The sequence below is a fragment of the Semicossyphus pulcher genome, unplaced genomic scaffold (genome assembly GCF_022749685.1).
Source record: "Semicossyphus pulcher isolate SPU_LCO1_2020_fin unplaced genomic scaffold, fSemPul1.0.p SCAF_14, whole genome shotgun sequence".
Classification (NCBI taxonomy): domain Eukaryota; kingdom Metazoa; phylum Chordata; class Actinopteri; order Labriformes; family Labridae; genus Semicossyphus; species Semicossyphus pulcher.
The window spans coordinates 24,909,043-24,967,811 of NW_027211648.1; the positions used below are offsets into that span (position 1 = coordinate 24,909,043).

General features: G+C 39.8%; 3 protein-coding genes across 4 annotated transcripts; 1 reads left to right on the plus strand and 2 right to left on the minus strand.

Moving 5' to 3' along the window:
* Nucleotides 1-15,297: 15,297 nt before the first annotated feature.
* wdr43 (WD repeat domain 43) lies at nucleotides 15,298-36,773 on the minus strand. Its single transcript, XM_069661575.1, has 18 exons — nucleotides 36,567-36,773; nucleotides 35,585-35,719; nucleotides 35,180-35,301; nucleotides 31,624-31,744; nucleotides 30,720-30,838; nucleotides 30,477-30,579; nucleotides 30,175-30,239; nucleotides 29,714-29,873; nucleotides 28,440-28,526; nucleotides 28,163-28,288; nucleotides 26,948-27,097; nucleotides 26,634-26,720; nucleotides 26,396-26,427; nucleotides 26,172-26,235; nucleotides 24,623-24,736; nucleotides 20,410-20,479; nucleotides 16,481-16,542; nucleotides 15,298-16,349 (listed from the first exon to the last, which is right to left on the minus strand). Exons 1-18 carry the CDS (start codon nucleotides 36,771-36,773, stop codon nucleotides 16,200-16,202), a joined length of 1,974 nt encoding a protein of 657 aa, XP_069517676.1. The 3' UTR covers nucleotides 15,298-16,199.
* A 1,881-nt stretch (nucleotides 36,774-38,654) lies between these two features.
* On the plus strand, nucleotides 38,655-42,621 carry trmt61b (tRNA methyltransferase 61B). Of its 2 annotated transcripts, none has more exons than XM_069662353.1 (7): nucleotides 38,655-39,548; nucleotides 39,658-39,760; nucleotides 40,748-40,938; nucleotides 41,067-41,158; nucleotides 42,064-42,266; nucleotides 42,365-42,433; nucleotides 42,527-42,621. In XM_069662353.1, exons 1-7 carry the CDS (start codon nucleotides 38,769-38,771, stop codon nucleotides 42,559-42,561), a joined length of 1,473 nt encoding a protein of 490 aa, XP_069518454.1. In that variant the 5' UTR covers nucleotides 38,655-38,768; the 3' UTR covers nucleotides 42,562-42,621. The 2 variants fall into 2 exon arrangements, with proteins under 2 accessions (XP_069518454.1, XP_069518455.1); XM_069662354.1 differs by having other exon boundaries at nucleotides 42,368-42,433.
* Nucleotides 42,622-44,255: 1,634 nt separating this feature from the next.
* Nucleotides 44,256-46,494, minus strand: spdya (speedy/RINGO cell cycle regulator family member A). The gene is made up of 6 exons (XM_069662463.1): nucleotides 46,242-46,494; nucleotides 46,059-46,117; nucleotides 45,872-45,957; nucleotides 45,602-45,773; nucleotides 45,020-45,377; nucleotides 44,256-44,317 (listed from the first exon to the last, which is right to left on the minus strand). Exons 1-6 carry the CDS (start codon nucleotides 46,492-46,494, stop codon nucleotides 44,256-44,258), a joined length of 990 nt encoding a protein of 329 aa, XP_069518564.1.
* Nucleotides 46,495-58,769: the final 12,275 nt, after the last annotated feature.

Consider the following 58,769-nt stretch of genomic DNA (forward strand, 5'->3'; position numbering starts at 1 on the left):
CCCCACAACACACACACACGCTCTTCAAAAGAGCGACATGTTGCTGGGCCGTCTTCAGGCAGCTCGAGGAGAGAATCTTTTCATTCTGGTCACTGTGTAACTTGACCTTCTCCACAGCGGCAGCTGGTCTTTTTCAGAGGAAATGGCCTTGGGTATTGTGGTGTGACTGTCACATGATGTCACACACAACCCAGATTAATAGTAAAATATAATTTATTTTATTTATTTAAACTGCCAGGTTCCAATCCCAGGGAATTTTTGCACATTTAAAACCTGAACAATATTGACATCTAGTGGTTTAACATTTGTTTATACTGTTGAATACAATGTAGAGATGCAACTTTGATTACTCCTCAGTCCAATGATAACATATTGCAAGTTTGTCTGTATGTAATTGCAGAAAAAATAAGCAAAAATGAAACATTTAGGAAAAAATTATCAATGCAATTGATTCCAACTGCACAACACAGTAGAAAACAATACAATTCAGTGTTAAAACATGAAAGCTTTTCTGCAGAAGCGCAGAAGTATTGGACTATACAACACAAGTTCAATACTTAAAATTTTGTTATCCTGTCACAGTCATCTCATCTAATGACAACTGCTCAAATTTCTGCATGTAAAATAAATCTGGGAGGTGTATTTCAAACTATTACAAATGTGAGTTGTCTGAATTGTTATAACATATATCTTTAACTATTAACAGGACTATAGCCATGCTATGTGCTCTGAGAGGCTGCATGACACCAAATGGGTGTTGGACCTGCTAATTGGATCTGCATGCTAACATAGTCACAATTAATATGCTAATATTGTTTTTGTTTTGCTTTTCACTCTTAAATAGTGCAACACATTCTTCAAATTCTTAGTTTCGCATGTTATCACGCTACCATTTGCTTAGCAGGAACCTCTTGGCTGTAAAATTAAGCCAAAGCTTATGCTTCAAAAACTGCAGTTCCTCAATTGGCCACTAGAGGTTGGCTCCATAAAGCAATTTCATCCCCATAGACCCCTATTTTAAGTCTTTTAGTCTCCATAGCTCATTTTAATATTCTTGGCAAGTGTACAGCAGGTGAGTTTTTATCAAACTCAATTGTTAAATTATATTAAGGCTTAAAGATATGCATTATTAAAGGTGTGGCCATTGTGAGTGACAGGTGGGTCCCACTTGCTGTGTGTCAAACTGTGTTTGTGGTTTTGGTGCCTTTTGGAAAAATCTTCATACAAAAAAAGACAGCCTGTTGAGCTGTTAATTGCACTTACAGCTGGAACTCAGTGCTCCAGTTTTTTGGTGAGTGAAATTCTCGTATTTTTTTATTCTGATTTGAGCACTTAGGAGATATCTGTCTGTGCTCACAACACTTGATTTTTTTTCTAAAACTCAACACTTAGCTAATAAATTAGCCATATATATGTAGTTTAAAGGTATAATTATGCATGCTAGCGCAAAGCTAACAGTCGGTTAGCATGTTAGCGCTACAGTAACCGGCGGTTAGCATGCTCGCGCAAAGGTAACCATGACGCTGTCGGTGTTAGCTCGGCGGGGTGGGCGTGTTCTCGCACGAGAGAGTGACAGTGAGCTTCTGGTGACTAAGAGCCCAGGAGGAGGGGCCCAGTCTGAATGTGTTGTTGACAAAATGCAAGCAAAAATCCTACTTCTTACACCTTTAACTTCATAACTTAGCATTTGGACTTAGCATAGTCCAAATATGGTCACTTCTGGCTCCCAAAAATCTAAGATGGAGACATCCAGCTCCAAAATTATAGGCTTCCAAATCACCTTCATCAAACCACTGGGTGCCCCTACTGTGGCTTTGTCAACTCTGCTTACTTTGAGTAAGCTATGAGTACTAGACAAATTGGATTATAGTACTGATTAACCATCATTACCATTCCTGTCACACTGCAATGGCTGAAATAATATAACATTTTCCTTCCTGCCAAGTTGATTACAGCAATATAATTATTGCAGTATCATCTTTGAAGATACAGGACGTAGCTCAAGTTACAGTGTAATAAAGTTTTTATGGGATAAGTCACTTTATAAATTAAGCCATCGCTTATCAATTGTATTTGTGTCACAGTTTGACCACCCCATCTAATAAGCAGCCAGACCTGCTGTTTGCAGTCTGACATTAAGCTCAATCTTTGAATGAAATTAATGATCCATCAGAGCTCAGGACGCAGTGTGAGAGAGGATTTATATTGTGTTTAAATAAGTATAAGTTTCATTCCAAAATGAGATATCAGCACTTTAGTCCAACACTTAACAGACGGTGATTAATAGTACTACAGGTAGTGATAACATTTCAGATTCCAGTACAAGTTTAATAGAACAGTATTGAGTTATGGATGTCAGCTAACGTTTATTTTTCTGTGTTTAAATGAAACTTTTTCCATCTTTTCAGGCAGACAAAAGGTGGTGACAAACAGGGAAAAGGAAAGAGTGGTCACAGAGTGGGTTGGAGTGCAAAATCTGTGTTATTTCCGTGTCACCAAGATAGTACAACTTAAAATGTCAAGGTTAACATCGACAAACCTGTGTGTGTGTGCGTGTGTGTGTGTGTGTGTGTGTGTGTAAGTGTGTCTGTGGGTGGTGCCCAAAAGCTCTTTTGAGAGCTTCTTGAAGTTCTTGAAATTGCAGGAAATGGCTTATAGCAAAATTTTAAGCTTTAAAAAAAAGGAAATAAATTGGGGATGGTTTTGTACACTGAAACTGTGAAAGTATATATGCTGAGATCAGAGGTGGGAGGTAACATACATATACTTTGTTATACTTAAGCTGTACTTTACTTTTAATACTCTACATTTAGACACAAGTATCAATGCTTTATACTCCTTACTAGGGAGTTAATTTTGTGTCTTTATTATGCAATCTGGTATAGGTTTGAAAGCAAAAGTTTAGGAGTAAATCTGGCACAGTCAGGGACACGTTACGAACACATGGAGAACAATAAAAGACAACTGAGGATATATTTTAGACTCACGGTTTAAACAGCGAGGAAAACAGCACTGCAGCATATTGTAAATATTGAGTATTGTAGTTATTTTATTTTATTGGGAATAAAAAAAAACATCCAGATCGAATTCCTTGGCGTATCCATCAGTGCATGTCACACATGACAAATGTTACACGACATAAACGACGTAAAAGACACATCAAGACAGTCTTGTGAATGTTAAGTCTGTGAGCATGGCAGATAACTTCAGAGCAAACATTAGGTCATCATGGGATGGTCATTATATTATTACTTTATTTTATTTAATTTGAAGTTTGAATGATAAATGTTTTATAATAACCCACAAATATGACACATCATTCAGGTAGTTTTGTACAGAAAAGGTGAAAGAAATGTCCTTCAGAGGGACATTTTTTATACTGTGAGTACATTCAAGATCAATTCAATAAAGAAGTTAAATCTGTACCTCTGCTTTCACTACAGTCTATTTTTACTATGTTTGTCACCAGTGGTTGGGATTTCAAACTAAATTGTAAATTGCTGAATTCATTCAGAAAAATGTATCTGCTGATGTACTATGCCGTAAATAATCAGCCGATGTTCAGCACTCAGGGTGAGAGCAAATAATGTCGAAGCGTTCCTATTTATGACTCTGGATGTCGGTGCTGCCTGCATTACCTGAGAAATGTGATGAAAAATGTAAGATACTCTTGTCAAAGTGTCTTCAAGCGCCAGATGAGATAAATATCCCAGGTAGCAGGGGGCTGCTCTTTCTCATGTCATGCATAATTCTCTGTGGACAGGGGGCTGAAGTAAGTTTGCCGCAGCCACCATCGCTTGTCAAGACCCTCAAGAGGCTATTTGTTATTCTGCGTCTGTGAGAGCGGCTGACATTTTCCATTGGCAGTTGAAGCACATCTAGCGGTGCCCTCTGCCCCCTTCATCTCCTGTGGTTTGCTCAGCTGAAATGGGACAAAGCTTGCGGGCCTTATAGAAATTCACGGGGGAGTTCCAGCGGAGGCCCATCCAGGGGTTTTTCTGACAGATGCGCCATGGTACTGTGGGATCTGCAATCGCCTCCGGAGACTGCTGTATCACCTTGTTACATACATTTACACAGAAAATGGAAGCATGAACATAATACCTGAAGCCAGCAGGCAAGTTGAAACTTTTCCAAACTTCCTTTCCACGAAGAGAAGCTGCAGAAACAAATATTACAGCCGGCATGGCTCAGAGACGAAAGAAGCCTCTGGATTTATTCTCCTAAGCCTTAATATTGAATAGGATGAATGTTTTCCTATAACATGATGTCGTTCCTTTTATTACGGCTTTTGTTGTGTTTTTGAACAACAGTCGTTGTCAAATTCATCCTGCTCAGCTGCTCACCGGGTCAGTGGTGGAGGACCTTTAATAACACTGTTGATGTTCTATATTAGAAGAGAAAGTAAGTCCTGTATTGAAAAAGTTACTTTGGCCTCTATATGTAAGTATGATAAGGAAAAGTCAACTCTATCTATAATACAGAAAAATGTCCCCCTTGAATGTGGAACTATTATATCATTACCTTATTGCTGATGCACCAAAGTCTACGCATGCAGCATTTCCGTACTGCACTTGGTTGAGGTGATTAAATAATCACCTGAATAATATCTCAAGCAACCAAACAAATCAAAATGTTTCCTTTGCAGAATAGATCTAATGTTTCTTTAATAGACTACGACAGTGAAGAACAGTCCACTGGGTCAAGAGTAGAACTGAAGAAAGACAGAAGGACCAAATGACCTGAAAAACAGACTCACAGTACCACTCTTTGCACAGAGGAGGTGACAGACGGGTTACACAACGAGCCCAGCAGCCTATTTAAGCCTCAGGGCAACCCCAGCAGAAAAGTCTGTCAACAGAAGGCCTGGGCGATATGAGAAAACTAAAGTGCAATTAATAAACAAAAATAAAAGAGTGCATATTAGCTCTAACAGTTTGTGTGTCGATCTGCTGATCTGATGGCATGGATGGATGTTGGAAAAAATGACATTGCGATAATTTTTTGTTCTGCGATATTTATTGCAATATAAAAAAAACAGGAAGCTACCAGATAAATGCAGTGTGTTTTCATGTCCATATAATTAACGATCAAACATTTTTATTATTTGGGACTTTTAACTTTATTTCCCTTTAACAAAACAGCCCCCCCCTACTTTTAGCACATTTGGTTCAGAAACTCTGACACCCCCATGAAAAAGTTTCTTTATAAAATAAATACAAACAGATTTGTGAGCTGCAGTTGTGCTACGTATACGTTATGTTGTCTAGCATTTCTAATGGTGTTCAAACGTATGTTAAATCAGCGTGATCAGCCCCGTAATGCAACTTTTGGAAATGAAATCTCGCTGTATCCCACTTCCTGTCAGCACAAACAACCTCACACTGTGTGTGCGCTGTGAGTTAGCTAAAGAAAACACTCTGCGGGCCATCCGTTGCGTTACCAGCCCGAACCTTTAGCCACAGCGTTAATGAGCATGGGAACGAGGTTTCGCTGTTAACAGCACGCACTCCAAAGCCGCCACGCATAACTAAAAACCTGCCTCAAAAGCAAGCCTGATCATCTTGGGACGACAGCAGTGTCGCATCCTTGTTTACAGTTTGCAAGCAGGTGACACACTCTGCAGATCAGCATCAGGTCACTCTGTGCTCTCATCAAGGTCTGCACTAATGTGATATCAGTCTTTTCCTGTAGATTAGTGATGGAAAACGAGACAATGGCGATTACTCCTTTTGCACCAAGCAACTATAAAGTAGCAGCCATACTTGTTTCAGTTAATTTGCCTTACAATCCCACGTCCTGCGATGTGACTATTTCACATGCGCACATCACAACTGCGATTGTTAAACGGTTTATCTTGCAGCCCTAGAATAAATGGTGTCCAACATCAGACCCACAAAATTCAAAGAAAAAAGTTTTTAAAGGATCTACTTTATGTAACAGGAATGTGAAAGATACAGAGTACTCGTCATCTCAACAAAACAAAAAACTTCTCCTTGAATAAACGAGTCTCTAAAAGATCTGTGGGCAACAATATAATGATGCAATCATTTCATTGTCCAGGACATGTTCAAAGTAATAAAGTTGGAATCTTTTGGCAAGTTTTGCATCAGCTAATAAAATGCAGTCATAACTCTTTTCAACTTGGACAACAGTGTCGCCATTATAAGTCAGGAAAAGCTCATTCAAGGACACAAAAGCTTTGTCTATTTAAGTTCAGTTTGCTTTGAACTGATTGTTCACCACTTTTATGTGGATGCCCAATCATTGTTTATATAGCAATTTATTCCTAACTGGTAGCTAGAATGACAATGAAAGAGATACTTAAATACTTATGGGCGACACAAATCAATCATTTTTTTTATTATATAATGCTAAAGTCATAAAAGTTGTATCTTAAAACTTTAAATAAGGAGCAGCTCCTGACAGTACTCGTTGGATATTCTTTACAGAGACCCAACACTAATCCACCAATGATCAAACAGTTGGCAACAGCGGAAATACAAGATGTCTTTTTACCGGGAAGAAACCTCGAGCAGGCATCTGCCACCGCCGGATAGGCCGAGAAAGTGGGCTAGAGGGAGAGAAAGACAGAGAGAAATAAGTACAGCTAAATATTCAGTCACACAAAACACTGTAAAATGTGTCCTCGTTTTTAACATCCTCTGAACTGACACTTTGGGACCCCATGTTTGATGTTCATAGCTAGTTTGCAATACAAGCAAGGCAGATACTTAACTTCTAAGCTAAAATGGCTTGTGCTTTTTCCGAGCTAACAACGTCAAATGAGGGCGATGGTAGCAGAAGTTCATCACACCAAATACCTCACTCAGACAGATAAAGATTAGGTTGAAAATTGGATTAATGCCCTTTAAGTTATGTTGAGTTCATAGGTTTAGGAATCAGCAACCATTCCTTAATACTAGCAAAGGCAGGGAAGACAGCTGTGTCCCAATTCAGGGGCTGCAATCTTCGATGGACGTACTTGAAGGCTAATTGTTCACAGTGTCCCATTTCGAAGGCTCTTTCAGATGCGGCCGACAAATGTGTCCTCCTTTTCCCGGGCCATTACGGATCCATCAGGTGCATCCTTCGCGGCCCAACATGTCCCGAGATTCATTGTGTGCCAATTCACACAGATGGCAGACTCTTACATGGTCAAGGAATACACTTTAAAATGTTTTTGGTTTCAACTTATTCAAATAGCTAGCAAAATAAATAACGAAAGGGGCCTTGAAACAAATTATCTTCAAAACAATAGGTTAAGTTAGTTATGGCTAGCTGCCTGTTGCTAGGCGAGCTGCATTTGTTAGCGCGAGGGTAAGGGCGGGAACAGCTGGTGACGCAAACAGGAAATCCACCATGGACCAGACCGTCTCATTTCAGTTCAGCGTTCGCGGTCCAGACAGGCTACGGGGACTCATCCTCCGTAGGCCGCGTCCTTCGAAAGATGCAGCCGCCAAATTAAGACACAGTTTACAAATGACAACTGAAGTAGCCTGTAGTAGCCTTCTTCCGTACCTTTAGCTTTATAATATGATGGTACTGCCGACTGAAAGAACAACAGATTTTGAAGCTGAACCTCAGAAACACTTATATATACTCAGATAAATATAAAGTTAAAACATGGCAGAAGTTTACCTTTAATGTGTCCAATGCATCCTTACTCAGAGTTGTTCAATATAATATAGTTTCTCTCTGTCTTGTCAAACTCTCCCTCTGTATCTGCATGCAGTGTGTCGGTTTGAGTGTTTGACTAACCTCTCTGCTGTTTCCTTGTTGAAACGTTGGTGGATGGAAATGATCCAGGTGCTCCGCAGTAGGTGGATTGGGATGATTACATTGACTTTCTGCATAAAATTAGCATCATGTCAAGAGCCCTGACTCCAGGTCAGCTCACACAGTGCTGCTAAAAGTTTCCAAAGCTGTTGTCACGGCGACTCCAACCTGCGACTGTGAGAGATGACAAAACACGATGTCCTGGAGTTTTTTCAGGCTGTAAAATGTTGTACTGTTAAAAAGTTTGAACCACTGTCGCTGTGCACTGAATTATGCATGCTCTTCATTATTCATGCATTATTTAGAGTGCAAAAGTCGTGTGTTGATTCACACAATTATAACTTTAGTGGAACATTGACTCTTTATATAACAGTTCATGAATGGTTAGCCACCAACAGTGTAGGCTCCAGGTAACCAGTCATCACCAATCATTTGGAAAGCGACATGGTTTTCTCTTCCCTCGGCTGAACTCGTCTAAACTCTGTTGAACCATGAGCTCCATTAATGAGCCAACATTTCCTCTCTCCATTATTTACAGTCTTACAGGCCAGGATGTGGTGACAGAGGCATGACAGGAGGACGCCTCCCATGGGGGCTTTAATCAATAGCTTTGACAGCTCTCCCTCATCTGAGACACCCTCAGGGCAGATCCAAGGTCAAACTGAATGTAGCTACTAGCCTGTAAATCTGACAACACATGTGTCCCCCGGGGATGTGCAGCAACATTTGACTTATTGTCATCTCATACAACACTGTGTCATCACAGGCAAAGTCATTCAGGGGTTTACAGAAAGACACAGGGGGGTCAGGCTGAAGCTGACCCGAGGGGTGTTCATAAAGGGGGCTGCAGTGTCTTTAAGGAGCCTAACAAACCGAACCAGGAATGAACTTCATCTTAAAGTCAGGCTTAATGTAAACAGATGACCTGAAGCCAATTAAAAAACGTCTTAATCATGCACAAATTACAAAGACTCAAAGTCACAAAAACTAACAAAGCTGCCTGTAGTACACACATTTTAGATGTTAAATTATAAAACAGAACTGCTGTAATTAACAGAGCAGAAGAGAGTTTTTGGCAGCTGGTCATCGACCAGAGCTGTGCTGCCACTGTTAGCTCAGTTTACTGCAATACTCTGCTTCTAATCAGGTCATTGTGGGTTCAAACCATAGACTGTATAAAAAGATGGACGACATGACAGCTTCCTAAAAGCGAAGCCAAAACATTTTGAGCGCCCCCCCAGCTGACTGGCTGCAGTGCATAAAGCCCGCCTCCTCCATGTTAACAGATGGGACATGAGTCAAACTATAAAATCAAAATACACGTCAAATAAATTTTTCTCAAAGCTGAAAGTCGCTGGCTTTTTGGTTCAGAACAGCTGATTTGAATTAGTTCAATCAGACCTGAGTAGGTTCAGCCTGAGCTAAGTGCACACACGCTAACTATAAAAAGCCAGCATTAATGGAGCCTCGATACCACAAATCACCATGGCAACGGTACACAGAAAGAGGTCCTCCTACCTCACACCAGTGGAGCTCGAAATCCTAATGCGGACGTTCAGCAAATACGAGCATGTTTATTGAAAAATAAAGTAACACAGCTGCAGGTGCAAAAAAGAGGGAAGAAGAAAGAAACTGCTGCTCGAGTGAGCGCGTACGTTTGAACTGGTCTATTTATTTAATATTTAATCACGATTGGAAGAGAAGCTAAAATTTATATTAATTTAGGAGCAATCCAGCGGGAGAAAAACAAACATGGAAGCATTTAAAAATAAAACACCAGAACCAGAGATCATTCAAAGGTACGGCTCAGGCAGAACAGGCTCATGGCTGAACCTCACTTCAATCATATTTTAAATATCATAAATGAAATATCATTCAGTGGCTGTTTTAATGTGCAGCAGCTTTATCCCTAACATAATGCTGATTTTACATACAGTATGTCCTCTCACCTAAATCCTGTTAAACTGAATTGTATTAGTATTTTTCTTATATATATATTTTTTATAGTTCCAATAATGAATGGCTGCTTTTGTATTTGTAGGAAATGAAGAGGACCAAATAAATGACTACAAATGATGACTTTGACATGGATTAGTCTTTTGATTATTTTATTATAATTATAAAAAACTTTTGCAAAGGGGTCAGAGCACCACAGAGACGCAACATTTTTTTAAAATTCGGTAACCGCTCAAACACGTGTGTGATACGAACTGAATGACTGAGGAAGTGAATGAGTATTTTATAGCCAAGAGGGAGGAGACAGAGCGAAACTCAGAGTTTCCAGAAGAAAACCTGTTCACAGCCAGGTTAGGTTCACAGACACAGTTATCATAGCTTTCTGAAACGAACCCCTATTCCGGATGTAAAGGAGGACCAGCGAGAGGAGGCGTAAAACTAAACAAAAACAAAAAAACTGAACTAAAACAATCACTACAGTCACTTATGTTCCCATATCTGTGAATGTTTGCTTCAAACCAACACAAAGAAGCTGTTCTGCTATTAAATACGCTGGCGTGCGGGATCCTTTCTGTTTTTATCTGTAATTTAAGTGCGTGTTTTGGTTAGTGGAAGTGGCTACGTTGGCTCCACCCGTCAATCTCGACTGCGCAACTCTGGCTCCAAATAACATCACCATCACAAGATGGCAGCGCCTGTCACAGGGGATATTTTGGCTTTAATTTCGTACGATGCATCTGCTCGATGGAGACGCGTTGTCCTTCTTTATATACAGTCCTTGGTTCCAAGCCTTTACATGAGTAATATGAAATATGAAATTGTAAGTAAGTAACTGTAAGTATGAAATATAAAAGATGCAACATGAAGAGCTAAGAGAAATAAACACAACTCCAGCCTGGTCATTAATTAGTTATTGCCTTCAGGAACACTAAAATCCTGCTGGTTTATTGGAGGATCCCAGCATGAGGCAAAAGAGAATCAAGGATTTAGCTATGGAACGCACTTCCTGTTGATATCAGGGAGGCCAGCCTGCTAAATATCAAAGGAAGCTCAAAACTTATCACTGAAGCCTCCAACAAATAAATCACTTTATTTGTTTTTACTTTGATTTGAAATTAAGTTCATGCTCCACCTCCTTTAAAATGTTTTTACTTGATTTTATAATTACTCTGATTTGGTACTTTTATTTATAGTATTTATATTTATTTATTATTATTCAAGAGGGTTTTGACTTTAAACTGATGTTAGCGATTCCATTTCAGACGTGTCATTATCATATCTTACTATCATTAGCATGTAATATCATTATTGTCAAACACTTTCTTGCATGGAAGGTGTTATACATATATAGTGAACAGAACAAATTGTGAATATTTTTGTCAGTACATGGATAAAGCCATGAGTCAAAATGGTTACAAGTATTAATATTGATCGAACTTAATTGAAATATTATCATTTTGCTGTGTAGATAACTTAGACTAGAGATTGAGCTCAGATTAAAAGCACACAGTTGTAAAAGTGCAGCCATCTGACTCCTGTTCACAGCTGAGCAGTGAAGATGAACTCTTACGGAAGAAGTTGGGAGAGAAACACTTTTAAGTCCATCCAACTGACATTAACGCTGACAGGATCAGGTCAGTCTGGAGGGATGCATTTCCATGGTAACTGGGGTCACACTAACTTCAACCTACTGTAAAGCCTCTGGAAATAGTAAAAATGCACATAAAATATGAAAGTGCAGAGTGTAATATGCACCCACCAAAATCTGAGTGAAAACCTGGTTAGAGCTCATTTTGCTGTTTAGACCTTCATTCAAAAGTGTGTGGACGTGACCAATCATACTTTGATTGACATCTGCCTGGCTCTGCAGTCAACAACAGCACATGTGACATTCAGCGTAATGCAGCCCTAAACAGTGTGTCAGAGTCTTCTGAGTGAGAATCGAAGCGGCCCCCGTCATCTGAAAATCCATCTATTCATTATCTTTTACAACTTTTCCTGTTCAGGGTCACGGGGGGAGGGGGGGACAGGTCGCCAGTCAATCACAGGGCAGACGCAGAGACACAAACAACCCTCACATTCACACCTACGGGCAGTTTGTTAATTAACCGAACAAGCATGTGTCTTTGGTCTTTGGACTGTGTGAGGAAGCTGGAGTACCCGCAGGGAACCAACGCATGCATGGAGAGAACATGCAAACTCCACACATAAAGGGTCTGAACCAGGCACCTTCTCGCTGTGAGCACCCACTGCCAAAAATTGAGCGGCCCACAATAAAGTCCTGCAGCAGAAAATAGACAACTGCAGACGTCACTCAGCACCTGCGACCATCAATACTCAGCCTGCAGAGAAGCTTACTATTACGTTCATAACTCCCAAAGGTAGGCTATTGTGGGTTTTCAGGGGCTTTGAAGAGTCTGGCTTGCAGATGTTAGCCTGGTTTAAATATCTTAAATGGTAATACTGCTTAATGAAAAACTCCTCTGGACTGGGCTAGACCAAAGGGAGTAGTTGTCATGCTTACTCTAGTACATAAAGCGCCTTTATGGCACAGAATTTGCTGAAAACAAGCCTGATGTACTGCAGTAACCCCGGCTTGACTGCTGATCTGGCTCTCTGCTCTGCGGTAGCTGATGCTGTTTGTCAGAAGTGAGGAGCTCATCATTAACTGGAAAAACTTCTTCATCTTCTCACAGCTGCTGAGCCCCACCAGGGAGCAAGAACTCATGCTCCATCAGCTCCATCATGGCCGACTCTCACTCAGCTGTTCCTGTGTGCACTGAGAGGGGAGCAGGCCTGGATGTGAGCTATGATGTAAAGTCTTTTGCTAACACTGAGATTTTAGTTTGAAAACAGAACTTTCTTTGGCTGTTCCAGGTGCACTGGTGACGTGGGACGGTTGGTATGCAGCCCAGGCTGCTTCAGAGACGAAAAAAGATCGCCAGGTGAATGCAAGATGGATAGTGGCCTTCAAAGTGTAAAATGACCAAGACAAGAGAGGCACTTTGCAGGACATTCGGAGCGGCCCACCTGTCCTGTCTACCTAAATCACAAAGTGGTGCTACAGCAGTGGAGAGCCTCCTCTTCCCCTCTGTCATAAATACACTCCACTTTCCAAATTAGATCCTGATATTTTATGTGATCGCTGTCAGGCAGGTACACTTACAGGAAATAATGAGGGAAAATTCAGGAGCAAACCTGCAAAAACAAAGGAAACAATAACAACTAAAATATCATCCCTGGGCGCATCCTTTGTTGTATTTCTCTGCCACTTGTCTTTAAAGTCACCTTCAAATGCTCGCACTTCACTATTGTGTTCATTTCATGTCATAATGTATAACAATAAATAACCTCAGTCAGTCAAGATCTTTTAAAAAGTGAATCATAATCACACACTTTGAATTCCTATAAAACCTCTGTATGTGACAGTTGATGTCACTGTGGACACCCCCACCAAAAATAGACTTTTCCCCCTTTGACTTGTAAAAGCACAGAAAGCACTGGTGGAGCTAATAACACTAATGATGGCTCCCACAGACTACAAAATACAGTTGAGTGCAGCAATTAGAGTTGTAAGCTCTTGCTTTAACATGTCAAAATGTGTCATGTGTAGAAAGTCTATCTGCAGTACATGTGAAATGAAACTGCCTTCCCTTCTTGGTGTCTTATAACCAGTATTTTGTTGCAGTGTTTTTCTTCTAACTGGATATATTATGTTATTGATACTCAAGTAATAAAAAGGCTTTACCTGATAACTTTTTGTGTCATCCATCCATCCATTTTTTACAACACTTATCCTGTTCAAGATCACAGTGGGGCAGGAGCCAATCCCAGCTGTCATTAGGCGGGAAGAGCGTACACCCTGGACTGATCGCCAGTCAATCACACAGCTGACACACAGAGACAGAAAACCTTTCAGACCTATGGGCGATTTTAGAGTCACCAATTATCCTGACAAGCATGTCTTTGGACTGTGGGAGGAAGCTGGAGTACCCGGAAGGCCCCCTACATCCTAACTGGGGTTCGATCTATGAACCTTCTAGCTGTGAGGTAACAGCGCTAACCACTGCACAACCCACTTTTTGTGTCAGTTCTAGCATAACATTACAAATTGATCACTTAGGAAAAAAAAATAAAAGTCAAACCACCCATTAGGCCTACAGCGCTATGTTGGACGACCTCATCCATTGCATGTTTAACAGTCCCAATAATTTACAAGAGAAAAGATTTTGGTCCTAAAAGATGCATGTCTTCTCTAGATGCTGTGTATAAAAAGACACCCTCTAAAAATACATTTTAGTCCCATACTACACAATTTAGCTAAATCTAGCAGAGTCAATATTTACAAGACTGCAACTATATGCACAACTGCCTTTGCGTGTGCGCATTATCTTCAGGGGTTAAAGCCTGTTAGGTTATATTGGCTTGTTTAGGATGCAGACCTGCATGCTGCTCACGAGGCAGTTTCGCCCTGCCACAAAGATTATCGTGTTCACCAGAGCTTAAAGCCACCATGTCAAACCCCCTGTGCTAATGAGCACCCAACTATTGTGTTGCATTCGGTGATGACACAGTGAAGGCATCCCTGGTGTGTGCAGTGGCTTGCGACCGCCTGGAGTCCCTTTCATGTTCACCATTTATCCAGTTTACTTCTTCCTGTTTGGAGCTGGAGTGGATGCAACTATTGGCTGTTGAATGATTTCAAATCTTTGAACTTCACTTTTTACATGCAACAAGACTAAAAGACTAAAGAAAATATTAAATCGGTTTGAATTTATCCAAAGGTCAAGATGAGAAAAAGATGGACCGAGTTTTATGACCCCCCTACATCAGATGATCGATAATATAACTCTGCGCACCCGCTCCAGCTAATTTTCATTACTTTATTCTGACATTGTAAAATTGTCTGCGACAGTGAAATTGCTTGAAAAGCTTTCCCTGTAAAACCAATCCCTGTAAGGATTAGTCTTCTGCGACTTTCTGATCTATGACGCATGCAAATTAAGCCTGAGCAAGCTCGGTCAATATGACTTCAGATACTGAGACAATATAAATTTATCACCCATTAAGTGATTTTGCTGTTAAGATTTTACTGTTATTTTGCTGGTGACGTTAGGCCATTGTGCACAGTGTTGCAAACCAACAGGCAGAACTGCTGTATGGCAATATATTTTATCAACGCAAACCTGCACTTTTTTATTTTACAAACTAATTATCCTAATTATTTCCTGGAAAAAAAAAAAGATTCTTCCATTAAGTTTCTTATGAGATTTTTTCAGAGAACCGATTGTATTACAATATATATATATAAATAAACATAAAATTAAAGCGCAAAAGCCTTGACTGATTTTTTGCCTACCTGCCTTGGAACACTGACAATCTGTGTATGACTCAACAAATTTTACTTTGGTTATTGCTGGGCCTCAATCAGGCTGATTAAAATGCAGCATCTGGTGTAGCTTCACTATATTGGCCCCTTAAAGAATCGTATTACTTCAGTAAGGACTTTAAATCCCCCACCAGACAGAATGCACCATTTTCAAAACCCATTTATTCACCTATTAGAGCAAAGTTCACATTTTCGTTTTCTTCGTCGCCCCGTGACTATGGGTTTCAGAGCAGTGGACATCAGAGCATGCCCAGACTAACAAACAGAAAGGATAGAGCTAAAACAAGAGGACTGCAACAAATCAGGAAACAATAAAAAAAACTGCATTCTGGAGACTTTACAGGAGTTCATTTAATCCCAAGGATTTCTGGGGGGAAGCTGTAGAGGGAAGAGCTCATACAAACACTTCACTGTACATAGAGATTTACATTGTGGGGACATGATGTAAAGTCTTGCCTGGCACACCCACCTCTGGTTAGCAGTATTCTATACAAAAAAACAGCTGGGGGGTGGGGGGCCTGAATCCCAGCTCCATACCTGCACTGTGTGTGCATCTGTGGGTTCCAGATGGCCTTCAGAGTTGGGTTAGAATAAATCAATCACAGACAGAGTGCTGTCTCATCTACTGTTAAGCTGGTCATACAATAAACTCAAAACTATTTTTATTATAACAATATAAAATTTTGGAATGCAGACTGCAGTGTAAGCAAACTGGAACCCCGCCAAATGACCTTTAATGTCATTTTCAATGCAAACTCGTCAGGCTACAGAGCTGGGATGCAGACGGAAGCTGCATCAATTTCATTTTGCAGAATGTTTTGCCCGACTCCCCGAAATGATTCTGTTCCTCAGACGGGGGAAAGACGGGGCATGACGTCACCGACCTTGTGGCTGAACTGTGTTGTGGCGAGGCAGAGGGGCCCAGCTGCACACGTTTCAGCATGTGTCCCTTGATTTTTTTGTAAAACCATACTTTGTTCTGGTAATAAAATCAAAAGCATGAAAATAAAATGAAAGTATATATAACTCTTTCAGGTCCATTTTATGTATGGTTGGAATTTCTCCTCGTTCGTTCTCATTCTTCTTCGCTCTCGTTTTCGTGATCCATGTCCTCCTCCCCGTTGGCTTTGGAATCTGTTCTGTCTGGATCCTCCTCGTCTTCGTCAGCTTGTTCCTCCTTGTCTTCCTCCATTGTCTCCTCAATCGCCTCCTCCTCTTCCCAGTTCTGAGAAGGACCAAAAAAGAAACTTCTTGTTGTGTCTGGTGCTTGGAAACATGCACAAACTGTAGTCTGGTCACTTGTTTTACTTCTTTAAACAGTTACTTGTAGGATCTGAGTGACTGTTCATTACTTACATCAGAGTCATCATCACTTGGAAGACCTTCGTCACCAGAGGCTTCATCTTCATCAGATGATTCTGCAAAGGGCATGCAAAGGAAAGAAAATCTGTCAGCTGACACTGCAAAGCGGTTTCCAATGTTTCGGCACACAAAGACACAAATATACCCCTTCCCCACCTAAATTTAGTGCGTTGACGCAGGTTTTTTAGACAAGGTAAAAGCAGCTTATACATGCCAATTGTCTCTGTTCCCATTACCAGTGGAGTATACTCCATTGGGTCTCTTTTCTGCTGTGTCACTGTCTGACGTCACAAATGTGTCAGAGACAGGGTTAGTAAACAGTGAAGATGTAACAGTTGTTAGGTCTTTATTGTCTCTATTACTCAATCAGTCTATCAAACTTGGCGGTGACAAATTTGCAACGATGTTTGAGCATCGCGCTGGAAAGGGGTGGAGATTAGCGTGTCGACACGGGTTTTGTGTTCCAACCAATGTCGCTCAGAACCGAGGCGAATTACATCATTTGACCCGTGTCTGAAAGCCGATTGCAACCTTTCCCGTTTAGCAAAAAATCCGGGTTTATTGACCAGTGGGAAAGCCGCTACAGTAAGTGGACCCATTTAATGAGACACACAGTAGCCTTTTGCATCTTAATACCAGAGCCCGGCAATTTGGTTCTGACAACAGCACTGACTGAGTGGTGCAGGAGGGAGCAGTGTCAACATGACATGCTGAGGCTATCTGCCCCATCGGGTCAAACCGGCAAAGTCTGCTGCAGACACATTTGCTGGTGGACTCTGTTACAGATATAACAGTTATTCTACTTTTGCATGTCCTGGTTGTAAACATGCCTGGTTGTAAAGAGGCAGGGTCATTATCAAAATAGAAAGACCTCAAGAATTACACTTTTAAAGCAGAACATGATGCAATGTTTTGGTAATCCAAACAGCCTCAGAAAAGTGGACATTGGTTCTAGTTCTGATGCCGGCTCATCGACATCAAAAGGCTATTTTGCAAGAATTACATGTTGGTTAACATGAAATGTTTGCACACTGAGAAATGCAATGAATACAAAGCAGAAGAAGAAACTATTTTCTTCAAGAGAATATTATATTATTGTAATATGCAGCCATCAGTTAAATAAGTGAGATCTTAAGGAGTCAGGGCTAAGAGTGATGCAGCATGGTGAAGAGCAGATTTTACATAACAGCATATAAACAATAGTATCCTATCTGGAGGCCGTTTTATCTGCATTAGGATCAGGGACACATTATGATGGTCTATTGTCTCTGGTGATTTACACAGAACATTGCAGGATTCACAGCATAACAGGCTGTAAACTTTACCAACCGAGTCTTAAAATGACCACAAACCACAAATCTAGCTGTGTTGGAAGCTGAGAAGGGTGACAGAAACGGAGGGCAGCACGAGGCAAGGCAGCAAAAGATATGGCAGTATTAATCAATTCTGTTGCCTGCTCTGCCGCTCTCTACTTTATTGATGACTTTCAGTGAAGTCGGCTTAACCATTTTTAAACTACACATTACATTAATGATCTGCTGCAGTCTGAGATGCCGCGGTGCGCTTGGATTTTATAACTGACTTTGAGCATGACGCGTGTTTACTTTCACTGAATGTTTGGAAATGTTACGTTTTCACATCACAGAGGACGAAGAAAGGCACAAACAAGAGTCACATGTAAAAAGGTAAGACTGATATGAGTGTGACACCGAACTGAATAAACAAGGAGAAATTGTTGAATGCTGACAGGGGTACGTGCAATGCCATTGATATGATGGTAGAGGGCAATGAACGATTTGCCTAACGCTAATGCCAAGTAGGTTTTCACACAGATTTTTCTTTTCTTGTGTGGCTCGTATAAACAGGACTAGGTTTAAACCTAGTCTGTGGCTGACCGCTTCAGGTCAATGTGCGCTTTTTTGGGCAACACTGGTAGCATGGTGTGTGCGTGACGGCTGCGGGACGTGTTCATTTTCATTTTAAATGCATGAAAACTGAGGAGTCTTGACACTACTGGCGTGAAATGCATGTCTCGCGCGTCTCAAGCATTGAAAATGTAGAGGATAAGAGGCTCGCCTATGCAGCTCTTGGCCAAAATACACGGTGTAAATGACTTGTGATGAGTCCTATTGATCTCGGACAGAAGCTGCTGTCAGCTGTTGTTATTTTTTTTAGTTTATTTGTAACTTTTCCAGGAAGTTATTTGATCGATAAACTCAGGCTCCTTATTGCGGTTCCTGCTTAATTTTCTTTGAAGTAAAAACTTATCGTCACAAGTCTCCCGCAGGCCATAAGTATATATGTTAGTAAAAATGAATAAATATCATGTTACAGACGTGCTATCTCTCCCTCTACCCCCAAAGCTCGCTCTCCGTCTCTTTGTCTCGGCTCATACAATTGTTTTCACTGTGTGTTAATTTATGTCCCGTTCCTAATGTAAATAAGATCGTTTTCTGTTAAGACCAACCCACAGAAACCTTTAAAACAAAGACCTGAAAGTATCCCTGGATATACGCGCTGGGGACGTAGGTGCTGATGAGCAGGGGAGGAGCAGTCCCGCCTACTCCATGTACAAAGTATCCAGAGCCATGGAGAAAGAGTCGCGTCAGTGGAGGTCCAATATGCTCCATGATCCGCCATTGCGATGTCGCAACTCTATGGCTCTGAAAGTACCGCCACTCACTCACTTACTCTAATCAGCGGTATACAGACCAATATGTAGGGCTGATCCCGGTGGTCAGCCAGAAATATTTAAATAGAATAGAAAGACAAAACCGAGTAAACGCAACTCCCACAAGAATATTATCGGTGTAATAAAAGTGCTTTGTTTGTGCAAGATATTCTCAGGTAGTGAGCAAAAGTTTACTGCATGAAATGCAGAGAGATAATAATCCAGCGTCTGATAATGTAACTCATGAAAGTCAGATGTAGAGGCTTAATGTTAATGCAACGTAAAGCGTGAACCCTGTTGGACTGCTTTACATATAAATAGGCCTAAATATAATTCTGCTTTTGACAGACATTTCAGCTACTCTGATTATACCGGCACATGGTACAGAATGTTTAATTAAAGTGGAATTAATGCTACTCATAAAGTTAGAGAGAACAACTAGAGATCAATAAATCACACCCTTCGCACAGAATGACCAAAGTATGACGCTCTAACAAGTGACAACTCTGACGCTTCCCGTCTCAGTCCCATGTTGGAGCCCAGCGTACAGCAGCAGCCACAGCGGACTGTAACAACCTCCTGTTCATCAGCTCCCTTTATGAACTTTTCTTTTAATGAACCTTCACATCCCGGTCCACTGACGGGTAGTGGAGCTCAAAGCGTGGCTTAATTATTTCATGAAAGCCAATTTTTTACATGGTTCAATAAAGCATTTTATACAGTAAGGTAATGAGAAATGAGAGTGAACAGAGCGGGGCCTTGTTGTTCCGCTCAAAAGGGAGGATCTGAACGCTGCTGGTCTGGTTGCCAGGCAACAGGAGTCATGTTTGCGTGCGGTGCATCGGCAAGAGTGGCTTCGTGATGGGCAACACTGCCTCCGTAAATCTTACACGTTCAGTGCACTCCGAGAAGAGCCGCTAATGACTTCAGGTGAATTGACAAGATAATAACTGTCAATCAAAATGATGAGAAAACCATAAGTCAGGTAGTCTCTGGTTTAAACAGAACACGAGTGTGACCCATTGCACTGCACCAGGTCCCTACTCAATAATAAATCAGATATTGAGAGACTAGAATAGGATCACCTTTTTTAGTTCTGTAAGCTATTGCTAGGACAAATGCTCTGACCAAGTGTCATTTCTTATCTGAGATGGGACTCCACCAGAGAGGAAACTTTTAAAGAACCAAACAGGTGGGAAACAGGATTTGTAAGATTGGAGATAAAGAGGGACATAACACAAGGAACACTTACCCTCCTCATACACCAGCTTAGCTGTGTGGTCAACATCTGTAACTGTGTTGCTGCCGTCACTTGTCGCCACCTAGTGGTAAAAGGAAAGAAGGGTATTAGACATGAAAAAGACTTGTGCAGACCATCATCCTGCGCTGTCTTCTCAGTTTCTACCCAAGTCACTTGTTAATATAAGGCATCTTGATGTAAAAAAAAGAAAAGGGCATTGACAAAATACAGAGCCATGATTGGTTAAAGAAACGCCAGGATAGAGACATGCTCCTTCTGTGTCGGGGCTGACCTCCTACAGACGCAAAGAAAAATCAGCCAACAGCAGAAAAGATGCCGTAGAGACTGAAGTGAACCAGGAGTAAAAAAGTGAATAATCATAGATGAGAAGAGATGATAACGACATCTCACGTGTAACCTTTCTGAACTTAAAAGCAATACTTTTTCAATAAACCTGTCTCATCCTCCGTAAAGTCTATCACAATGCTGGAAGCGCTAGCTTGGCTAATGGCGAAAACAAAGGCTTTGTGCAGAGTATAACTGTTTAGCTGAATTTGCTATTATCTATTTAGCAAATTATGCTAACTTATAAGCTAGCCGTTAGTGAATCAAATCAGCTGAGGGAGGACAGAGGAAGGTGAATGACTGATACTGGCTGATACGCGCGTCTTAGTATTCTGATGTAAGGAATTATTTGTTAACTGACTTGTGACTCCAGTGAGATATTAAGGTTGATTTAGTTACTTTGCTCTTGTAAACATCATTGTAACAGCTCCTTAAACATTATTAAGTTGCCTTTAAAATATAAACATTCCAATTCTGTACTGACTTAAAGCTTTTCTGTTATATTTTGTAACTCTGAAGAGGTTTCTCTTGGGGGAAGTAGGAGAAGATTGTATTCTTCAGATCTGTTTAAATTGTCAGAGGTTGAAAACATGCGGGCGGCCACGAAACTAACAGCAAGAGTGTTCATCTTTTTGAACAGAACTGTTTGCATAATTATTCTATGTTTGGTTTAATATATTAACCATAGCAGGTTGAGCATAACTTACAAACCTTACATATTTAATAGGTTGAGCACATTTCAGGGAGATTTGGCATTTTAAAAAACCATTTATATTGCAGAGATTAAAAAGCAAGCATGAAGTAATGAAAAAGAACTGATAAGAGTATATGTAGAGAACCACAACCTATAACAACATAAGCGCAGTGGAATGGATACAATTCTAACGATAGTTATTCCTACAGACGGTTCATCAGCCCACACAACCTCTTTAATCCTGTTGCTGCACACCTGATCCCGTTAGGCTCATGAAACCTTAAACGCATTGTGTTGCGAGAGCAGATGTGGAGAGAAAAACACGGATGTGCATTCTCCTACAAATGTCACAGGATCTTTAGTCATCGCTCTCTCAAAGATGCTTCCAACAATGACATTGTTATTGCAAAGAGTTCAGCTGTTTGCTGTGTGATGCATCACATTCAAGCCGCCCTGTAGTTGCATGCAGCATTTTCATTATTCTGAAATTGAGGTTGATGACGCTGCAATTAACATGAGACTGGGTCTGAATTTATCGACATATGATGTCTAGCACGCAGCTTATCTGTGTAATCTATTCAGATTGCCTGCTCAATACCTTTTACACCTGGAATTCGTAATCATGCTTATAAAATGTGCAGATGCATCTTTGTCTGAATGTATTGAGATGCTGATGTCAAGGACATAGCGAGAACATGCAGAACTTGTTCACTTTCACACACAGATCACCCCACCTAAGACAGTTTGCAAAGAGCTTTTCCACAAGGTCGCGGTATGAAATGCAGTGTAATCGTCCTTGTGGGACAGCTGTGCCTGAGGCTGGGTTGAAAAGAGAAGGCTAAACTCAAGGTGAGAAGAAGGAACAAACAGAAGACTGACAAATTTATTCAGTTGAATTGAAATAAACCTTGTGCGGTCTGTTTAAACTAACTGACGTGTGCTCGAGATATTGTAAGTTGTCGTATTTGTTTGTCAAACACACAGCACTGAATAAGCAGCCTGTTTATTTCACTCTGGAGCCAAGCAGTAGTATTTCTTGTTGGAACAAATGGACTTTTATGACTAGCCAACGATTTGAATGGTCAGTCAAAAGTCAATTCTCATTTTGTCAATACTGTGTTCTTTTTAGCTGCATCACTGTACACAGAGCAAAGCAGGGGGAACCACATGGCAGCTACAAAACCAGTCTCAAAATGACCCTTCAGTGGTTATACTTCCCAAGACTTTTAATGAGAGCCAAATTATCAACAGAGGTCTCCTTCTCTCCAAAACAAACTGACCTGGTAATTAAAACCAGTAAAAAAGCAGCTAGGGGGACTGCTAACCAAGCTGCAGCTAAACTAAGCTCAATAGTGTCCTAAAACCCTTCATCCAGTTAAATGAAAGTTAAAAACAACACTTAAAACACTGAGAAAGTAGAGGGTAGGGATGGGTCATGAAAAGTTCAAGCGACTTATCGCATCTTAAATACATTTTTTCCATCGTTTTAACCGGCACCTGGTTGTAATGTAGAACTACCACCAGACGGTGGCTGCAGCGCATTGGAAAGCTGTTTGCTAACTGCACTAAATAACAAAAGAAGAAAGCATTAGTGCTAGGTTCCAGTACAACGGGTATGGCACAGTGAGATTCGGAACCAGAGGAAAAATGCAGAGACTTCTGCAGCCATCAGTGAGTGTCTGTGTAGAACTCCTTATTAAAATATGACAATGAAGTCAAGTGCAAACTTCTAAAAGATAAAAGTAGCATATCATAAGTCTACAACAACTATGCACAGAATGACTCTCACTGTAAGAGAAATGATCCATGTCTGAAGGGGGGTCTTCGAATAATAGTCGAATAGTTCCCAGTGAATGCCCATCCCTCTACTAGGAATGGAGATGTTTTATAGTCCGGCAGTCAGCGATCAGGGAAAAGTGATTAACTTTAGTCTTTTAGGTAAAACATTAGAATCTCATGTGTGCAGCTGCCAATCAGAACTGCAACATGCTGCCCCCCCCCCCCATGGATGAAGACGCCCGATGCTGAGTTAGTAAAAAAAGTTCTGAAGAGTGTGCGGGGTTGAAAAGATGGCTGTGTTTGTATCGTTTTTAACCGTGTGCGTTCATAAACCCAATAAGTAATACTGCTGTTTGTTGTTATGTGTGGAGCGTAGTCGCAGCAATAAACATGTTACTGCATGTATACTGAGGGGTAAAGATGTAACTTGAAGTGCTTTAATTTACATTTATCAGTGTGTTGTCTTTGCACTATGGGGGCAATGTTAAATTCTAATGTTATCTTAGTTTGCTAATATTTGTATGTTGTAGTACTGGTTTGCTAGCTCATGTATACCAGTAGCCTAAAGTTAAATAATGCCTTGCTGTTACACTTGTCTTTACTGCACATATTATGGGTCAGAGATGTTGTCATGTGACCGTAGTCACTAATAGTATTTCATGGTTAATTGACTTGTTTAAGTGAGAGAAATGTTGTTTAACAGCTAGATACGTTATTGCACTGTATGCTGTAAGCATGTAAAACCTGTTGCAGTGATATTCATATATTGTTATTCACTGTATTTTATTCATTTTGTGTTACAGAACCACGCAAATGCTGAACTGCTTTATTCAATAAATATATAAAAGGAACATCTTGTCTGAAATGCATTCTAACCAATGCCCCCTGGTGGCCACAAGTATTAACAACCAGCCAAATCAAACAGTCCTTTACAATCACCAAAACAGTTGCAAAAAAAAAAATCAGATCTGTTAAACTTTCCTGCTTCAGTGACCTGACCGTCACTTTAATATGCCAGCAGCATACCTGAACTGTACACTAGCTCTGTTTAATACAGCTACGATCGCTGCTCCAGTCGCCGACACTTCACGTAATTCGTGCACACACACACTTCCGTTCTCTCTCACTCGCTTTACCACCCCACTCTCACGCACTTAGCTCTTCCCAAAACAGCTACGCTTCTAGTACAAAACCATGCGATAGAACTGATCATCTCAACAGCAACACACCTCAGAAGCACTGTACCAACCACTATGCACAGGGGAGGGTTGTTGGTGTTACTGTAACCTTACTTACTGTACATCATCAAGCAGGGGATCTAAGCATCTTAAAACATGAGGGTCCACTAACTTAAAACACTAAAAGGCAAAAAATATGGTTCTTATTTTTGTCCAGGATGACACTTACCTGTGTCATTAGGAGATACAGTTTCCCGTGCAGCTTTGTCAGCTTGTGGAACATCTTCACTCTGCTCTCAATCATGTGATAAAGCACTCCCAGCTGGGAAACCAGGTCTGGCAGCTGTGGGAGACACAGATGGATCAGATGAAGGTAAAAACATTTAAGTAGCAGAAACACAAACAAGGTAGCAGTCGAGGAGCAGGTCTCATCTCCTCCATCAACTAGTGCTTTAATTTAATACCTAAAATCAGCCAGCAGGCTTCACCTAACAGACCGTACTAGACAATAGTTCATTTAGAGTTAATGGGGAGCTCCAGTTTCATTTTTAAGGAGGACCCTATCTGTAAATATTTCAAGGTCTAAATGACCAATTACTACAAAATATTTAGAATTGCTGCAGGGGATTGCTTCAGTTGCTGGGCCTGTCTGCCAAAGCAAGCCCATTAGTGGACATAACTTCATAGGGTTCAATCCCTCTCACATCTAGGGCTGTCAATGAATATTGTAAATTTGAATATATAAACTAATTGTAATAAAAAATGGATATTCAATCATTAAAATCAATATTTGATGTGAGAAAAATCAGCACCACCACAGCTGTCTCGCGAGCTCTCATATGTTTACGTCCTCTTGCACGCTCTTACGGGGCATCTTTGATCTCATACGTTAATTAACAGCTGAAACGAGCTAATACAAAAACCGTGTGCCGTGTGGTAATGATGGTGGAGAATTCAAATCCAAGCCCAGCTGGAGAGAGAAATTCTCACCCTTAAATATACCCATCAAAGCACAGCTTGCTCGGAGCGCTGAATGTCCGTTCTGTTACCTTTTAAAGGCATGTTTATGTTGCAATAAATATACCTTTGCAGTAAGTTTGTCTCTCGCTGTATTGGTGTGCACACTTGTGGACATATTGCGCAAAAATAGATATTCAAATAGTTTGAACTTGTGTGTTTTTAGAAGGAATAATCGAATGTAATTTTGCCCTTTTTTGACAGCACTACTCACATCTGCCAGCTTTGACAAATTCCCATTCTATCCGTACAAATAAGTCATGTAAGCCCCAAAATGTGGAGGAAAAAAATGGCCGAGGTTAAAAAAAGGGGCAAATGTCCTGGGATACATCTTGTCTCTTGATAAGATCAATCTAACATCACATGATCCTTCTGTATGACCTTACAGGTCAGGGAACAAATGAAAATGTTAGCCGGCTGATGAAGCTGTGGTAAAGGTCAGAGGGTGACCAAAAATCAAAAGGTTTCTTCATCTTTGAGCATCAATGTGCAAAATAATTGGATATTTATATCAGTGGTGAAGGTAATGACTGTATTAATGTCGACAAAATAAAGAGATAGGCACCGAGGTACGCCGAGTTTGTGTTCATAGGCTAGTGTTGTGTGAACCGTCCTGTGCCATGCTTAAGGTAATCTCTAATGCCCAAAGTGTGTCTGTGCGCAAGGCATTACAGTACAAGCGAACAAGCATCAACAAAGTGGAATCTGGTGGTTTCACATCAGCAGTACAGGCGGAATATAATTAGTTGAAGTTGACTCACCGATGCCAGGTATGATGTGTGGTGCATGAGTACAGCCTTGAGCCACCGTACCATTAAAACCGCCCTGTAAGAAGGAAGAAATAAATGACTGTTAACACCCACATAAGAGGCAGGAAGAAGCAGCTGCACAACCATCAGTGTCTGTTAAAGTGATGTCAAATGTGTAAAACACTGAACTTAAGCAAATTAAATCCTAAGAGGGAACTTGCCAAGCTCAAACTTACGTGAAAGGATGCCCTTGGAGCCTCTTTGTTATCTACAGAAAGGAGATGAAGTGCTGATTAGAAGCTGCAGTGAATCATAGAACAGAGTCAACTCAAAAATCTTTTAGAAATCTCAATAGTGTGACAGACAACCTGCGCAGTTTAAAGTGGCTCATCATAACATCTTAACAACTGAACTCTTGACATGTATTCAAAGAATTTGCAGCGTTTCGTACATTTCTAAAAAAAGTTGACTCACCTCTTCCACTAAAGGTAAAACAGCAGGGAGAGGTAACCGAGCAACCGTTTTCTTTATCACCATCTCTTTGCGAGTCTGAAAAACTTTCTGTAAGAGGGAAAAAACTGTTTGTAACATTTGACAAAGTTAAAGTAGAAGATGAGTTTAATATTCATGACATGGGGTTGAGTTTGAATTTGCACACCAAAATCAATTTAAGTTCTTCCTGATAGAACACTTCTGTTCTAACTTTCTGAATGGCAAATGAGCAGAATCTTCATCTAACAAACGTGAATAATGTATTGCAGATCCAAAACTCTGAGAGGAACACTTACATTTAGGATGTTGGCGTCACTGCTCTCCAGGCCCTGCACCAGAAGCACTGCAAAGTTGTCTGTCTGTAAAGAGGCCATTCCTTTCGGAGCTCCCTTCCCAGTGGGGACTGTAGACAGATCGATTTCACCGAGTCGCTCCGCTATCGACAACTGCAGAAGAGAGGTATTTTAGGTAAAGAGGAATCATCTGATATCTGATGACACTAATCAAAACACATGATACTGTACATCTGTATGATTAACATGTTCTCATATTTGTTTTTAATAGAGTGTTACTGGAATGTGTTTAAGATTTCAGAGAGGATTTTTAGGTTTCCTTCAGTGCTGTAGAGTGTGTGCAACGTGCCAATGTAAACTGGCAATTAGGGAAATAAATGAAACACACACTTAACAGGAAGGAAGGTTCCAGGGTTACAACACATCTTTTATATCAAAATTTCTAACTTCTCATGAAGCAAATCATAAGACTTTAATCTAACAATCTCGAAGATTTCAACTTTGTTTTCTTGGGCAACCCCTAATGGCGATATATGGTAATTGCGAGCGGATACTTCCCAATTTAACAAGACGCCTACGGTTGGCTCCGGTTGTAACTCTCGATTTTCCTTGCTGACGCTTTCATCTTTAGACGGTTTGCCTTCATCTGAGTGTCGAATTTCTTTCTTTCTTTGGATTTTCACTTATTTTTGAAGTTGTATCTGTCATTGAGTTTTTCTTTGTTTGTTCAGCCATAGGAGATTACTGCTTACTTGCAACACTTACAGAGACTGGGAAAGCAGCCACATAGCACCGCCTACCCTCTCTGGCAGACCAACCACTGCTGGGTGATAAGAGTCACTAACTGGGCGCTGCTCGTTTTTTTTCTTCCGTGAATGTCGCCACAGACACCCAGTCTGATGAATACTATATACTGCAAATGCAAAGGCTTTCATCAGTGGCTCATTGGCTCAGTCACCATTGTGTTACCTCATTCAGCGATAGTGACTTAGTCACGAAGATTTTCATGTCAATAAATGTCTATCACTTTAAGGTACATTTTTCAGAACATACTTAAGATATGACTAACAATATCTTGGTGTTTGTTATGTAAAGGCTTAAACATTCAACTGATAAAATGCATTTCACATTCTGACTGTGGATATTATGTTGCCAGGTTAAACAAAAAAACAGCATCAGACTGAGAAAAAAAGAAACCATGAGTGGTGCTCAACCCACCTCTTTGGTGTCTGTGTCTTTTTTCCTCTTCTCTGATCCCTGTGATGTTCCTTTAACTGGGGCTTGGTGACCGGGAAGCCCTGGAACCAACACTCTGCTCTTGGCGTTGATGATTGGGGTTTTTACCTGGAATGGAAAACATAATTTCAGGTCATCGTCTTCAGGCACAGTACAAATTAATTCCAGGTGAGCATGACAGGAAAATAAGAGCATTTATGGTCTGGAGGAACATGCCCAGAATACTTCATTCATATAGAAAGCGAGACTTGATTGTTACCTTGGAAACAGCGGTTTCCATGGAAAGGGACAAGCTGGTCTGAACATCCCGGGTCAGACAGATATGTCTCTCTGCTGTGTTGATCTCCTGCACAGATAGAAGAAAGGAAAGAGCATGGCGGGTGAATCAGCAGTCTGACTTACACGTGTCATACCAGCAGCAGCTTTTATCTGAAACTCACAAACCTGGTGTTAATCTAAAATTTAGCAAAAGTCTGATAAACACGAGAGCAATTTCACTTTAAGTTAAGGTTTTTAGGTAGATAGTATAACTTAATTAAATCATAAATATGTCACTTGTGACTTGTTGAGTAGTTTTTCTATCAGTTTTTTATCACAAAAAAAGTTGTGTCATTATGTGCCTTACCTAAAAAAAAGCATCTTTTTGTACTCTCCCCCCCCCCCCAAAAACAGTTATCATAAAATTCGGTGTATAAGACGCACTTAATACTTTTTAAGTATTAATACTCTTCTAACAAGTGGACTTAATCCTTTATACCTGTGGAACCAATATACCAGTACAAAATGCAGAGAGAGGTACTTTACTGTTTGACAGTATTTTACCCAGTTGTAAAGTATATGGTTGTTAAGTGGTGACATCACATTATCTCAAACTGTTTCCGGGTCCAAGCTGCTACAACGTCTCCTATTTACAATATGCTGCAGTGCTGTTTTCCTCACCGTTTTAAGCTAACTTAACTGTTGCTAACACTTCGTCACGGACATGCACCACCATGATCACCATTGCAGCCGCCACCCTCACAACAATCAATGTTGCTGTAGGCTGCCACTACCGCTAGCTACAGCACCAGTAGCTAGCAGGATTGCTAAGTCGCCATGGTGAAAACAGATGGTAGGCTGTATTTTGTGTGTTTTAAATGAAAATAAATTGAAATAGTGTTGAAATAATTTGTATACATGTTTTTATTAATAAATAGCTATAGAAAACCTTTTTCCCGCTGGGATACCCCCAAAAACAGACCGTGTCTTATATTCCAGTGCGATTTATATTCTGGATTTTAGAGTAATTTTTATTTCTGTGATGATTTAGTACAATGGAGGTAAACACAAATCGGGGAAAACGAATCAAAACCATGTTTGTTATCTTGGAAAATGTATGATTAACTTGTCTCTTTTTATACAGGACAAGAAATTACATATATTCACTTTCCCTAAATAGGAAATAAGAGGAAGAAGCTCCATAACGCTTTGACAGTAATGTCAATGATTATGGTTCGAAACCCAAATGCATGTCTCAGCCTTTTGTGTACTCACCACTTGCTCCATGACAGGCTGTAGGTGGTTTCCGTATGCCAGCATCACAGAGCGCGTATCTGCTCCGAGGGCGGCAGCCAGCAGTGGGATCGGCATGGGGGAGTCTTTTGTGTCTGACATCTGCACCGTACATGAGGGTGAAAAGGGCTTCTTACAGGGCCTGTGGGGACAGATGTTTAGACAAGTGATGAGCACGCAGAGTTCCTCACACTACATGGCACTAAATGCGTTTTAGATGACATTGATTATTCAACAAAACAGGATCCCTCATGACACACTCCACAAATTTGATTAAGTGTCATGTGTTAGCGCTGCAATGTCCCTCAACAGCCATTAGGGGGCAAACACTCAAAGTGGAATAACAAGTGTCATTAAAACAAGTAATTGCTTTGCCCAAGTGCTCAAATGTTTCTTACAGTAATCTTACACTTCAACATGCTGGTAGAGTATACAGTGCTTACCCATTTAAAAAGTGCTCAAAGAGATGCATCTGCCCGTCCTTACACACCACTGCCATCCTCACCGCCTGTTTAAAACAAAGCACACTCACATTTAGATCCGGCAAAAAGGTTATGTAAACAAGAAATGTCTGCAGAACATCACATCAAATATTGCAATATTAAAGCCTTAAAGCAAATGCTTAAATCCCATGGTGCTCCCAAATAAACATGAATGCATGGCCTGACAGACTATCTTTTATTTAAAGAGGGTTTCTAACAGTTCAGTACAAATAAACACAACAAACTAAGACATTTACTCTGACCTCTTCCTTGCTGTTGGACGTGACGAGGTCGATGTGCTGCGGCTCGTCCGTCAGTGTGAAGGACACAACTGAGTTCTTGTCCTTCCCGTCTTCTCGTACTTGCCTGTAGAGGGACAACTTCATCTTAGTTACATATAAATAAGCATGCCTTTCACAACCAGCTAGATAACAGTGGTAAGTTTCAATGATGCGAAACGTCACAAAAAATTGTTCATGATCACTGGCTGTTACTTGTGCACTCACCAAACACTAAGAAGTCGATCATGAGCAGCACCGGACAGGAAATAGAGGCCGTTGCTGTCGGGAGGTCGTGTGGTGGCAAAGCAGAGGGTCGTCACCGCTGTGGAGTGGCCTGTGAACTTCTGCAGAGAGAAAAACGCGACAGGGAGAGAGGCCATTTAGTCAACTCTGTTGAGTTCAGATCGTTATAACAGAGTATGTTTCTTTGGCCATAAATAGGGGTGGCAGTGACGCCAAAAAGTTTGCAGTCTGCCGGTTATTTCTTAATTGTGCATAAACTCTGTTTTTATGTAGGATGTAGAAGTCAAATGAGAATGAATCAATAGGATTGGTTTACGGAGATGTTGAGGAAATGTAAATATTCATTGCTCTTTCAAATTAATCTTGCCTGCTCATCGAGCCGAGCAATAACTTCAAAAAGGAAAATTGAAATCGAAGTTGGCCAAAATGAAGAGATCACATCGTTTAACATGAATTGGTTGTGGGCATGTATTTACATAGCATTCAATGGCTTTCTACACGCATAAAACGAACAGAGCAGCAGGAAATTACTCGCGTATTGCGCCCGCCTTCTGCGCAGCATACGCAGCTGGTGTAGATTGCAGCATTGAATAACATTGGAGCGTTTCATTGGCACACTCATGTCAAAAATACCCTTCAAATACATCGCCTGTGTAGATTCCCCTTTAGGGTGTGACTTCCTGTGCACTCGCTAGATTGAATCGTAAGTGTGCCAAACACATAACAACATCACCATTTTGCCCCCAGTAACGTCCAAAACGAGAAAAATGCCTTAAACATAAAAAAGTGTGTTTTAACATTTTACATTACAACTAAAAACAGTTAACCCCGGTACAATGAGTCAACAATCACAAATATATATGAGCAGTTTCAAGAGGACACTCACCCTGTAAACCTCCTTGGTGTCCAAGTCCCACATCTTGATTATCTGACCGGCTGAAAGCAGCAGTTTGCCGTCAGGGCTCACACACAGACTGGTCACTGCTGCACGGTCTGCCTTCCACTTACTGAGGAGGAAATCAATGACAAGCTTAGTGCATGTTTTTATGCAATTAAGGTGAAAGTTTATTAGACAACTTGATTTTTTCGGCGAGTCTTTTTCTTTTCATTGAAATTATTCATCAAGATCAGTAGCATCAGAAGCACCAGTGCTTGCAATTCTACCCGTCTTATGTTTTCTAACCCGCCATTCAAGTGACAATCGTGAAATTTTACAGCTACATTTAAGAGGATAATGTTTACTACTGCACTTGACCTGATAGCAGTAGAAAACTACAAAACACTCGCCACTCTCCGAACCGTTCTGTGGTCCATAAACGGGCCTGAGTGAGCTTCAATTGAGGATTCACGGCCACATTACAGATCATGACTGTGCCTGCTAACTTTGCCGAGGTTAAATAAACCAGTACTTATAATAAAATACAGGAGTACTACTGTATGTGCATGATGGTAGAGCCTTCTTGGTGTATTTCAATGGTTGTGAATGAATCCTGACATCGGTAGTGGTGTTGTCTACATAAATTCATAAGGTGGCATCCACATTCTGATCCTTTAAATCAGGGGTGGGCCACCCTGCTCCTCGAGGACCACCTTCCTGCATGTTTTAGGTTTCTCCGCACTCTAACACACCTGATTCTAATGTTTCGCTCGTTACCAATCCCCTGAGACGCTTCAGTTGGTTGATAATGAGCAGATCATTCAAATCAGGTGTGTTAGAGTGTGGAGAAACCTAAAACATGCAGGAAGGTGGCCCTCCAGGAGCAGGGTGGCCCACCCCTGCTTTAAACAATCTGTGCCTGTTCTACATGTCGAGCGGTTGAGCCGATAAGCAACTACCATTCTTGTTTGAGAGCTGGTGACACTATGAAAGACACTGAAAGATTGGAGTAATAATTAATAACACAGATGGAGCCTCGGCAGAAAAGTTGGTGGTGATTCATAGCGATGAGGTAATTATACATCCGTCGCTTTATAGTGTTATTTAACTTTCTATTCCTGTGCTACAGAGTGAATTCTATATCTTATGGCAGTTCATTCTGACTTAATTAAAATGTCTCAGTCAATATGTACTTCTGCTTAAGGGATTTCCACCCACTGCCTCCTACAGAACTAAAAAACCCCAGTGATAGTTGTTTGCCTTCATCTCAAATTGATTCAAAACTTTAACCAACTTCTCTCAACACTGAACCTGTACTGAAGCAATGTTGGCCAGATTTGCTTATGTTAAATTTATCGTTTGGATACAGTAATTAAGTAGCCAGGGTCCAAAAGAAGTGAAATAGTCCAGACAGTGACTGCGACACATTCTCCTGCATGCTGCATTGAAGGGAAATATGGTAGGTGAAAAGAGGTGTCAGGCTGGTCTGTTTGTATCTCACTGTACAGGCTTGAATGTCTGTTTACAGGCTAACATTGCTATCAGATTTTGGTACATTGGCTTCAATGATACCTCCCTGTCAATCTGAAACAGGTATTTAAGAACCTTTGTATCTTAAACACTGGAAACTAGCAGAGTTACATCTGACTGAGCTGAAGAGCAGCAGGAATAAATAAAGTTAGCAGAGATTTTTGGATTTAGCACGAAGACTGTCAAAGTCCTACTTTATATTAAAAACGGCACTCAAGTCTATTTATGTCTGACTGTGTTTAAGATGAACACGGGTCTCTCAAATTCTGTTTTAAAACTTTCTCAGAGGGCAGACCAAGATCCGTCCTCCACTGATAAGTGATTTGTGAATTGGTCAGTTCTTTCCCACAGCCATGGAGCAGACAACATCAAGGTATATCAGTATGTATATCATTGTATTTAGAAATCCTGACATTTTAACTTTTTATACCATCAGAAATCTAGATGTTTATGTTCTAATAAAACTGGTATGGAGATGATGAATTGATGTGATGTATTTTGTGAACAGCATACGCCACCAAAGGCTAGTCTCTTCTGACTAGCCTGGCAACTGAGCTGAGTAAGATGGCAACTGCAAGTGGTTGGGATAAACTAATGTATGTGAACTGGATGTGCCGGTAACGTGACAGCAGAGCACCTACTGTTCAGGGTTGTGTGAGCTCGAGGCAAAACGAGATGTGACGACGTTATGTCAGTAATCTCTGATTGCCCCTCTTTTCTGTATTTTTTTTAACAAACTTTAATTTCCCTTCAAGTCTGTTATTTCAATGTCTCTAGTTAGCTGCAGGGAGGACGAAATAATAAAAACTCTTAACCAACCAGGGCACCGATTTAGCTCAGTCAGAAGAACTTGTGCCCCATGTAGAGGCAAAGTCCTCAGTGCATCGGCCCCGGCTCGACTCCCACTCGCAGCCCTTTGGTGCATGTCTGCCCCACTCTCTTCCCCATGTCTACTGTCAATCTTCAGCTTTCATATATCATATTTCATCGAATAAAAAGGCAAAAGGCAAACAAAAAAAACTCTCAGCCAAACTGCCAATGAGGTAGAGCCATGTCTCGTTTATCAACATACAAATTTCACTTTATAGCCCATTTCTGAGTAAAAAGAAATACAAAAGACAACTGAATTTCTTGGTCTATTTTCACTGATTGTTGTGGAAGTGTAGTGATGCAGTAGCTGCTCGGTTAACAAACAGCAAAACATGTTACATGTTCAATGTAGGCAAGCGTTACACTACCACCACCAGAGTGGGCTGTTTACACGATCATCAGGTAAATATACTTCTCCCATCTCCCACTTCCTATCTAGGCTTACTGGACCACGCATTGATTCAACTATTTGATGCAACAAATTGGAGATAACATTTCCATTTGATGCAATACCTCAACAAAAGTATTGCAAAGTCAATAATAACAGACGGGAATCTTTGTCTTTTATTGCACATATAAAGACCGAAACCTTCCACTAACTTTGTGGGGCGTAATCTGCCCATCACTTATTACAGCTAATTAATCTTGTCTGTTGAGCGGATGATATGCTCTCTGTGAGCCTGTCTGCGCTTTTCCAAAGAAGAAAAACTGTTTAATATTTTCCAATCACAAATTCTATTTGACACAAAGTGAGACTTTAATCTAGAGAAAATTACAGTAAACAGTACGAGAAAACATCCGCATAGTCTGTGTAATACTCAAATGGCAAAAAATGTTTTATATTCTAACTTTCAACAAACCACTCATTTTCAGCTCTGCCTTGATGTCAGATGTAATCTCTCTATAAGAAAAATCTAACAGCATCCCAATTAGATTTTAAATGCTACATTTTTAGTTGGTTCACTGAAGTTATATTACAAAGATGACATCCAATCCAGACATGCTCAGAGTGTAAAAAGTCATGACATAACCTTTGTTGTGAATTAGAGCTTGATTAATAAAAAGTGATTGATTGTAAATCAAATTGACCAATATACTGATTGTCTTTTTGTTACCATATTCATTTTCTCCAACAACATATGTCTTTAATAAACTAGATACTGACCTTCTTGGTTTGCCTGTCTGCAGGTCCCACTCTACAATGTTTGTATCATCTGAGCCGCTGTATAATAAACTGTCTTCAGGGTGCCACTGGACACAGTTAACTCCTCCACTATGGCCTCCATCCTGGCAGGGACAGAAAATCAGACAGTTAGAACTTAGCAGTGGTAAAACATTATCCTTACTTCAAATAGAAGCCAGTGCAATATAAATGCATGAAAAACTTTCATGTTGAATTTTCTTATTTTTTATTTTTTTTAACATATAAATCATTTGAACTTTACAGATTCTCAACATGCCATGGCATCATTTGCAACAATAAGCTGTTGGCACCTTATATTTTATTAATCTTCTATAGGACAAAGTACACAAGCCAGGATGTTCAGAAGATGCTAAGCATCAAACTCACCAGGGTACAGTGCAGGGCTCCCTTGGCTGTACTGTATATGAGAACACTGCCCGCTGCTGTGCCCATCGCCAACAGGTCTGCCTTCTCCTCCACCTGCCCTGCCTCCGATTTCCTCTTCTTCCTCTGGGGCCCCTCCTGAAACACAAAACATCTGCAAAGTTAGCCTATTTTAAGACTAAATAAATGACCCAAGTAAGAGGCATCATTTTTTACAATAAGAGGCCAACTATTTTTTAACTAGTATTTAAATTTCAGTCTCAAAGATTGACTGATTTGACATTTTACCCCAGCACATTGACAGCTGATAAAGCAGAATGGTTCATTTTAAATTTTACTAAGATATTTTTCAAGCTAAATAGCTAACAGTCGACAGTACGAATATAAAATGTCATGGATACAATATTCACATTCCAACATTGTAAAAGAGCAAATATGTGATTCAGTTAATAGTTTTTCGTCACTTGTGAGGAACTTTTCACAAAGTGCCACTATAGCACGGAGGTAAAACTTTTGAAACCTCTTCTTCCATAAGTGTCATGGTGGCACACGCTTCTGAAGCTTAGGTGGGAGCTTCTGCTAACTTAAATAACGAGTTTGTTAGCACCATTATCAGTCTAATTAGTATAAGCATTATCTAAATTAATGTAAGATGATATTTATATTTTATAGAGCTGGTTCAACCTTAAATATCTCGTTAAGACATTTTCCATGTTTTTCTGACTACCATGTGGGGCCAACATGTGCGTTCTACGCAGCTGTTGAAAGCTAGCTGCTAACTGGGCTAGCCAGCTAACCAAGTATTTGTCAGACACAAAAATGTCTGCTATACCAAGTAACAGACCTTTCTGAGCAATGTCGTATTTGAAAGTTGAAACTGTACTTTTTAAATGTGTGCACTTCAAATGCATCTATCAGACAGCTTGCTAAGGCCTCGCTAGCTACTGTAGCTAACAGCAGGGATTTCCAAAGCAGACTCACGTACCTTGACTGTCCGGCATGGTCCCCAGGCTATGCAGGTACAAGTGGCACTCAAATGAGCTGAAGGCACGTATTCTTGGTGAAGTGTTTTACTATCTGTGTTCCAAATGCGAAGTCTGCCATCCTGGGCACACAACGCTAAGTACTGTCGTGATTTTGGTGAAAAAACGCAGGGTAGCTGCAACGAAGAGCTGCCACCATCGGCCGCCATTTCTGAAGCGCTGCCTGAGTCTGCGTGCGTGGTTTACAGAAACCACGTGTGGAACTCTGAGGACATGCGCGTTAGCGACGTCAGCGGTACCGCCCTCCCATTGGCTGCTGCCGCCAGACAACCAAGCAATTTGAGCCATGGTGCCTTCAAGTCTCCTTGTAAACGGAGGCGTCTTTTTCAATAGGTCTTTACCTTATACAGTCTATGGTCTTTACGGAATCAGTAAACGTTGCATCACAGTACCTCCTTCTGATTAGCTTTTCAGTCTGAATTTTAACTGAATTTTACTTTATTTATTTAATTATTTATTTCTTTAGTATCTTAGTCTGTTTAAGTGATTCATATATATTCGTTTAGTGTGTTATTATTTAGTTTTCTGGATTATTATTATTATTTTTTTGTATTTTATCATCTTATTTCGTGTTTTATTATCTTATCCTAGTTTATTTTTTTGGATAACCTTTTAATGTTTTATTGTCTTATTTATGTTCACCATTTTATTCTACTACTTTGAGTCTTAACATTTTAATCGTACCTCCAGTGTTTCCTCATTATGAATTCATGATAGCGTTGGTTTGATTTTTAACAGTGTGTTATATTTCATAATCTTATCCAGTGTTTTGATAGATAAAAGTAGTGAAGTAGCCTAAGAGACCCATGAAGTGTGACCATTTTTTCAAGAAGGCCGTAAGCACAAGTTACAACATAATTGAAGCCTTTTTCTTTCTCTTATGGCTCTTTGCCTTCATGGATCTCCTTTCTCTCACAAATACCTCCCACTTGCTCTGCCTCCTCTCATCTCCCTCCCTAAATGCTGTGCTGTCAAAATTTGTCTCCCACACTGTCAGAGTTTGTGAGGAACAGGCAGTCACCACCTGCTGTGTAGCTCAACAGCCACAGTCGCAACTGTATTGCACATAACAACAGTTGGATGTGTGAATGTAGGCTATGTTCAGCGGAACAGCAAAATATCTGTTTAAAAAATACATAAACATAAAAACAGCAAAATATGTGACCAAGTCCAATTCTTTATTATATTCTTCTTGTTGACCACCATCTGACAGTATATTGAATTGGTAGTTTTTCTCGACACTCATTAGCTGTATATCATATTGGGATGTAGTATGAATGTACGCTCATATTTACGACTTTTTAAATCAGCAGTTGAACGCAGCAACAACAAACGGTACAGTGCATCAGCGTGAAGAAGGTGAGAACATAATTATCGGAATAGATGCTTTTATCCTAATTTCTCCGAAATAACTTCTATTTAAGTATTTTATATAACCCAAATTAATTGATGAATATACAATAATGAACATGAATACAAGTACATTTGCAAATGTTATGAAGTAGAAAACTGAATTTCTTTAAGACACACAATTTCCATTTAAACATTTTGCGGGGGCGAGATATGAGGTTTTTTTCCTCACTGAACACTTATTTTCACAACATAAAGCGGTGAAACTGAACTTTAATGAAAGTTATCTTCATATATAATTATACTTTTTTTGAGTGTAATGTATTACAAATACAGAGTTGCTATTCTCAGTATTAGATCAGAAAATGTAAAAACAAAAGATTTTCGAACTGCATCAACTGAATTTCACAGTTCTAAATTTGGATTAAGGCCTAAATATAAATATAAATGTATGATACCGCCCTCTGCTGGTAGACCTAAACTACTACATCTGTCGCTTAGTGATGACGTTACTCACGTGTGTGTGTGGTGTTTATCCAGCATGGCGACCTCCATCGACCATAATTACAGCCGGTTGCGCATTGGTAGTGGTCCCAGTGTGAATGGTGTGAGTGAAATGTAAACCAGTTTAACTGTTATATTCACAGTCAATTGCTTATTTCGCTGTGATTCACATTATATTCAACTACTACAGCCGTCTTTTAGCAGGGCTTTATCTGCTTATAATTTAACGCATGGGATCTAAGGACATAGCCGTTAGTTTCAATTCTTATTTCATGTCATGATCTGAAGTAATGGCTGTGCAAACGCCCTTTGCTGGACTTCTGTCTATGCACAGACTGCTGAAAATCAGCACATCGACTCAAAGACATCTCAGTGACAGGAATATACTTGTAAAACTCCATAAATACAGAAGGGAGGTAAGAACATTTTCAACCGGTTCTGTGAAATTTAACGAGAATAAAGGAGAAAACTCAGACTCTTCACCCCTGAGCACCAAGCTGACCTCCAGACATGCTCTGCTGTCCAAAAGGAGGAGACCCCTTTCCCCCTTGGAAAGGATCAGTGGCATGCTGCCCCAGGACACCCTGAGCCCAGAGGTGATGCAGCTGAGGGAGCAAAACCCTGAAGATGAGAGAAACATGCAGGGATCCATTGTACAAGAGTGCATTGAACATGAGGCAATCCCTAAAAAAGTTGATTTAGAGACCCATGATGGATCAAATGCAGCTATGGAGATAAACAATTTAGAAACTCAGTTGAACGGAGCATTTGATGAGGAAAACAGCTTTGTATCGCCCACTCTTCCTGGTCAAAGTTTGCTTGAGTTTGGGGAGGTCCTTATAGCTGAGTATCGCAAACAGGGGCGGGTGGAGTTCAGAAAAATGTTCATGCTGCAGAAAGAGATGCGGCTGCAGAGCGGATGGGGGGTCATTATGCATAATGACATAGCCGGGCAGCCTGCAGGTAGCTTCCTGAAGACAAACAGGAGGGTTCCCCTCCTCATACGTCGGGCCAGTCTGGAGGAGTATGTGCTGTACATGAGGAGGGGCCCAGCTATCGCCTACCCTAAGGTGCAGTATTTATTTGTGTGTCATATTCCCAAATGTGTTCCAGTTTTTGGGTCATACACATCAGACATTTTGTGTCTAATTTCTTTCTCTATGGGCCTTTCTTCTTCAGGATGCAATTACTATGCTGATGATGATGGATGTGACAGAGGGAGACTGTGTGCTGGAGTCGGGCTCGGGGTCCGGGGCCATGTCTCTGTTCCTGTCTAGAGCAGGTGTGCATTTTCTCACTTAAGTTTTCTTCCTTTAAGATCGAAATGGAAGAAAAGGGTTCCAAAGTTTAGAAACACTACATTCCAGCTTTAACACTCTCATGTCTCAGTTGATGGTGATAGACACGGCGTTGTTTATTTTTTGTCAGTAATATGTGTTATGATACATTTGCATTTACTTGTAGTAATAACACGTAAGGCTAAGGAATATATCATGTTTTAAGTCTCCTGTGAGTGGAATTTAGACATTTATAATCATGTTATTACTTCACAAAATGATTGTTAAAATTACAAGCAAATTCCAGTAATAAATAATAGTCTGTAAAGTTAGTCATTGCTCAACAGAGGACACAGTCCTTTGTTTTAAACAATTTCTGTTAAATATTTTCTTATATGCATATTCACCATATACATATATACAGTAATAGAGACTGTATGTTTTTGTAAATATTGTGATATTTATTTCAGTTGCACAGATGATCCTTAATAACTACAACAAGCATAAACACTTCTCTAAAAGTACAGATTCTGGTTAGACTGACACTAAATAGATCTTTCTAAAAATTCAGAAAGCTTTTATTTTGAAATTTGCGTGAAAAACCAACATTCTGATTTTAAAGTGTAGTTTTTGTTACAATTATTATCACTAGATAATATTAAAACATTAATTTTTTTTGTTATTATTGTTTTGCCACATTGTTTTTGCTGGTGTAGACTATTGAATCAAAAAAGGGTGTGTACTTAAGATTTACACTAAATTTCCAAAGTAACGTTTTATACCAATTAAAAGGAGCGTTAGACACTGCACATAGCAACATTTCTGCTGGAAGTTATGAAAAAAAAATATATATATAGATCATAAAATAGGCTATAAACTGACTTTGTGAATATCAGAAGAACACAAAACACAGTCAATCATGTGTATGCTATTTTCTATCTGTCAGAAAGTAACAGAAATGACAATTTACAGTACATTTATGTTTTTCCCAGTTGGCTCTAAGGGCCGTGTGCTGAGCTTGGAGGTCAGAGAGGACCACCATAAGAGAGCTGTGCTGAACTACCAGCGCTGGAGGACAGCATGGAGTCTGCGACGAGGAGAAGAGTGGCCCGACAACGTCCAGTTTCACAACGCTGACCTCTGCACGGCTTCCTCGCTCCTCACTGGTCAGGGATTCCACTCGGTCAGTTTCTGGTTTAAAGTCGGGGCTAAACAGAGTCAGTTTTAAACACCGTGTTTAATCACCTGATCACTTGTATTAGGACTCTTGAAACACCAACTCATGCATTGGATGCATTATGTCTTTTACAGGTTGCTCTTGACCTGACCAACCCTCAGCTGGTTTTACACACTGTGATTCCACATCTGCACCCAGGAGCTGTTTGTGCTGTCTACCTCGCCAAGTGTGTATCTCTAATATTTAACCATCACCTTTCAAACTTGGCCTAAAATGAGGGATTATATACATTGAGCTACATTTTAAAAGGCAATGGCTTCAGACTGTTTTATAGTTTACTCAAAGATCCTTGAATGAATGGATTTACATTTAGAGTACACTTAGTGGCTTTCTTCCTGAGAGCTGGATTACAAGGTTGATATTAGTTTCATATCTGCTGACTTAATATGAAGCTACATTATGGAGGGTGTTAGCTAAACAGCTAGCTTAAGGACTGGAAACAAGGGGAATTAGCTAACCGGATGTGGTTGAAAGTTAAAAAAGGGGGACAAAAACTACTGATCTTATCAAATTTATTTTATTTCAGTTTAAAGCTGACAGGTTTCGCTCTCTGCTGGATGCCTGGCAACTCTCTGCTGGTGCTGAACTCCAGCACATAGCCCCTATTAAAAGCCTACTTTTACACTTTCTTTTTGTACACATTAAATAAACAAGATGTGACTTGTTAAATAGAGATATTTAAAGCAGGTAGGTGATTATTTTTACCTTCAGATACAGCCAGGCTAGCAGTTTCCACATGTCGCGCTAAACTAGCCAGCTGCTTGCTCTAGGTTCAGATAACACCTAAAGACTTTGGAGTGGTATCTATCCCATCTAACTCTTGGCAGGAAAGCAATATTTCCCAAAGTGTTCATTTAAAGTATGACTCAATGAAACAATGTTGAAATTTTAAAATATGGATGCTTTCAATAAATAAAATCAAACAAAGGGAGTCAAAAAAAAATGCATGAATGTTAAAAAGTGCTCATGCTGGCCTTGGACACAATTTGAAGCATTAATGGTGTTCACCTATTGGAAGCTGCATGAAAGATTTTTAGGCTAACCTGCCCCCGGATGTCTCTTTGTAACCAGTATAACACAGGTCACCGACCTCCTTGAAGGGATTCGATGTTTGACGCTCCCTTTGCTGTGTGAGAGCATCATCGAAGTTCCTATCAGACACTGGTTGGTGGCTCCAGCACTCCGGAAAGACGGGAGATACTGCACCAGGAAAACCCCGATCCTGAATGAAGAGCAGAGGGAGGAGGCAGAGACATCAGATGACAGTGACAAAGGTGAATGAATGTAACATAATTGTATTGTGGTCATGAACTTTTCCTTGGTTCTGAGCTTTCCCTTTAGTAGATGTATTACCTTTTTTTCTTTTTTTCAGAAGAACAGCCAGCCTTCGGAAATGTTCCCTACATTGCCAGACCTCATCCTGAACAAAAAAGCCACACAGGTAAGACTTTTCACACATTTCTATCCTAGTTGATTTGCCTTTGTCCAAACCTTTGGAGTCCATGAGTGTCATTGTTTACTTTTCTATTTTCAGCTTTCCTGGTGAAACTCAGGAAGTATGTGCAGTAGCTGTTCAGCCTGTTGGGAACCTTGGACAAAAAGGATTGTAATATATCAACCAAATGATCTCCTTCCTGTAAATAACTTCAAATAAATAATAAATAAATGAGGTCAAAATGTTTATGCTGGTATATTTTGTTCTGTATTTTAGAAACGACTGTATCTTGTGAAGGCCAAGTCAAAATGTGTGAAAGTGCCTGTAAAAATAGAACATTATGGTTCATTGTAGTTCTGTGAATATAGTTATTTACTGCATGTAAAAAACAAGATATTTGCCAAAGTCAAAAATGGCATCTTCTCTATTCCTTTAACCGTCATCCTACCAACTAGTGTTGTGACGTTCGCAAACAATCCAATTCTTTTGAATGGCTCCTTGGTGCTAATGACAAGAACCGAGTCGTAGGTGAGTTTTATAGTCGTGCCCAAATTTGACTGCCTGCCCTAGATCCACTCACGTTCATGTCGAAGTAATTTTGTGCTGCTAAGCCTAGTCTACACATGCAAATTGAAATTATATCGGTGGGATGTCTAAGTTTGAATCTAATCTTCCAAAATCAGATCTTACCCTATCATTATCCTAGTGATTATATCACAGATAAACCTAGTAACCTCCACCCCCTTGGGAAAAGCGATAAACCGTTCTTTTGAACAACTTTTGGAAAATAACGGAGCCATAAGATCGGGCTCCTTTCAAAGAGCCGAAATTCCCAACACTTCCAACTGAGGTTAACTAATATACAAACTAACCACATCAAAATGTTAACTTATCTCTTCTCCAAAAAGTTACGTTTTGTGGAAATAAAGGTTATACTATTTAGGGAAATTACATATAATGTTCATATTCTGTAAAATAGTCTCTGCTGCATCTGTATCACTCTCCTTTAAGTGCTTCACCCTTGATTGTGTGAGATACCTTGATTTGGAGCCTTTACAATTATGAACTCAATAACTAAAAAAAATGCACATAAGTAGAATTGGTTTTCTTTGACATGGATGCCTCAGGTTTCTTTTTAAAGAAATTATTACTGAAAGAGAAAGCAATGACATGAAGTCTGTAGGAATAAATTGATTGACATTGTAATATAACACAGGTGAGTTATTCTGACTAAGTGTTCCTCTAGGGGGTCTGCAGGGAATAGGGTCAATCAAACTAAGTTGGGTGAATTTAAGCAGGTTGTAATAAACAATCTCAAAAAGACAAAGTTCAAGCCTTTATTCAAAACTCAAAAGGCAGTGTTGAACCATTTAACAGGCACATTGGCAACGTTGAAAACACACCCAGTAGAATCGCAGTATGTGACTATGTTTAGGACATGAAAACACGAGTTGCTAAACTCAGATTTAGCCAAAAATATCAATGAGTCAGATTTTGACTTTGTGAACAAGTGGTCGTCAAAGAATCCCAGAAGTGCTTCAGTACATAAATATAAATAAATAAATATATAGATAAATAAATAAATACCAAGAACTCGGTGTAGGAAAACAAACCTTCACAATACGCAACATCAATCTTACTGCATGTTTCCACCAGTTTCTGACGTAAGGAATCACATTAGCTAATTCTTTCATAAAATAACTTTGCTATGAATGAGCAAAGAGGTAAACACAAACCAGAGACGTTTACTTCAGAGTAAAAGTGGCATTCAAGGGGAGAGACAGTAAGACAGGGAACAGCTCATGCAGTTCAAAGAGGGAGTGACACTCTACTCCTCATTGATCCAGTCCATTGAGGTGTCGTACGTGGACCCACAGGAAGACTCATCCCCTGACAAAGAAGGAAAGATGTAGAAAATTACATTCTTGTAAAGTCAGTAGGCATATTTTAACAGCCAGTGTTTTACTGCACAAAAATATACAGCATGTATCAAACTATAAAACACTATGACAACTTGTTAAAGAGACAAAAAAGGTAGAAGGGTCTGGCAAAAAGGCTTCTTTTTGAAGTTCATACTGGAGACAAGATGTGTGATCGATGGGTGTCTCTTTAAACAGATTAGCAAACCAACTTTGAAAGAAACATGAAATATCTTCTGAGTTTGCATTATATTAGTATATTAGTCATTAGCGTGTTCAAATAAATCCTAATCCTACAGCTATTATTAAGGTTTCTTTTCAAACTGAAGTCAGATGGATAAAGCACTACTTTTCCTGTTTCACTTTCTAATCCTGCTTTGCGAAATACCTCCTGAATGTAATCCAACTAAATCGCAACTACACACAATCCAGAAACAAGTTCAGGAAAGTAAGCTTTGAATAATCCAGCTGCTGTCGGAGGCGGATGTCACTGCTTAACTTAAATCATAAAATCCAACAATGAGGATTTCATGAATATGCACACATTCAATTGTGAATGTCATTCTGGGGTCATAATTTTCGCCACATCCCCTTGTGATTGTACAGATTTTAAAATAATACTTTTTCCAGCAACAGTTCAGGGGTGAATCACACCTGTATCAGTGATACCTACTGGGAACCTCCTCAGCACAGCAGCAGGAGGAATGTTGTGCCTGGCGTTTAGTCTCCACAGGCTTTCTGCAAGAGGCTGTAGGCCTCGGTGGGGTTATCTCCACATGCTGTGCAGAGGTGAGTGGGTGTGGAATGGCAGGGTTTGGTATCTGCGCAGAAGGGCCTCTGTTGGGAAGAGAGGAGCCTGGGCCCTGATCTAACCTGCTGCCACGGTTACAGAGGGCACAGAAGACTGGGGAGGCCGAGGGTCCGCGGGGAAAGCAAGCCTGGGACTGGTCACCATACTGCCGCTGTGCAAAACCATGGTGCTCTGAACGATTCCGCTGCCATACCAAGTGAGAGGGCACTATGGCCATCACCTGAAGGACAGAGATAAGGACACACAGACCAAGAAAATAAAATACAAAATATATATTAATCAGATTTAAACACCAGGTTAGCTGTTTCCAGTTTTCAACCTAGCTGGTTAGTTAACTTAAGCTTAAAAAAATTAATAAAAATAAAGAACAGAGAACAGAACAACTTGCAGCAAAAAAACAAATACACCATTTCAGTCTCCTCATGCACTTATACTTGTTTGTACCTCTTCGCAGCAGCGCCTGCTGACAGCAGCTCTGTAGTCGATTCGAGCCCACAGCTTGTCTCGCTGTTTGATGAAGCGGGGAAACTGCTTCCTCCAGTTCTTCCCCAGCGCCCATGGAAATATCTCATATTTATTCTCTTCCTCATCCTCCTCCATGGTGTTGGCCAGATAACTATAAATTGAGCCCATGGGCCAAATTTAAAGTTACAAGCTCACTTATCATGAGAATCACAAGGTACAAAAACAGATTTTTTTTCCTTCCATACTTACAGTGCAATGAATAAATTCTTCCTGGTGTATTCAGCAATAGTGTAGCGGGCTCTTTTGAAGTACACAAAGGTCATGGCTAGAAGGTACTGTTAAATGAGGGAGAATAGCAGCAGTCAGTGAATTGTAAACATCATGAGGCTTCAGAGAGGTTTGTCACTTTCACCATAACTTCTTTGTTAGGTATTACCTTGTCAGTCATTTTATAGCAACAGTCCCTCATTAAAAAGTCCTGGACCAAGTCATCATCTGTAACCAAATAGGATAAATTTAAATTAAAATATTCTTCATTCTTTCAAGTTAAAAAAGTAAAAATAACTACTTTGATGCAACTGATTACATGTTTTTATTGAGGCCTTTTTTTTTTTTTTACCAAAAAGTCTGAAGAAAGCTGTCATTTCCTGCCGCTGGATGACAATAGTTGGGGGGACTGTTGTTTGGGGGTAATACATCTCCTGCCTACACTGGCTGGGCTGGCTTTTCCCTGGTGGGCCCTGGGCTTCTTGTCCATTTGTTCTTTTCAGCCGCAGACCTCTTCTCACTTGGATGGAGTGTGAACTGCTGGGTTTGACCCGCACAGTTACTGATGGAGGAGTCTGGCACCACTTGTGTGTATGCTTCATCATGCTTCGGTTTAGATCATCTGTTGTGAAGAGGTCTGTCAGGCATTCAGATAGGACACAGAGAGGAGGTATGAGGTTATACAATTAACAAATAATACTGAATCCTTAGCTGCCAAACCAATCTTCCCGTATAGTGCTTTTCTGACACACACAAAACGTTTTAACCTGTTTTAACTTTTCACACAGCTGTTAACTAGCAGCTTATTGACGACCTGATACTAAAGTTAACAGTTAAGCTAGCTGTCAACCACCTAGCATAACAGCTAACATCATCCACCTTACAGCAAATTAAAAACAGAAGCTTATTGATTGTATTTAACGTTACTGACGTTTAGCCTGAACACAAAGACTGTCCTCACCTCCGCAGATCTCCCTTTAGACTTCAGTGAATGAAACCGAGTTGATCAATTTACTTAAATTACGACGATTATGTAAAACAAAAACAAAAAAACGTTGAAAGTTGACCGATTTAAGTTCTTTTAACTTCTTTATCAGCCACACGGCGGGGCAGAACTTACCTGCCCTAGAAGATGTAGTGAATTATTAAAAACAAGAGAGAATGCTTACTTAAAACAAGCAGTCATCAGTTGTTAGAAGACCAGTGAAGACGGTCGTTTGTGCACGCGCTGTCAATTCCGCGCCAATCGCTCACCAGTACACCTGCACGCGGGGAAGCGCGGACCAATCGTGCTGCTCCCCTTCTTCTTCTTCTTCTTGCTCTTCGTCTTCTTCGTCTTCACCCTCCCTGGAAGAACTGGTCCAGTGCTGCCAGATTGGGCTTCTTTTGATGACCTTGGGCTGGGGAAAATAGCGTTGATGAATTTTTGGGCTGCTTCTGTCAACATTTGGCGGGGTTTTGAACACAAAACAAGTCATTTTATAGTCAAAAACAGACTTCGTGGTTTCCACTCACTTAATGTTTACCCATTTGATTGACATGAGTTGTATTCAATCCTATGAATATAGGACCTATTTACTTTGACGTCATTATCATTGACAAAGTGACATAAATTTTCTTTTTACATTTCTTAAATCAGAAATATCAAGTAAGCCACATTTTATATTTTAATTAATGCCTAAATGTAGCCTTGTTTTTAATATTTATGGAGCATTTAATGGCATATTCATTTATTTATATTTTTTATTTATTTATGTTTGATTTTGGCAGTTTCATTCCTCCCTAATTTTAGTTTTTAACATTTTATCTTTGGTTATTTGATGAGATATACCATGATGTGGTATGTGCAGGTATGAAGCGTTACATGCTTATGATTTGTGTTCTATTGTGTATGCAATGGTTTTACACAGGTTTCTGGCAAGGTTATGATTTGGGCTGTTTTTTATTGAATTGGGCTGGTTTTGAGTTGTAATTGGGCTCAAAACTGTCAAACTGATCTGGCAACACTGGTCTTATTACTCTGGCAGTCCAACAACAATCCTGACTCACATGAACAGACTGACACAAATACATTTTTGTATGACAAACACTGAGCAACTCTGAATGCCAGATTTTCCCAACCGAAAAAGCAGAAACAGACTTCTTGGACGTCTGTTAGTACGATAAACTGCACAGTCAGGCAGCCTATTTGCATGCAACATCTAAAAAAGGCTCAAACAAAACAAAGGGACCAAAAGATTAATTTCAGTGACTGCATTAGCTGTAGTGACACCTAGCTGACCCTAGGCCACCTGTGACTCAAAGCAACCCAACCCTAATTATGCATAACTGTAAGCGTTTAAATTTTTTAAATTGGTGACTTATAAACACAAAGTGACATTGCCATATCTTATCATAGTAATATGTTAAATATAATCATAATCATTATTCCAGAAACCGTCATTAGCTTGTTTTAAAAATGAATTAAAGAATTATTCTGCTTATTTAAAAAATATTAACCGATACACGCCATCAAGTAAGAGGACTGTGTAACAACATTTCAAAATGTTTGGCGATTTGAGTAAGAAAGCTTTCTTTGTTATTAATAAAGTTTATTTAAAAAAAAAAAAACTATTTACGCCTAGTTTCCACATCGGAGGGAAATGTATAGAAACAAAGTGCTTAGTAGGGCTTGACACAAAGGCACACCGAATATTTAGCTGTAGTGCTATCGGTTCGTTTAAACTTAAACTTCCTTTTCTGAGATATTTTTGACGCTTGACAAAAACATCGCAGTAGCAGCTGCGGATTGATCGCAGAAGTGATCTCAGCTGCCTGAGATTTTTACCGGAACTACGTTAGCACCACGTGTGCATGTGGCCACTTAAACTACATTATTTTAATATAAATATTATATAAACTCTGTTTGTTTCCCTGAGAAATTAGGTCTAATTTGCATGTATCCAATTCAATATTTCAAATGGAAACTATTCTACTCCAAATGTGCATTAATTGTAATTCGTGATGTAGAAAGTTTTAAAATAGAGAAGCAATATGTATTAGCAACAAAATACCCCACAACTGTTTTCATGTGTAAATCTTATATGTCCATATAATTGAAGCAGCGTAAATAATTCATTTCAATTGTGTCAATTCTGTCTATAATGTATTTTTTGTATTTTATTTTTTGACTGAGACTGGTATGTTATGTGTAACATGAGCGCCCTCTGCTGGAGCCCCTAAAGAAACGTGAGGGGCGCACCCCGTCCCCATGGTAAGCTAATATTTAATGAGCTCCACTAAAACACTTTAAAACAAGTTTGTTTTGTCGGTAAAAATGCTATTTCTACACAAAGTATGTTTAACAAAATCTCCAAATCAAATTTTAAACATTTTCTTCTGACGATATGTGTTTGGTGAAGAGTAACTTAATCATCATACCACGTTAATATGCGTTGCTAGCTTAATTGTAGCTTCTTTATTAATCTCCGTGATGTAGTTTAGTAACTAGCACTTAGCTAAATTGTCCTAATATGCTTCTGTTATTTCTGGTCCATCACACATCACCAGAGAGTACACAACCGCTACCTAATCTTTTTATCATTATTATTATTATTTTTAGAAAGCAATGTATTAGCAGTATAAAATATTAATAAGCAGTAGGCCTTTCCCTAATTTATTATGTAACAATAGAAATATGATCTTTAAATTACTTGAATATAGGGGAAAAGACTAAAACTCCTGTCACTATGATGTACTTTATTTTATTAGATATAAATAAACGTTTTAATTTTTATCATTATACAATAAGAAATTACATTAGACAGGAAGTTCAATCACAAACTGAGACATAATACTGCTGACCGACTGAATAATTTTTTGATTCAGAGATTTGTTTAAGGGAAGAAAAAGCCGCTATATAAATCTTCTCACAATATAAACTTAGTATATTTATGGAACAGCTCATACATTAAATGAGAATGTTAAAAGATTCAGATAGATAGATTCCGTTGTTTGAGCCCATGTGTAAAATCACTCGCTGTCCATGAAAAAAAACTACGCTGAAGATGCAACAGATCCTTAATGCTGATGGCTATTTAAGAAAATCAAACACATTCTGCAATGCCTATAAAGCCATGTTACTGAAAGCAAATAAATATATTGTAGGCTATCAAGAATTGATAAAGAAGTTGTAAAAGTGTGCTTCTAATTGCAGTGACGCATTCAAGTGCAGCAGGAGTGTCCGACAATCTGTAGAGGCAATGGACGATCACATACATCATCACTAATCGCACAGAAGTGCAATAATTAATACCATTAATTTGATGAATATCATCTCTCACGCTCTCACTCACACTCGCGCACGTGCGTCACTACATGTCATGGAAACAGAACGATGACGTGACCCGAGGTGATTTTAGAGCTTCAGGCCTTTGGAAGATTCTCTTTTGCACTTGGACTTGACACGAGTTGACCCAAAGCAAAAATTGTCTGCTGGAAGCTGAACTTTTGGAAAGCTGATCGACGAGAAAACTTTTGTTGGAGAACGATTTGTTGGAGAACTTCACCAGGGAAATACCGAGGAGATAACTTCATCGAAAAGTGACCTGCTGGAGGAGGATGGCTTTCTACGGACCCTTCCTGGAGTACCTGCTGGCCAGAGAGAGGTGGTTGGGCTACTACGGTAAGATATCTCAATATCGCAAATTATTTATTTATTAGGCCTACTTAAATTATTTAAAACATTCTCCCGTACAAAGTTAACGCTGAATCAATGCCTTTCTAAAGTTAAAAGGGACATTTTTATCAAACTGTGGGGAAATGTGAGTTTTGATTGAAATATACATGCAGACATTTTGGTATTAACTTAATTTAAGATGGTAGGAATGTACGGATTCTCCCGGGAAATATGTAATTGGTGTTAAAACTGCAGTAGTGATTTAAATACATTGTTGTTTTTGGCTTTATTGTGTAAATTATTTTTAGAAATGTCTCGTTAACGGTTTTGGAAAAAGATGGCGACAGATCTATTTTTTCATATCATGCTAAAATCTGTTTTTCTTGGTCACCATGGAGACGATGGAGCTAACAGTCAGAACGTCAGAACTTGCAGATGTAAACAAACCAGCGCCTGTTTCTATATGTGTATAGATGAGTTTGATTGAAGAAAGATAAGGGGATAAATAACTATAATTTACAGATGCAGTAGTGATTTAAATACATTGTTGTTTTTGGCTTTATTGTGTAAATTATTTTTAGAAATGTCTCGTTAACGGTTTTGGAAAAAGATGGCGACAGATCTTTTTTTTCATATCATGCTAAAATCAGTTTTTCTTGGTCACCATGGAGACGATGGAGCTAACAGTCAGAACGTCAGAACTTGCAGATGTAAACAAACCAGCGCCTGTTTCTATATGTGTATAGATGAGTTTGATTGAAGAAAGATAAGGGGATAAATAACTATAGTTTACAGATATGAGTCAAAACGCAGTAACAGCTGAATGTTGTAGTGAGTCTGAGTTCAACAGATAAAGTGTGTGTCTGTTATTCAACCTACAGCCAGAGCTGTGTGTTCATCACCGTCTTGTTCTTGACATGTTGGTGTTTTCATACTGAAATGTGTTTGACAATTTAACAGTGGTGAAATGTACAATTACTAAGGACTTTAACAAAACTATAATTAAGAGATACTTGTAGTTTGCTTGTGTATTCCATTTGATGCTACTTTATACCCACTTAATTCTCCACAACATTAATTAGGCCATATTGTGCTTTTCTGAGTCCACTACATTTTTGCAACAGCTACAATCCTATTTTGATTTGTGATACTTTAAATACAATTTATTAAGAATACTTCTGTTCTTCTCCATAATTGCAGGACTTTTACCTTTAACTGACTATTTTTAAGTTGTGGTGCTGCTAGGTCATGCTATGCTATGGTGTTGGAGAGAGTAATGTCTGCGTGTCAACAGTCCTCAATATATTCTCTTCCAATTGCATTATATCCTTCAGACTGTTATTGTGGAAATCAGTTTCAGAGATTTAACCCATTTTAACCTGTTTCATCTGGTTTAGATGATGGTCTATTTTAGGTTGACGGGATGAAAACAGTTTCTGTTAAAGGTTTTAATAGAATAGAGAAGTCTTTGTCCAGTTTATAAACACAAGCGTTTCCTGTAATATGATGTCAAATCTGTGTTCATGTGAACTCTCCCAGCCGGAAACTAATGTCTCTGATAATTCCATCACTATGTGGATGCAGGGATGTTGTCTGATAGTGTTTCAGAGAGAGTTTCTTTGTGATCAGGAAAACACTCTGTGTGGAGAGCATCACATTTGGCGTTTATTAGCTACTGTCTCTTTTTTAGGACGTTAAGTGTTTTTTCTCTTCATGGTGCAGAACAATTACTGAAAAGTGTTTTCAAACTGTTTCCCTCTCAGGTGGTCTCTTTGGGCCTTTGAACAACGTGATCGAGCGTCCCGTTGCTGAAAGGCCCGGAGAGATCATCAACGCACCTCCACCCCCCGCTGCTGACGAGGAGGAAGAGATCGATGTCGTGGGTCTGGACGAGGAGGAGGAGCCTCAGGTGGCCGAGCCTGACAGGCAGGATGGAGGAGGTGAGAAGGATGATGGGTTTGCAGGAGAGGAGCAGACAGAGACTGAATCACACGGATGATGTGTTTGTTCTTCACTGTACATTTTTATGGGTGTTTTTGTATCATGTGATCTCCTGATTTAAGGTGGACTCACTTTAAGTCTCTAAACACGTCCTGCTTTGTGTTCACACAGATGACGAGGAGATCGACGTCGTCGATCAGGAGGATGAGGAGGTGCTTCAGGTGGCCGAGCCCCAGGGAGACGATGGAGGAGCTGATGCTCCTCACAGGTTTGAGTGGCGTAACGGCAGGGGAGGAGAGGAGAGAGAGGAAGAAAGACCTCCCTCTCCTCCTCTGCCAGAGGGTCCTGCTGCTCAGCTTCCTGCTCCCCTTGCTGACCCTGCTCTTGCTTATGTTCCTCCTTATGCTGACCGCTATGCTGCTCCTTTCGCTCCTCCTTTTGCTCCTCCTTTTGCCTTCCCTTATGCTCTTCCTTATGCTAATCCTTTTGCCTACCCCTATGCTCCTCTTTATGCTCCTCTTTATGCTAACCTGTATGTTCCTCCTCCTGCTGCACCTCCTGCTGATCCCCCTGATGCAGCTCCTGAGCAGCTGCACATCCCTCAGCTGGAGCCTGAGACCCTTGGGCCTCTGACCTCAGAGGAGTGTGCAGAACTCTTCTGCAGCGACAGCTCCGACCCTCCATCTCCCTCCACTTCTGGCTCCTCCAGGAAGAGGAGCAGGGAAGACGGAGAGGAGGAGGAGGAGGAGGCTGCCGCTCGGAGGCCGAGGTGGTCGGAGGACAGCAACTCTGACTGACTCCACCATGTTGTCTCTCTTCCTCTCTTCCACACCACAGGTTTCTCTCCAAAACATCTGGCAGGATGCTGCAGCGACCCTTTCTTCCACGACAACTGGCCTCTGCGTCTGGCGGGACCAGTGATCCCAGGGACAGCCCTTGTGTCTGGCAGGGCTGAAGACCCCCCAGGTAGCGTCTTGCACCGGGGGGCTCTCTGTACTCTCTCTACATTTTGGCATGGCGGCTGGATCGACATTTTCTTTCATCCTGAGGGCCGGTCTTTGCGTCTGGTGGGGCCGATTGTACCCCAGGTAGCCTTTGCGTCTGGCGGGGCTGTTGACCCCCCCGTGCATGTAGCCTTTGCGTCTGGTGGGGCTGGAGAGGACAGAGGTAGCCCTGGTCGTGTCTTCTGATGGACTCAGTCTCCCTCGTCACAGCACTAGAGACTCCTGCTGATTGGTCTGGGGTCTGCACAGTCGTGGCCCCCTCCCAGTGATGCTCATCAGATGGCAGATGAAAAGGAGCAGGTGGGAGGAGCACACGGCTGTCTGCAGTCCTCCCCAAGGTATACAGCACAGTGAGCAGTGACTGGACTGCGCAGGGAGAGAGAAGAAGAAGAAAATGAAGGGGAAGCTGCCAAAACAGGAGGGAACCAAACAGGTTGGAGTTCAGGGGCTTTTTTTCATCCAACAGGAAACCAGTGCGGATTTAACAGAGGTGAACTACAGCTGTTCATTTCACATGGATGAAAAAAGTAAGTACAAGTTTCTGACGTTTGCAGGAAGTGACTTAAAAAGTTCAAGTATATTATTGTGTAACCTTGTTTATCCCTATAATAACTTGATAATTTAAAGATTACTTCTCTTACTAACCATTTTTATCTAACGTCATATTACGTCATATACGAGCTTGTGACTTGTAGGTGGTGACTGCTGAAGGAGGTGACTTAGCTAAAATGCAAAGTAGCAAAGTAAATAGTTTTATATTGTCTCTATACATGGTTATACATTATTGTGAAAGTCTATTTATCCGTACTGAATAATTCAATATTAATTGTCTTACTAACCATTTTTTTTGCCTTACCTGCTCTTATCTTACTCCACCTAATGAGCTTTTGCTTTGCACTTTGGACGAAAAAGGTGAGTATGACCTTCTGAAATTTTAATAAGAACAATCTTTAATATAAAGACAGGTAATGTACAAACTGTTATTGTCAATACTACTTACAGAATGTAGCTCTACTCCACATACAAATAATGTAATATCTAAGATGATTTTTACTGTCTTACTAACATTATCTGTTGTCTTCTCCTCGTCTTTCTCCACCACATGAGCTGCTGCTGTTCACTGGATGAAAAAAGTATGTGCTTCTGAATTGTTACTAGTGATGAACAATGATATTTATGTAAGACAGGAAATGTTTATTTTATTGTGAAAGTCTGTTTATCCACACTGAATAATTCAACATTACTTCTCTTACTAACCATTTTTATCTAACGTCATATTACGTCATATACGAGCTTGTGACTTGTAGGTGGTGACTGCTGAAGGAGGTGACTTAGATAAAATATTATATAGCAGAAAAGTAAATAGTTTTATATTGTCTCTATACATGGTTATACATTATTGTGAAAGTCTGTTTGTCCGTACTGAATAATTCAAGATTACTTGTCTAACTAACAATTTTTTTGCCTTACCTGCTCTTATCTTACTCCACCTAATGAGCTTTTGCTTTGCACTTTGGACGAAAAAGGTGAGTATGAGCTTCTGAATTGTAATAAGGACAATCTTTAATATAAAGACAGGTAATGTAATGTATATTATTCTGAAAATTATCTAAATAGTGTATCTATCCTGCATATAGATAAAATTTACATTTACATTTAATGATTTTTACTGTTTTACTAACATTATCTGTTGTCTTCTCCTCGTCTTTCTCCACCACATGAGCTGCTGCTGTTCACTGGATGAAAAAAGTATGTGCTTCTGAATTGTTACTGGTGATGAACAATGATATTCATGTAAGACAGGAAATGTTTATTTTATTGTGAAAGTCTGTTTATCCATACTGAATAATTCAACATCACTTCTCTTACTAACCATTTTTATCTGACGTCATATTACGTCATATACGAGCTTGTGACTTGTAGGTGGTGACTGCTGAAGGAGGTGACTTAGATAAAATATTATATAGCAGAAAAGTAAATAGTTTTATATTGTCTCTATACATGGTTATACATTATTGTGGAAGTCTATTTATCCGTACTGAATAATTCAAGATTACTTGTCTAACTAACAATTTTTTTGCCTTACCTGCTCCTATCTTACTCCACCTAATGAGCTTTTGCTTTGCACTTTGGACGAAAAAGGTGAGTATGAGCTTCTGAAATGTAGTAAGAACAATCTTTAATATAAAGACAGGTAATGTACAAAATGTTATTGTCAATACTACTTACAGAATGTAGCTCTACTCCACATACAAATAATGTAATATCTAAGATGATTTTTACTGTCTTACTAACATTATCTGTTGTCTTCTCCTTGTCTTTCTCCACCACATGAGCTGCTGCTGTTCACTGGATGAAAAAAGTATGTGCTTCTGAATTGTTACTAGTGATGAACAATGATATTTATGTAAGACAGGAAATGTTTATTTTATTGTGAAAGTCTGTTTATCCATACTGAATAATTCAACATCACTTCTCTTACTAACCATTTTTATCTAACGTCATATTACGTCATATACGAGCTTGTGACTTGTAGGTGGTGACTGCTGAAGGAGGTGACTTCGATAAAATATTATATAACAGAAAAGTAAATAGTTATACATTGTGTCTATATATGTTCATACATATATCATGTGTTATGTATTTCAAAGATTATTTGTCTGATTTACTAACCATCTTAACTTACTCCACCACCTGTTACATGTTGTTGTCTGCTGGACAATCAAGGTGAGTATGAGCTTCTGAATTTTAATAAGAATAATCCTTTGTATAAAGACAGGTAATGTAATGTTTATTATTGTCAAATATATCTACATAGTGTATCTATCCTGCATGTACATAAAATATAATGTTATTCATTTAGTGTTTTAAAGATGTACTGAATAATTCAACATTAGTATGAGCTTCTGAATTTTAATAACTTTAATATAAAGACAGTTAATGTAATGAATGCTATTGTCAACACTACTTACATAATGTAGCTCTACTCCATGTACAAATAATATAATATATAAGATGATTTTTACTGTCTCACTAACATTATCTTTTGTCTTCTCTTATCTTTCTCCTCCACATGAGCTGCTGCTGTTCACTGGACGTTCACTAACAAGGACCACACCACCAACAGAAGGATGAGCAGGAAGAGGTGCGGTTGAAGTCCTGCTTCTGTAACTCTGCTAGATAGCTTCAAAACAAAGGTGAGTATGAGCCTCTGAACTGTCATTAGCATCTTGGAATAGTCTTAAATAACAAGACCGGGGAGTTGTAAGTTGTTTTGCAAAGAACAGACTTTAATATAAACCAGACAAAGTAAAGTTAGTCTTTGTGTAAAACTGTTTATCTGTATGATATTACCTGTTCAACAATTTCAAGATTGCTCATCTTATTAACCATTTTCGTGATCTTTCTTTACTTTGACGTCGCTCCACCTGATCTGACAGATGTATTACGTTTCATCCTAATATTAATTATTGTATTTATTTTATTTACAGATGCTGAAACTCCTGACGTACATCCACAAGTTTCCATGACGACAAAGACAAAATTCTTCTTCCTGACAGGATGAGAGGGACGACCAGCCACGAGATGGAGAGCAGTGGTTACCTGTGTTTCAGTCCACTCAGTAAGTAAGCTGCATTTTAAAGGAACAGATCTTCATGTTTGGAGTTCTGGAGACACTGACAGCAGACCAAGAGAAGGATCTGTGCTCATGACTTGTTTTTGATTTCACAGTGCAGGACTCTTCTGGGTCTTTGGTTCTCCTTGAGCTCCTGAGAGTGGATGTCAGCCAAACCACACAAAGACAACATCACACAGTTTGATGTGAGGAAGCTCCAGCACCACAGCGGTCTACTGAACTCACTGAAACACCTTCAGCACCAGCTTTATGAAAACAACCAGTTTGATGCTGAATTTAATCAAATAAAACAAAAACTCAAGACATGTAAATGATCACGTGTTCTGTTAAATCCTTCAGCCTGAGGCATGATGGGTTAAACTGAAGCTTTTGCAATAGTTAATAAGTTGAAGGTTACATTAAATGTGACACAGCTGAAGTCCTTATTAAACTCCAACTGGAGCCTGTTTCAACAGGCAGGAATCACATCACACAAGGTCAAAGCTCTTCAGAATGGAGCGAACTGAGAGTTTATCTGTTAATAAGATATAAGAGATGTCTGTCAGAACAAATGGTCAACATTTTTCACCAATACAAACACACACAAAGAGATGAGATGTAATTCATCAAACACTTTTCTATTCTAAAATTCGTTTTGGAAAATAAATGTCATATTTGCCCTGATGCTGGAGCAAAAGGAAAGGTCATGTTGTCACTAAGATCAAATAATTTATCCTCTGTTGGTTAATTAAATAACTACTACTCAGTTTGTCAAATATTAGTAATTTAGTTTAAACCTGCAATATTTTTACTTAATCTAACTTGTAAAAAAAACCAAAACACTGTTTGACTTTTGGACACTGACATCGTCCATTGGTTTGTGGACCGCCTTTTTTTGAGGCTTCAAGTTGGACATTTTGGATGTAGCCATCTTGGGTTATTAAACCCAAAAGAGGCCATATTTGGATAAGAAGGCGGAGCTGCAGAGGAGTGAGGAGTTGGCGAGGAGATTACTCTGGCCAGCCACAACAATCCTGACTCCCATGAACAGGCTGCCACAAAGAAATGTTTGTATGACCAACACTGAGTAACACTGAATACCAGCTTTTCTTTATCCGAAAAAGCTGAAACAGAATTTTTGTTGTAAATGTCCTCGTCTGACACAGACCTGGTGGCAGCGCCTACAGGCATTAAAAATAACAATAAAGAAATAATCAATCTTCTTCCTGATTGTCTCGTTTGCTTATGTAGGTCCTATAGAGTATTAATCACAGCCTGTTTCATAAGCAGATAAAAACTTCTCACAGGAGCTTTAAGGACAAAGAAGCTTGAAAAAAGTGAAATTGTCTGACTAACAAACTGCCTGGTAAGAAGAAAACTCTCTTTAAAAAGAAGCTTATGTTGCCTTGATTTAAGATCTTCAATCTTAATCAGATTTCATTTTTTACAGTGTCCATGATGCTTTAAAACATTTCATGGTCATAATCACTCACTATGGAACTGGTTCCAAATGAAGCTGCCATCAGACTGTACGCACTACAAGAAGTTTGTGATGAGTTAACTGAATTTGAGAGAGGGCTAACTGAGAGACTGCTGTTTTAATACGGGACATCCTAAACCGACGAGGGAGGAGGAGAGACGGTAAGAGCTGTGATCCACAAG

Excerpts from the sequence above, each read along its gene's own strand:
- trmt61b (XM_069662353.1), top strand. The coding sequence starts at position 38,769 with ATGGCTGTGCAAACGCCCTTTGCTGGACTTCTGTCTATGCACAGACTG. Across the intron at positions 39,761-40,747 it reads TCTGTTCCTGTCTAGAGCAG|TTGGCTCTAAGGGCCGTGTG; the intron begins GTGTGCATTTTC and ends TGTTTTTCCCAG. Across the intron at positions 41,159-42,063 it reads TGTGCTGTCTACCTCGCCAA|TATAACACAGGTCACCGACC; the intron begins GTGTGTATCTCT and ends CTTTGTAACCAG.
- spdya (XM_069662463.1), bottom strand. The coding sequence starts at position 46,494 with ATGATGAAGCATACACACAAGTGGTGCCAGACTCCTCCATCAGTAACT. Across the intron at positions 46,118-46,241 it reads AGCTTTCTTCAGACTTTTTG|ATGATGACTTGGTCCAGGAC; the intron begins GTAAAAAAAAAA and ends ATTTGGTTACAG. Across the intron at positions 44,318-45,019 it reads CTGTGCTGAGGAGGTTCCCA|GGGATGAGTCTTCCTGTGGG; the intron begins GTAGGTATCACT and ends CTTCTTTGTCAG.
- wdr43 (XM_069661575.1), bottom strand. The coding sequence starts at position 36,773 with ATGGCGGCCGATGGTGGCAGCTCTTCGTTGCAGCTACCCTGCGTTTTT. Across the intron at positions 31,745-35,179 it reads CAGACAGGCAAACCAAGAAG|TAAGTGGAAGGCAGACCGTG; the intron begins GTCAGTATCTAG and ends TTTCCTCCTCAG. Across the intron at positions 30,240-30,476 it reads CGTCCAACAGCAAGGAAGAG|GCGGTGAGGATGGCAGTGGT; the intron begins GTCAGAGTAAAT and ends TGTTTTAAACAG.